At 39.2% G+C, this 68,870-nt stretch overlaps 3 protein-coding genes across 3 annotated transcripts; 2 read left to right on the forward strand and 1 right to left on the reverse strand.

The window, feature by feature from the left end:
* Window positions 1-607: 607 nt before the first annotated feature.
* paqr7a (progestin and adipoQ receptor family member VII, a) lies at window positions 608-6,709 on the reverse strand. Its single transcript, XM_082186774.1, has 2 exons — window positions 6,592-6,709; window positions 608-4,572 (listed from the first exon to the last, which is right to left on the reverse strand). Exon 2 carries the CDS (start codon window positions 4,475-4,477, stop codon window positions 3,395-3,397), a length of 1,083 nt encoding a protein of 360 aa, XP_082042900.1. The 5' UTR covers window positions 4,478-4,572; window positions 6,592-6,709; the 3' UTR covers window positions 608-3,394.
* Window positions 6,710-25,329: 18,620 nt separating this feature from the next.
* Window positions 25,330-53,291, forward strand: tmem222b (transmembrane protein 222b). Its single transcript, XM_082186847.1, has 7 exons — window positions 25,330-25,547; window positions 29,426-29,510; window positions 35,658-35,689; window positions 35,986-36,085; window positions 36,316-36,446; window positions 48,272-51,165; window positions 51,296-53,291. The coding sequence occupies exons 1-6, from the start codon at window positions 25,429-25,431 to the stop codon at window positions 48,357-48,359; spliced, it is 555 nt and encodes a 184-aa protein (XP_082042973.1). The 5' UTR covers window positions 25,330-25,428; the 3' UTR covers window positions 48,360-51,165; window positions 51,296-53,291.
* Window positions 53,292-54,376: 1,085 nt separating this feature from the next.
* Window positions 54,377-57,470, forward strand: tpbg1b (trophoblast glycoprotein 1b). The gene is made up of 2 exons (XM_082186773.1): window positions 54,377-55,271; window positions 56,128-57,470. Exons 1-2 carry the CDS (start codon window positions 55,006-55,008, stop codon window positions 56,975-56,977), a joined length of 1,116 nt encoding a protein of 371 aa, XP_082042899.1. The 5' UTR covers window positions 54,377-55,005; the 3' UTR covers window positions 56,978-57,470.
* Window positions 57,471-68,870: the final 11,400 nt, after the last annotated feature.

The following is a 68,870-nucleotide window of genomic DNA, read 5'->3' on the forward strand; positions in this document are numbered from 1 at the left end:
GATATGAAGTAAAAGTCTCCTCTTATTTATCACTTCATCTTCATCTTACTAATGTTGTTAGTTTTGTCAATGGGTAGCAATTTTAAATAGCCATCCGAAAAACAACTGATTATTGAAAACTACAACATTCTGTCAAAATACATTATAAATAATCAAGAAAAAAGGTGAACAATCAACTTCTGTAGTAGGTAAGCAGCCTGCAGATATTTAGAATGTCCTTGTATGAAATTGAGTAAAAATAGATCAAATAATTAATAATAGTACATTAATGTGTGATTATAGAGTTTCATTTTTTAAAGTAATTCAATGCAAATCCCACTGTATGGTACAATGACCCAAGTAACAATTCTTAAAGAGGAAGTTCCTCCCTCAGATAAAGTTTATCAGTGTGTTTGCAGTGGAGTTTGCTCCAATCCAGATTCCAGATTCCAGATGCAGCCCAGCAGAAATTTTCCAGGAAACTGTCAACGGTTTCCTGTTTTACAGTCCACATGGGACATTCAACTTCTGCAAGTTCTGATCTTTCCACATTTGTGCTAACAAAACTATTTTAAACTAACATAAAGATGACAGTTCAAATGAAAACACAAGAGAGGGCAGTACAGCATCACTTTGAATGTTTAATCAAACCACATGACCGTCTCCAAACAAGGTGGCCTTTCTTTCATAAAATGTTAGTCAGGCCCAAAGAGTTTGGAAAATATGAAATCCCTTACAGAACTTTAGATTAGGATTTAGGTTAAGAATGTGCAGTAGTATGTAGCATACTTCTATTTAAAATGTGCATTGTTTCATAATACATTTTATTTTATTTTTTTACAGCAACAGCAAAAGTGTACCATGCTGTAAGAAAACAGGACATGTTCCGTTAAGTTTAAGTTTCCTTTAACCATATACACAACTTAATACAATACATTATGTAATACAATTTACAAGTAAAACACTGGTGGAAAATCAATATAGAAAGAAAATCTCCTCATATTAACACAGTACATAGGGCCCATTTTTCTAGAGTGCACGTATTCCCAAATAATTCTTTATTTAATAGTAATTCAATCATTTAACAACACATTTTCATGTTCACAGTTATTGAATTCAGATAGAAAATCAGATACTCTAGCCCCCGGTTTCACAGACAAGGTTTAAGCCTAGTCCCAGACTAAAATGCATGTTTGAGCTGTTTTAACTGAAAGCAACTTGCACTGAGATATCTTAAAATATGTCATTGCCATTGTTTTGCCTCAAGATGCACACAATAATGTTTTTTCTAAGGCACGTTTATAAAAGCTACTTAAATGTCCTAATTGAACTAAGGCCTAATCCTGGCTTAATCTAAGCTCTGTCTGTGAAACCAGACCTAGAACTTTTACTGGAATTGGTGACTTGTATTTTGTTACACTGTGAGGTACCTGTACTTTTATGTATGGTTTTCAGGTACTCTTTACACCTCTGGTTAAAACAGTAGGCAGTATACACAGTGAAACATCATTTAGTGCTTTAATTAAGGATCCCAATCGGGACAGCCAAATCACTGGGTGTCCCTTTTACATAAACAGAGGAGGATAATTGGGAGAAGAGAACAAAAGTTAGAAATGCTGATCTGGTGAAAACATAAATGTGCTTCTGCTTTGCTTTCCCTTTAACATCCAAATTAAAGGGTTAGTTCACCCAAAAATGAAAATGATGCCAGTAATTACTCACCCTCATGTTGTTCCAACCACGTAAGACTTTCGTTCATCTTCGGAAATGCAAATTAAGATATTTTTGATGAAATCTGAGAGCTGTCTCACTCCTTCATAGGCTGCTAGGTAATTGAATCTGCCAGCCCAGAAAAGTTAGTAAAAACATTGTTAAAATAGTCCAAGTGACTACAGTGGCTCAACCTTAAGCTTATCAAGCGACGAGAATACTTTTTGTGCGCAAAAATTACGACTTTATTCAACTATTCATTTTCTTCTGTGTGGGCCTCTGACATGAGTTCACGAGACGCATGCGCGAGAACTGAGAAGATGACGCTCATGATCATTTGATGGGAGGGTGTGAAAGGTAAGCCATTCATTTTGCGGCATTGGTAAGGCACTTTTACGTTTTCTCGTTGGTTTCTAACGATTCGGACATCCAGGAAATGCACACTTTAGAACCATTTTAAACACTACATCGAGACCCATCTGTGTCACCTTCTCAGTTCTCGCGCATGCGTCGTGGCGCTATCGTGAACTCACGTCAGAGGCCCACACAGAAGAAAATTATTAGTTGAATAAAGTCGTTATTTTTGTTGTTTTTTGCGCACAAAAAGTATTCTTGTCGCTTGATAAACTTAAGGTTGAGCCACTGTACTCACTTGAACTATTTTAACGATGTTTTTACAAACTTTTCTGGGCTGGCAGATGCCATTACCTAGCAGCCTATGAAGGAGTGATCCAGCTCTCAGATTGCATCAAAATATCTTAAATTGTGTTCCGAAGATGAACGAAAGTCTTACGGGGTTGGAACAACATGAGGGTGAGTAATTACTGACAGAATTTTCATTTTTGGGTGAACTAACCCTTTAAGTAGCTATACTAGTTTATGCTGTAATTAGACTAAAATGCAATAAAATAAGGGGCCAGTAAGTGCATTAATGCTATCAAGAAAATCAGTGCACTGGCCATTCAAAACAAATACAAGCAATCTCAACAATACAGTACTACTGTTATCGACTATAGACGTGTGTGATAAGAATCACTGAGGTTCTTCTAAAATTCTCATTAAGGCACAGCATTGGGAATGCATTGGGAATACTGTCCATATTTAAAATGCACTGTAGAAAAATCTCATTATCACTGATAACAAAATTGACAAATTGTTATTTTTATACCACCCGATAACAAATATGATGATTGATACTATAACATTCTTTGCTGTTGTTAAAAAAAAGACCTTACTCAAAATCTCCAATTTAGAATACCTCAAGTAAAATCAGACATCAAGCAAATCAAACCAATACCAAGTCTACAATTATAACAAATATTTACATATTTTCTTCAAATACTGCATGCTGGCTTTGTTGGCGTTTACTTGCTGGCTGTAACAGAAGTAAGGTACACTACAAAATCTTTATTAAAGGGTTAGCTCAAGTGACATACTGTAATCTGGTGATTGTCCACACTGTTTGGCATTGGTCATGAAAGCATGATCTCTAACTTTAACACTTCTGACTAGTTGATAGGAATGTAGTTACAGAACCAACAAAAAATATTGATCCAGGCACGTGCAGAATCACTGTTAGCTAATAGCTATATGTTCTTTCTTACATAAACCTTGTCGTCAGAAAATGGCCGTTTTCATCATAACAGTAATGCTCCTTGACAGTGCCCAAAGGATGGCCTATTCTAAACCTAACTATTCCTATTCTTTACTTAGTTTTTCCCCTGTAGTCAACCAATCTTTTTACTTTCACCAGCATAAACAAGGCGATTAGAGCAGACATGACGAATGTTAAAATAAAGAGTAAAAAAAAGAACAATGCCTCGCCATCAGCATGGAGATTCACATAGAAGTCTCTGCGGTTGAGGTAGTCCAAAAATGAAGCGTGGATCTGGCAGACTGTACACAGAGCAAGCAGCACATGAAACAATTGATGACCCTGACCTAAGAAGTCACAGTGACCTGGGAACCAGCGCTCGGGAACAGGCTGAGTGAAGAAAAAAGCACTGGAAAGAAAGAAAGCCACTTGGCCAAAGTGAAAGAGCAGAGCAGAGCTGCTTCTGGAATCGCCTCTCGTCCAGGAAGGAAACCAGGTGATAAAACGATGGAACACAGGACTGGTATCCCAACTGTAGGCTACGGCTGAAGGCACCACTTGGCCTACCTTACGAACCCAGGGAGGAAGGCTGTAATTGCGATACTTCCCGTAACAGCAGCCGAAGCAAGACAGGCAACACAAGAAGCTAGCAATAGGCATGAAAAATCCTCGGACACATGCATGCCAACTTTCTTCAATAGCATAGTAGTAGTGTGCCACTGCGCTTCCATACTGATACAACGACACACCTACATAATCCAGGTAAAAGAAGGCGTAATGGCAGAGCTCCGATTTACCTGCCAACAGGTGGGCCACGGCGCTAAAGGTCATGTAGACTGTTGACGACAAGAGTAGGATGAGAAGTGGCCAGGAATGAGGATCGTTCATGAAATCTACGGTCTCCGATAACTGGACAGTTTTTATGAGGACCACAAGTGCTCCGACTAGGTGCGTCCAAACATTTATAGTCTCGTTGTGCCGCTGTAAGAGCGACAGGAAGTAGAAGCGCCAGCTCCGGTGGAGCGCCCTGTAGCCAGAGTAAATGTAGCGCTCACGGAAAAATTGGGGCACCTCCGTGTCACACAGGGTGTCGGTCTTGGAAGGCAGGGCCTCGGAGAGCATCTGGGGAACTCGCCTCAACTGCTGCAGATTAATGAAGAGCCGGCCAATCTGCTCCATAACGATTGTTGCCATGGTTATCTCTGGAGTACCGGGGAATAGAAATTTACATTCCAGATACCGACAGCCACACAATAGTCCAGGCCAGAACTGACGACACACTGGCGTATCTGGGAAATCAATAAAAAAATTATATCTGTGAAGGGGAAAAAATATTTACACCATTACAGTGTTTAAAACAATTGATCTGCCAAAAAAATTAAAACTGCAATATTACACAGTACTATTAATACTGAAGTTAATTGTAACAGAAATGCGAAATGAAACAAGAGAGCACGAGTTTGCAATGTGATGAGAAAAACATGAAAGAATTGCTGGCTTCAAATACCTGGATGAGCAGTGTGTTATAGTGTTGTTATTGACAACGGTCATTATTGGGTTATAACAGACCTTGGAAAGTATATTAAATGGATAGTAGACAAATAATATCTCCAAATAATATAATAATTTTCGCTAGTCCTCTGAACTCCTCGACCCCCTCCAGCTCCACCTGTTTAGATCTGCTATGGGATTTATATGAATCATCCAGCAGCAGCATATTTAACATGCTCACAGTAGCATGTCAGTGTATCTAATGCCAGTATAAGTCCATACTTGCTCTGCAGCTGCAGCCTGCAAAGTAGATAGTCCACCAAGACCAAATACATTAACACTGTCATATCCATTAACGTGATACAAATATTTTGAGAGTTGTCATGGTGAAATAAAAACACACAGGAAACCACATTTGTGACACTCAATCCCACCCAGTTTCTGTAGTCAAAGAGCTAAGGGGTTTGGTGAAAGGAAACATCTAATTTAAGTCACCTACATAATTGTTCACTTTAATTAGAGTTTAAAGCTCTTATTATGAGTTAATGACGGTTCAAATTCATCCAAAACTGAATATACTGCCGTTTGCTCACCATCAAGTTGTTCAAGCCGAACAAAACAAGAGGAAGTTTGTTTAGGCAAATCTTTCTACAAAATAAAACCACAGACTGTTAAGCTGTGAAAAGATAGCACATTTCATTTGGGTACTTTATTCCAAGTCTTTTGATGTCAGCATTGTAACAATTTGACCACAACAAAAATTGTTATTTACCGATTTTTTTTTATTTAATCTACCACAATTTAATTCACACACACACACACACACACACACACACACACACACACACACACACACACACACACACACACACACACACACACACACACACGTGTTTGTCCATATATGTATGGTTTCAGAATACTCATTCTTATATAGCACATGAGTAAAATGAACTTTTTTTTTTTTTTTTTGTAAGTTCTCTGTGTGGAAAAGAGCTATACTAAACATATTTTCTGTTTCACTTAAGGAAGAATAAACATAGACCGAACACTTTACAATAAGATTAAATTAATTAATATTAGTTATGCATTAGGTATCATGAACTAACAATGAAAAATTAATAAATGCTAGTTCATAATACCTCATGCGTGGACATTTTATGTGTAGTATTGTAGCAACTTTACAGAATCCATGGATCCATTTAAAATAGAGTCTGTAATTTGCAGTAAATGGTATTGAACCTAAAAGAAAATTGCCATCAAGGCCAAAATAAAATGAATAATAAGTCCACAGAATCATGGTCTTGTCTGTAACTTGTCATTGAACACATTTCCAGCTCTTCACTTGCTGCTGAAGAAAATCCTAAAGAGTAGATCCAAACTTTATGTTTGCATCAACTAATGTTTATGCATCTTATTGTAAAGTGTTACTGAGAAAATGACAACCGTTTTAAAAAACAAAACAAAAAAAACATTTGGAGGTACATGACATATCTAGATAAGACCTGGCATGCCATTTTCTAGACATTATGCAACAGGTAGTCAAGTCTCTTCATATGGATGTAAATCATTTAGTTCTATAGGCTATAATCATAGGTTAGTGCGGTAAAAAACTAAACGATTTGACACCCGTAAATAGTGTATTCCAGCATTTCATTCATGCGTGAAAAAGAGGCCGAACTTACTAAATTAAAATCAAATGAAATCTTAAGACAACTCGGTGAGTGTCGGTGAGTCACAAACAAGCACATGAGATGCGCCACAGAACAGCTCTTAACACGAACAGAGAATAGAAAAGCACAGATGTCTGTATTTACCTTCTTTGGTGTCTTCCGCAAATCTGGCAGCGCAAATAATTCCCGAGTGGAAACTGACTGGATATTAAGTGACTAGCTGTTCTCTTCCTCATATGTTTCTCGCTAGCCACGCCTTTTGTGTCGGCGGGACTGCGAGCAATGGGACGTAACAAAAACGCTGTCAGTCAGAGAACATATTTCTTCACATTGCTGTGATAATCTATCCTGAAACGTTTGTTTTGATGACACATAATATAAAAAAAAAACTAAAGCAATAAAAAACTTGAGTTAGAATTACTGATTAGATTGTTGTTTATTAGATGTCCCATTTTGTGCTCTTTGTTTTAATGTAATTTCACCTCTGTAAGCCTGTCTCTTCAGAAGATCACTTCAAATTATGGCTTAACACATGCAGCATATAGGCTATAGATAGATAGATAGATAGATAGATAGATAGATAGATAGATAGATAGATAGATAGATAGATAGATAGATAGATAGATAGATAGATAGATAGATAGATAGATAGACTGGTGAAACTCGAAAAATTTGAATATCGTGCAAAAGTTCATTTATTTCAGTAATTCAACTTAAAAGGTGAAACTAATATATTATGTAGACTCATTACATGCAAAGTGAGATATTTCAAGCCTTATTTGTTATAATTTTGATGATTATGTGTTACAGCTTATGAAAACCCCAAATTCAAAATCTCAGAAATTTGAACATGAAATCAATAAAAAAAAGAAAAGGATTTTATATACAGAAATGTCAGCCCTCTGAAAAGTATAATAATGCATATGTACTTGGTTTGGGGCCCTTTTGCATGAATTACTGCCTCAATGCAGCGTGGCATGGATGCTGCAGCCTGTGGTACTGAGGTGTTATGGAAGACCAGGATGCTTCAATAGCGGCCTTCAGCTCTTCTGCATTGTTCTGTCTCATGTCTCTCATCTTTCTCTTGGCAATGCCCCATAGATTCTCTATGGGATTAAGGTCAGGCGAGTTTGCTGGCCAATCAAGCACAGTAATCCCATGGTCATTGAACCAGATTTTGGTTATTTTGGCAGTGTGGGCAGATACCAAGTCCTGCTGGAAAATGAAGTCAGCATCTCCATAAAGCTCGTCTGCTGAAGGAAGCATGAAGTGCTCTAAAATGTCCTGGTACGGCTGTGTTGACTCTGGACTTAATAAAGCACAGTGGACCAACACCAGCAGATGACACGGCTCCCCAAACCAACACAGACTGTGGAAACTTCACACTGGACTTCAAGCATCTTGGATTGTGTGCCTCTCCATTCTTCCTCCAGACTCTGGGACCTTGGTTTCCAAATGAGAATGAAAATTTGCTCTAATCAGAAAAGAGGACTTTGGTCCACCGTGCTTTATTAAGTCCAGAGTCAACACAGCCGTCTACCAGGACATTTTAGAGCACTTCATGCTGACTTCAGCAGACAAGCTTTATGGAGATGCTGACTTCATTTTCCAGCAGGACTTGGTATATGCCCACACTGCCAAAAGAACCAAAACCTGGTTCAATGACCATGGGATTACTGTGCTTGATTGGCCAGCAAACTCGCCTGACCTTAATCCCATAGGGAATCTATGGGGCATTGCCAAAAGAAAGATGAGAGACATGAGACAGAACAATGCAGAAGAGCTGAAGGCCGCTATTGAAGCATCCTGGTCTTCCATAATACCTCAGTACCACAGGATGATAGCATCCATGCCACACCGCATTGAGGCAGTAATTCATGCAAAAGGGCCCCAAACCAAGTACTGAGTACATATGCATGATTATACTTTTCAGAGGGCCGACATTTCTGTATTTAAAATCCTTTTCTTTTATTGATTTCATGTAATATTCTAATTTTCTGATACTTTGAATTTGGGATTTTCATAAGCTGTAAGCCATAATCATCAAAATTATAACAAATAAAGGCTTGAAATATCTCACTTTGCATGAAATGAGTCTATATAATATATTAGTTTCACATTTCAGTTGAATTACTGAAATAAATGAACTTTTGCACGATATTCTAATTTTTCGAGTTTCACCTGTATATATATATTGTTTTTGTGTGAATTTGTTTAGATTCTCTTTTAATCTCAGGCCAACCAAGACATGCACTGATCCAAGTTTCTGTAGACTGAATGCTGAACCTTTTTAAAGGGAACCTTCTTTCCTCTGCTCAGATCTTGGTCACTTCAATGCTAAATGATGCAACTCTAATTCCTTCAAAATATGTACAGAGGATGGTTGAACTTTATGGGTTTGACTTACAAAAAGAGGAACATGTCAGAAGTGAAGTGCATAACCAAAGTGTTGCAGCAAGCTAGATTGACCATGTGAAATCATCCAGAACCTTGCACATCATGTGCTCCTTGTCGATCTTTGGTCAGATGGCTTGTACTGTTTTGAAAAGCTTTTTAGTAATACACTGTAAACAATATTTTCATGATTTATCACAACATTTTTTTCTTTTGTCAAATCAACTTAGATGATTTATGTTCAGATAACATCATATTTTGAGTTTCTGTTGATTAAACCAATCTCCATTGTATTAACTACATTTTTTTAATTTCCATGAACTTAACATTTTAAGGCAACCAGGTTACTTACACTGTAAAAAAAATTACATCCCCAAGTCAAAAATTTCTAGTGACTGATAACATCTACATTTTTCAATTAGTCTGACGTATTATTTCTCATCGAGCCAATGTTAACTATTGCAACAATAATTGCACTTGGGCCAATAAAAAAATTTAGATGTGACCAGTCACTAGAAAATTTTGACTTGGAGAGGTTAGACATTTTTTACAGTGTATACTTTTTTAAGTTAAACCAACAATATTTTGTACAGTGCAGTTGCAACAAAGATCCTCCACTCACTCTTAGATAAATGTTTACATTTCCTGCTAATTCATATGAAGAGACAAGTAGAAAGGTCTACTAAATCAAACACATTGGCATATGCTGGAAAAGGACACATTTATGGATAAGGACCAGAGAGAGACCAATACTGAATACTTTTCCAATACAATACTTGTTCAATGACCAATACTTTTCAGAAAACAGAACCTGATGGGTTTAAGGAAAACATACTGCTTCACGCATCCCAGCATCCAACAGTTCCTTCGGGATTATTGAGTGCACATTTAACATAAATTCATATTCAGGATGCTTTGTGTTTGTTAATAGATGCCCGTAAAACATAAGACGTCAGTCATGGCTTAACATTTTTCATCAGTTAACCTATAAATGTTTTGTTTTCTACCTAGTTTGGATGAGGCCACATATCTGAGCTGGGCACTGCTCACTTCAACTCTAAGATCACCAGCCAATCATATCAAAGAGACTGGCATTGAGAAGAATGCCTACAGTAATACAAAACATGAACCTATCTGTTGGACTGGAAGCTCTAAATGCAAAAGTGAGATGCCAGTGAGCTGATTCAGAAGTAAATAGTGTGGTTAAAATAAAATAAAAGAATTTTGAACCTATCTTATTCCAGATAGACCCAATAGTTCCGATGAAATACACTGCTTATTATTAGAATTAGCCAAAAAAATATATATAATAATTAAACATTCAAATACATTAGCTCTTATTCAAAACTTTTTTTATACGCATACACAAACATTTGCGGAAAAGCTGAGAATGAATTGTAATGAGTTGTAGTTTCACATTTCATAACACAACGCCACACAAAATACAGCTTGCGTAACTAAGAGCCTGTGTGGTTACACTGTATTTTGATGATCAACTTTCGACATTCTGCTAAGGATAGAAAGCAAGTGGCAATTAAGCACACAAAAACAATATCTAGCATTCATTTTTATCATGGCTTTTCTTAAAAAGAATACTGGGGGGAAAACGATGATGCGCATGAGGAACAAGTGGTTTGTTTGTTTGTTTTCTCACTAATTGTGTGATCTGGTTCTGCGCTCCTGGTTTTTGATTTGACAGTAGGCAAAGTGACACTGCAGGACTGTGCATCAAATCTTCTGTCTGCCAGAATTTTGTCAGGGGTAAAATTTGATCGCAGTGGTTATTATTTGGCTAATGGCAAACATGTCAACCAGTGATCAAAGACTTCAGATTTTGGCCTAGGATCAGAGGAGTCTTTTAGGATTCACAAACTTTGTCTCAGATGGCCAAATTGTGGCCAAAATTGTCCAGTGTGAACCTGGCTTAACTCCCATTAGAGTAACTGTAGACTGTTAGGTTGGGTTAGGGTTAGTAGAATAAGTTGACATGTAGTTACAAAGTTACTTAGTAGAGTGTCTGTTGGGGGAGCATCACAATAAAGTGTTAGCTGATATTAAGCAGGCAGTCTACTAATACTCTAATGAGAGTCAGTTGACATGTAGTTGCAAAGTTACACACATATACATTATATATAGTAGGGAGGCTCCACTGATCAGCCACTCTGAGGATGAGCTCCTGATAATGATAAAAGGTTAAGCCAAAAAGTGAGACAGAGTGAGATAACAACAACAAACAAGAAAAAACAACAGAGGAACAACTTGGATTCGGGTAAAGACTGATTTTATTCCTATAGAAAATACATTTTAATAAAAGAAAGAAGACTTGAACCTGTGGATTAGCATCTGGCTACTGGATCACCACTATAGTGCTATAGTGGTGATCCAGTAGCCAGTGAGATATGTTACCATAGCTCAGCTAACTGGAGTTTCCCCTCCAAAATGCTAAAGGCTTTTTTAAAGGAACTACAGCTGAAAAACATGAACATCACACAATTTTAGATCTTCAGTTACTAAACAGAGAGTTGAGCATTATCTGGCAAAAAAAAACTTGAACAAAAACTGTATATTTTGACTTTATTCTGGTAACATATCTCATTTTTACAAGCTAAGTTAGCTGCAGTTTTGGCTCAGTGCCCAGTCTGATCACCATGGCAACCCTGGCGCAGACAGAGTGCAGGGAGGTGCTTTACCCAGAGAAATGTGTACAGGCCCGGAAAAAAAACAGAGAGAAAACTCTCAGAGACAACCCTGATCTTCTCTATGCTGACTACATTCAACTCAATGAGAGAAGAATCAAGAACAACCTCATCTTCTACACCACTCTGATTACTGCATGGAAATCAGCCATCTGTGAGGAATACAAGCACATATTTAAAGAAGGAATCGGTCAAGATGGAAAACTAACTATATGCAAAGATGAAATCCTGGACATAGACAACCCAATTCTCACCATAAACTACTATACTACGATTTTCCCCCTGCTGAAGGCCAGAGTAGGAGGAGAGAGACGAGCCTCATGCAAGGACACTGTGATTTTGCCAAGTAAGACATGTTCCTGGATCAACGTATTTAGTTGATCCTGGAATAACATTCCTGTCCCAAAATTTTGTCCTTACCCCATCCCTACCCCCTAAACCTAACCCTACCCATAACTTTCCCCTAAAATCAGAGGGAAATGATAGGTGAATAACACTGATGTTGAAGCACCTCACCCTGGTTCTGAGCCTAAACTTGACATAAACTGTAAACTTGTCACTCAAATATGTTTGGTTGATTGGAGAGTTGTTCCAGGATCAACAAAGATGTTGATCCAGGAACATGTGGTACTTGGTGAGATCACGTTCACCCCTCATGCAAACGGCACAGACTTTGAGGAGGAAGCCCCAGCGATTCTTTTCCCTTCACCATCGGACCGTCGACCGAGAGACAGTTTAGGTTTGCTGCTCACGCAACACAAACATTTACATTCAAGAGCTCAAAGATAAGCTCAGGCAGCTGAAAAAAGACACCAACTCCTCCATCACTGAACTCAACAGAGCTCTCAGAGAACTGCAAGGAGAAAACCACAGAAGACAACACACTTCACTACAGTACAGCTCCTACTACAGACTACGCAAACACAGACAGCGAGCCTGCCACAAACACACAGACACCTGCAGAAACACAAACCTCCCCTGCCCACCCTCCAGAACCTGATCCAGATGCTCTTCTCCTGGACTCTAATGGAAAGTTCTTCGACCCACAGAAACTCTTCCCACATCAGAAAGTCTCTGCAAAATGATGCAGCACAACTGACCACGCCCACCAGATTATTAGAGACTTCACAGGACACCCCTCGTTTGTCATAATCCACACTGGGACTGCATATGCTGTCAGAAAAATGGCAGAAATCACCAGCAAAAAGTTCCCAGAATCCTGGATTATTATCTCCACACTTCTCCCACGACGTGACACACCACCACACGTCATCCACAACATCAACACTGAAATTTCCCGTAGATGTTCTACACTTCCAAAACGTGCACCTGGTCCACCACCACGTCGGCCTCCAACACCTGTACGATGGACTCCACCTGCACAGAGATGCAGTGCACATTTTTGCAAGGACCCTTAAAGACGCAGCCCTGGGCCGCACCCCATCATCACAGAGACATCTGCTACCGACTCCAGAACACTACCGGCCCATTCACCTTAAATGCCCAGACACACCCCTCCGACCCCGGTGAGGAGAGACGTCGGCTGGACAAGCATCTCACATCATCCATCACATCCACACCCACCTATGGCTCACTACACACCTGTAAACCTGCAGTCACCAACTTCACGTCCACCTGCTGGCCATCAAGCCCCCATTAAGAAGAAGAAACCAAAAAAAAACTCACACCCAGAGAAATCCCTGCAACCGAGAGCACAGAGCTACGCTGAAGCTGCAGCCCGGCCTCCCGCTACACCCTCCACCTCCACACCTGCCAGCGAACTGAGCCAGATCAGAGAGATGCTGCACACACTGTACAACCAGCTCATGAACAGATAAGAACACACACAGTGCTCTATTGAAAAAAAAAGAAAAAAAAAAAGTAGACTAATGTAATTTGTTTGCCATGTACGTTTTCACATGTACACTAGCTTCATGTTATTGTCTCTCTGTCTTACCAAATAGGTTTATCTTAAAAAATACTAATGTGTTCATTTCAAATAAGTTGCTGGAATATTCAGGGTCTTAATTCTTCAAAATTTGGTTCTAAAAGCACAGACCCAGAATTTCTAAAACATATCCAAGATGTTGATATTTTAATCCTCACTGAAACCTGGTGTCGAAATGATGCGCTTAACTACTGTCCCTCAGGCTACTATGAAGTAATTGTGCCCTCAGTTAAAATAAGTACAGTCCATCGTGGACGAGACTCGGGAGGAATTCTGGTGTGGTACAGGGAGGATCTGGCAAAACACATTTTTTCAGGGGGAGAAACCCCCTGACCCCTCCTAACATGATCCATATCACCCGTCAGAAAACAATTGCAACGTCTCAGATTGTGCCCCCCCAGAATTTTGGCTTGCATGACGCCCCTGCCTGCATAGTTACTTATTAATGACGGACCATTATTCAAAAGTGTTAACCACAACAGATTATATTACAAACTTTTACAAAGTGGTAGGGCAGGGGGTAAAGTTTTTGACATTATAAAACCGATGTATTCGAACAACAAATGTGCAATATGAATTGGCAACAAACATACAGAACTCTTCACCCAGAAAAGAGGAGTGAGGCAGGGCTGTAGCCTGAGTCCAACGCGGTTCAACATTTACATGAATAAATTAGCGGTGCAGTTGGAACAGTCTACGGGCCCTGGACTCACTCTACAAGACAAAAACATCAAGCTCTTGCTGTATGCAGACGACCTGGTGACAACAGGGACTACAGCAGCACACCTGGACCTGCTGGAGAACTACTGCCAGAACTGGCCCCCGGCAGTAAACCTCACAAAGGCCAACATTATGGTCTTTCAGAAGAAGCCACAGACATCAGTTCAGTCTAGGCAGCACCGGCCTAGAGCACACGATGCAGTACACTTACCTCGGCCTGGTCATCACTGCATCGGGGAGTTTCAGAATGCTGATAAAGCTCGAAGAGCTCCAAACGCCATTAAGAAACAATTCCAAAACATTGAATTACCGATTCCAATCTGGTGTAAAATCTTTGATAGTGTAATTCAGCCCATTGCGCTGTATGGAAGTGAGGTTTGGGGTCCACTCAGTGATCAGAGCTACACTAGATGGGACAGACATCCAACAGAAGCCCTACACACAGAATTCTGCAAAATTATTCTAAAACTACAAAGGAAAACACCCAATTATGCATGTAGAGCAGAATTAGACCGATTCCCATTGATTATTAATCCCTCAATCCCGCAAAAAAGATCCCTTAAATTCTTGATGCAACTAAAATCAAGTCCCACAGAATCGCTACATTTTAAAGCACTACAAACCCATGAACCCCGAAAAAAGTCCCGTCAGTCAGCTGGTTCTGAGACTTACTAACCTGGCTAACTCTACTTACACTAACCAGTCTCAGACCAGCACTGCTTCTCACACAAACATCAAAATAAACCAACTTATCAAACAGTCTAAAAATACATATCTGGAACATTGAGAGCAGGAAACTTAAACACAGAGTAAATTCGAATTCTATCGAACTCTGAAATTAAATTATGAATTGGAAGAATATCTCCAGAGTTTGAGAGACCCAAAGCAGAGACGGATCCTGAGCAAGTACAGGCTGATCGAGACCGGCAGACATAGAAACAGATTACCCCGAGAGCAAAGGATGTGTGTTCACTGGACAGGAGAGATCGAGACAGAGACGCACTTCCTCCTTTACACAAATACATTTCAATCTACTTAAACAAATTCACTAACTTAATAAAGAACTTTACAGCCATAACTGAAGTAGAACAGATAAAGATGATACTAGGAGAGGGTCACAGCAGCACTGGCTTCCAGATATGTATGTGCCACAGCCTGAGAGATAGCAGATAAATGTGTGTGTAATGTGTGTATTGTGTCTGACCTCAGTGTGTTTCCCTACTGTCCACCACAGTGACCCTCAGTAATGTGTGTGTGTGTGTGTGTGTGTGTGTGTGTGTGTGTGTGTGTGTGTGTGTGTGTGTGTGTGTGTGTGTGTGTGTGTGTGTGTGTGTGTGTGTGTGTGTGTGTGTGTGTGTGTGTGTCTGTGTGTGTGTGTTAAAACACTGTGGTATCAAATGTTCACACATGTTCTAATTTGTTACATTTTAATTTAAATTTAAGTTAGGCTATGTTATAATATTGTATTATTCCGAAATGTTGATGTTTTAATATTATTCTGTATTCCAAGCTTTGACAATATTGTATTATTTACAGTCATGCCAATAAAGCAATTTTGAATTTGAATTTATATACAGTATATATATTAAACATTTCTGTCTTGGATGTCTTGGTTCTGTCTTCTGTCTTTGAGGGGTTTTATTTCTCTAAGGCTAAGCTATGCTAGCCTGTCTAACGTCAGACCAAGTCTCATTTGAGACTTGGTCTGGGAACCACATGTTCATTTTCTCGTATTTGAGGCGTGGTTTACGAATGCCCAGAGCCGTTTATTGGGCGCTATGAATGTCTATCAAATGCGCCTGTACGTAGCTCATAGCCAATCAATTATACCAGATGACGTATGTAGAGTGACAGAAATTCGACGAGGAAAAAGACGATGGGTCAAAGATTTATTTGTACACGATGGCGTTTAGCGAATATTGTTGTTTTTTTTGCAAGATAAACATGAGGGTAGAAGGTAACGTCGAGTCCGATGCCATGTTGGATCCATAGATATAAACAAACTGCTTTGGTGTCGTCATCGTCTTGCTGCTCCCTCCCCGTTCTGTGATTGGTTCCCTTTTTCAGGGGAAAATCTGGTCCATGGTGTCCAGGCTGCCTAGCAGCGTGAATAAAATCGCGCTGCGAGCAAGGCAGCATGGGGAAACCCAGGCTAAAGCTATGCAGGAGTTCACCCCCAATGTCATCTGTAATGCTCTTCATGGAAGGGTAGAAACAAACCTGAGCTACCTCGCCCTGGAGAGTTGGGGTCCTTTTACAGCACCACAGGTGACAAGGCCGAACTCATCCACACCTTCCACGGTAAGATCACTCTTCCTCTCTGCTCTTCAGTATTAGTGCTGGGATTTAGCTGCTACCAAACGCACCATCACCTATCTGTGTCCATGACCACAACACCTGGGGCCTATACCATGAAGCCGGTTTAGCTGGCTAGCCAGGTATGTTTCAGTTTAGTTTGAGCCAACCCAGGGTTTTAGGCACCATGAAAGTGGTTTAGCTTTTAGCAGTGTTCATCTCCGTAGTAACTTACGCTCCACGGCTAACCTGGTCCGGGACAGGTTATGTTCCAGGTAAGAGATCTCAAACCGAAATTTGACCAATCAGCTGTGAGCAAAGGATAAAGTCACTCCACCTGTTTCTACTCCAAATTAAAGGTCACTACATAGCAAATGATTTTTAAAGACAAAATCGTCCGGCTTTTAGTAATGCTTATTTAGAATAATAATTTTGTATGATTTACATATTAGATATACCTTTAATCGATCACGCATGTAAAAGTTTAGTTTATTATTTATTATTACGCACAGTTTAAATTAATTAATAAATAAAGATAATATAAATACGCTTTAGAAACAATAGATAAAGCTATAAAATGACCCCCTGACAATCCAGAGTTCTCGCGAGAGCACAAGTTGAATTTGCTCAGCGAGTTACTCTGGTGTCGAGTAATGATGCTCATTCAATATGCCCCTCTATCTGAGCTGCACCAATCACATCGGGTTATCTGATATAGGCAGGCCAGAGGCGAGATGACGACCGCGTTGTGACGTCGAAGTCATTAGTAATCATTGCAAGGTGGCTATGGATGAACACCATTTGTTTGAAACGGCTTTGGCCGCTACAATGAAAGATTTAGACTTTTTCTCTAAAAGAGGAACAGAAGACGGCGCTCGAATCGTTCCTTTGCAAGAAGGGCGTTTTTGCCGACCAGATATGCTAAGAGTCTAATCTACCAGTTAGCTCCGCTGGTAGCTAAGAGATAACTTGTTGTGATTGGTCGTAGTGTTATCCAATTGCGTGCAGTGAGATTTTCAAATGCATGCTTGGTGCCGCCCCTCGAGCTGGCAGATTTTCATTAGTCGACGCGAGACCATTAATCTTTCAGATTTAGGTCTGGATTTCCAGGCCATAAAATGACTACATGTGAGCTTAAATCTTCAGTTCTCTCTACCTTTATCAACTGTATAAACTAACTTCACAACTTTTACTTGCACTGATAAAGCAAAACTTTTTTATTTTTTTTTTTTTCATAGACAGCTATTTTCTTCTTGCTGTGTAAATTTGTTTAAATTCGTAATATTTTTTCATCTCTGCAGGAGAGAGAAGTGAATCGCGCTGCTTCTGGTTGGATTGGTTTGGTTTTGTCAACTCAAAACTAATCCTGTAACCCTGAGTTTGTTCAACTACCATCATGGTACAGGCCCCTGGGATCCTGCAATATGTTTAGAGGCTACAACAGCTCAAAGGCTTGCTAGATAAACCCACATGCTTCTCCTCTGTGGTTGAGCTGATTATATAGCGTTTGTATCTACTGTAGATTAGATATACAGAAATATTAGAAAGGGCTCCATTACATTTTTTTATTTTTTTATACAATCACTATAGGTCCCATTTCTCAATATTTAGGTAATCTTTTCAAAACTCTTCACACAGTGAGCACAACATCAGTGAGCTAAACTGAGGATAATTTGCCATTGCTTCAGCACAAAATTCAATCAAATGACTAAATTACATCTTTCAAATTACATGAATTCCTCTCTCACTTCCTTTCTCAATCTACCTACAAGCCAAATTGCACATTTTTAATTGCAAAATTGCAAAAAATTACACAGGTGTTAGTCTTTCAATTTCATTACCAACTATACAAAAGGGGAAGCTTAGGAATCATTTTGTACTGTAATGTAAACATGGACCACATATTGCAGTGAATTCTAAACAGTAGAGAGTGTCATTCCTGTTTTGTAAAGACATCTTGCAAAAGAAAAAAAAAAAAGTGTAATGTTTCCTGTTTGGCCTGTTATTAGTTTTGTTTTTGTTTTTCTGTAAGTGTTTTATGGGTGAAAATTGTGTTTGGGTGACAACTTTTGTTAGTGTTAGGGAAGAATGACTTGATTAGAGACGTGCAAGAAGTGTTTTGGTAGTTTTAGCGCGTTTTGGATGTGACATTTACTGCTGTGCCGAGCTGAAAGTTGGTATAAGGAGAACTGTATGAAGAGTTTTGAAAGTATTGAGAAATGTGTCCTAACGATTGTAAAAAAAAAAAAAGAAAAAAGAGAGAGAGAGAGAGAGAGAGAGAGAGAGAGAGAGAGAGAGAGACAGAGAGAGAGAGAGAGAGAGAGAGAGAGAGAGTTTGATCCGCTAGAGGTCGCCATTCTCTTATAAAACCTGATCGTACAGCGAGGTGGTTTTCATCATGCTTATCAATTAATTTTGTAATGTTTACTTTTATTTATTTTTACTGAGAGGGTAAACATTATTCATAATAATTTAAGGTCACCAGACCTGAAGACACGAGATTAAGCAATTGACAACATAAGTATGAAATTGCAATATAACAGTACAAAATCAGAATGATTATGAATTATTGCCAAATATGTTTATACACACAATGAATTTGTCTTGGTGATAGAAGCTTCCAGTGAATAGAAGCCACAACAAGCACAACGAGAGTACCCACGATGTGTGAAATATACATATGCAACTAAATGTTATAAAACAACAATCATTACTACAATCCAGTACTATTTAAATGAAAAGTTTAAAAATGTAATGATTGCTTTGTAATTGTTGCATTACTTTACAATTATTATACACCAACTATAATAAACTGCTAAACGAAAAACTAAAAGCCGGGTTAAATTCATTTAATGTAAGAATGAGCCCTCATTACACTGATAATGTGCTGACGTTTTCTTATAAATATCTCCTTCCACTACTCAAGAGACTTCATTCATGTTTATCGTTGTTTCTCACTGAAGGAATGTAATTATAATAGATCACCCTGCTCATTACAGACATCAGTGTGAAACAGCATTGCTCCACAGCCAGCAGGGAGACTAAATTAACCTCTGTTACATATGGTCCAGATGTCATACTTTTGGAGCTGAAGCTTATTATTTTAAGCCATATAAATATGGATGTTCCCCTTGAGATATCTGTGTGTCGCCCACCAAGGAGCAAATGCTATGTAGCAAATCACTCAAAGCAAAGGGCAGCAGCAGCTCCAAGGGACTCGTTCTGCCGGACAGGTCATCACATGAAACAGAATGATCCTATTTGCAATTATTCTCAACTTTATTTTCAGCATGACAAAAATACTACAAACTCTAAAAATATGACAGATTCTACAAAAATCATAATTTTTTCAATTGTATAAAAACATACAACAATATATATGCTAATTAGCGTTGACTGTGCAGGTGAAAAATTCTCACAAAACTAGTCAAGTCCATGTGTGCGTTATTTCGCAAAAAAAAAAAAAAAACCCTAACCAAAACTCTATAGTAAGTACATGCATGTCAGGGGGCAGGGTGTGTCACCGGCCCCTCTCTGTTGTTTGTTTTTGTCCTGCTGATCTTCCTCACCTGTCGCTCGTTTCCCCATACCCTTTATATTCCCAGCTGTGTCTACCAGTGTGGTCAGTGGATTCTGTCGGGTAGGCCTGGTGTACTATGGAGATGAGGAGGACTCAAATGCAATGATGAGAAGTGAAAAGCGTATTAGTAAACTTCGTGAACAATATAAAGTTCAGTGACACAGTGAACAAATGTTAAGCCTCTCCGATTGGTGGTTCCTGTGAGCACAGCCCACACACATACAGATGTGTAGAGAAGAGGAGACCACCGACAGACAGATAGAACCCAGGAATGTCCAGCAATAGACGAGTACTGGGTCCAGAAGGCGAACAGTCCTGCACCGACCCCCACGTCTAGGCTTCCTGAACACAGGTAAGCAAAACAGACAAGGAACACACACGCGACATGTAACAATCCACTGACAACACTGGTAGACACAGCTGGGAATATAAAGGGTTGGGGAAACGATCAGCTTGTGATTGTGCTAATTGCCCACATCACGAGCTGCAGAAATGCCAGGACAAAAACAAACAACAGAGAGGGGCCGGTGACACACCCTGACCCGTGACAATGTAGTTATTAATATTACTCAGTAGTTATTTGAGTAAATACAATGTAATACATGACCTTAAAATAAAGTGTCAACTTATTTTAATTTTTTCATTATTAATGTTAAATATAATAATAATAATAATAATAATAATGTCTCATTGACCTAATGCAAAAAATTAAATCTCATTATAATTATAATACAGAAAAATCATTAAATTATTATCATGGTAGTATTATTTTGTTGTTCTGTCTTACTGTGATTTTATTTTTTTTATTTTTTAATGGTTACACTTTAGTGTTTTTATTTTGCATTATACAGTAATAAAAAATATTTTAAGCATCAAATTACAAACTCATTCATTCATTTGACTTTATTATTTTTATTTTGCATTATAGTAATAAGGATCTTTTAAGAATCTAATTACAAATTCATTCATACATTAATTTGTTCATTCATTCATTTTACTTTAGTATTTTTACTTTGCATTGTGAAGTAATAAGAATCTTGAATAATGGGAATTACAAATTCATTCATCCATTCATCCATTCATTCATTAGGTATAAAATGTGACCTGGACATGGTTTTGTGACATTCAACCACTCTAGGAGGTGAAAAGGTGGAATTTTTAAGCAAAGGCAAATATTTGGAGATCATTGCGATTGCATGCATAAAAATGACCTTGGAAAGGAATAATCTCGAAAGGACAAATAGTTGAAACATCTTGGAAGTAGACTTCATGAAGCTGATGTGCGTAGACACTATACCTGCATCTTCTAGCCTAATTGGGCTGGATGTGGGCAGAAATTGAAGTGGCATTTTGCAGGAGAACTCCCTTAGCTCGGCCATGATGAGCCTACAGTATCTGTGTCACCATGCCTTCGTTTATCATTGTCTGCTGGCTTTTGCTGAGTAGTTTGTTTTTGCCGTGCGCACCATATATCACCTGTCAGGTCTAATGGGGGCCAGTGAGGAGGACATATGGATGCAGAGCATTCCCATGAGCCTCTCTTCTCCTCTAGCCCGAGTACAGATGGATCCTCTTACAATGCAATCCATATACAGCACTGAGGGAAAACTTGAGGTTAATTGATCTATAGCTTACAAAAGGATCAGATACTGCAAATGCTAAAGTTTAAGTGGGCTATATTGAATTGCATTGTTTAAATATTCACAGTTAAACACATCCAAAGAAATAGATGCTTCTAGTAAGTAATCAAAAAATTTTCACACAGTAAATTGTGTTCAGGGCTGTTAGAATTGAGCTTCTCTCATATATCATCATACTGTATCTCTCTTTATTAAAGTGAATTCATAACAAGATAACACAATTAGTGCTACTCGCATGGTGATTTTTATTTTATTTATTTTTTTAAGTATGGAAGATTCATTCACAAAATAAAGTGCAAACAAACCAACTCTGAAAAAAACATTTTGTTAACTTTTTTAAAAAGTAAGTTACCTGGTTGCCTTAAAATTGAGTTCATTGAAATTAAAAAATGTAAGTTGATACAACAAAAGAGATTGGTTTATTAAATAGAAACTCAATATTATGTTATCTGAACCACATTAATTATCGAAGCTGATTTGACAAAAGATAAAAAAGTTGTGATAACAAATAATGAAAAATACAATTAAAGAAGCAATTAAAAATATTATACTTTTTTTTTAAGTTCAGAATTTGGCAACAGTATTAATGTTTTATTTATCTTCTAATTTATCTTGATACATGTGGCCATTGTTTTATTTGATATTCTTTTTGTATTGATGTAATAAATAGCCTAAAGGCTACATAGCCAACATTAAAGCTGCAAGCAGCGATGAAAGGGCCCTCGCACTCGTGCCATCGTCACTCGGTGGCTTTAGAAAGACAGAGCATGGTTGGGCAATGTGCATTTAAGGAGGTATAGTAGTTGCTAGCATGTTTAGTATGTTTCTAGCATGCTTAGTACACAATAGTTATGTGGTTAGTACTGCATTACTGTTTTAACCATGTCAGTTTCTGTTGCCAGTAGGTGGGGCTATGTCTACATCTGAATATCGCTATGTAGATGTGTTTAGTGCAGGACTTTTATCAAACATGTGAAGTTTGGGGCAGATTGGACATTGTATGCTTGAGTTACAATAACTTCCTTTAGCATTTCTTGCATGTTTTATGATGTTTCTAGCATATTACATATTAATTTTGGGGTAGATTGGACATTGCATGCCTGAGTTACAGCAAATTCATATTTAATTGCAGTAATAGCATGCTTTAACACTTAGCTAAGTATTTGATAGCATGTTTCTAGTATGTTGCTAACATGTTTAGCAGTTGGTGGCACTTTTTTATATGTTATTAGGAGTCCAGAACAATGTTAAACATCACTTCCTGTTGCCAGCAGGCGGCGCTATGACTATATCTGAATATGAGCATGGACTTGTGTTCAGGAGATAATTCTTATCAAACGTGTGAAGTTTGGGGTAGATTGGACATTGTATGCTTAAGTTACAACAACTTTCTTTAGCATTTCTAGCATGATTTAGAACTTAGCTATGTGTTGCTAGCATGTTTCTTGCATGTTACATATTAAGTTTGGGGCAGATTCGACATTGCATGCCTGTGTTACAGCAAATTCCTATTTAATTGCAGCAATAGCATGCTTTAGCACTTAGCTAAGTGTTTGCTAGCATGTTTTAGCAAGTTTCTAGTATGTTGTTAGCATGTTTAACACTTGCTGGCACTTTTTAATGTTTTTATATGTCCACAACAGTGTTTAACATGTCACTTCCTGTTGACAGCAGGTGGCGCTATGACTGTAACTGAATATGAGCATGGTCATGTGTTCAGGACAGAACGTTTATCAAAAGTGTGAAGTTTGGCGCAGATTGGACATTGCCTTCTTGAGTAACAACAACATCCTGTTTCATTGAATTAGCATGCTTTAGCACTTAGCTAAGTATTGCTAGCATGTTTTAACATGTTTCTAGCATGTTTAGAAGTCAATGGCATTTTTAACATGTTGCTAGAACGGCATCAACGTGTTAAACATGACACTTCCTGTTACCAGTAGGTGGCGCTATTACTATAACTGAATATTCTCATGTAGATGTGTTCAGGCCATGCCTCTTATCAAACGTGTGAAGTTTGGGGCAGACTGGACATTCCGTGCCTGTGTTACAGCAAATTCCTATTTAATTGCAGTATTAGCATGCTTTAGCACTAAGCTAAGTATTTGCTAGCATGTTTTAACATGTTTCTAGTATGTTGTTAGCATGTTTAGCACATGCTGGAACTTTTGTATATGTTATCAGGAGTTCACAACAGTGTTAAACATGTCACTTCCTGTTGCCAGCAGGTGGAGCTATGACTGTAACTGAATATGAGCATGGTCATGTGTCCAGGACAGAACGCTTATCAAAAGTGTTAAGTTTGGCGCAGATTGGACATTGCCTTCTTGAGTAACAACAACATCCTGTTTCATTGAATTAGCATGCTTTAGCACTTAGCTAAGTATTGCTAGCAAGTTTTAACATGTTTCTAGCATGTTTAGAAGTCAATGGCATTTTTAACATGTTGCTAGAATGGCATCAACGTGTTAAACATGACACTTCCTGTTACCAGTAGGTGGCGCTATTACTATAACTGAATATTCTCATGTAGATGTGTTCAGGACAGAACGATTATCAAAAGTGTGAAGTTTGGGGCAGATTGGACATTCCATGCCTGAGTTACAGCAAATTCCTATTTAATTGCAAAAATAGCATGCTTTAGCACTTAGCTAAGAGTTTGCTAGCATGTTTTAGCATGCTTCTAGTATGTTGTTAGCATGTTTAGCACTTGCTGGCACTTTTTTATATGTTATTAGGAGTCCATAACAGTGTTAAACATGTCACTTCCTGTTGCCAGCAGGTGGCGCTATGACTATAACTGAATATGAGCATGGTCATGTGTTCAGGACAGAACGCTTATCAAACGTGTGAAGTTTGGGGCAGATTGGACATTCCATGCCTGAGTTACAGCAACTTCCTGTTTCATGGCGAAACATCGAAATTTGTCAGGACGCCGAGGACCCGCCCTTCGACGAAAACTCAAGATCTTCGCAATTTAACGTCGCAAAGGCCTTAAGATTACACTCACCAAATTTGAAGATGATCAGATTAAAACTGTAGGAGGAGTTCGTTTAAGTACGAGGCCTGAAAATGGCAAAAACTGCACAAAAATCTGAGAGGAAGTTCAAAATGGCTGACTTCCTGTTGTGTTTAGGGCTATGCTCCAAGAGACTTTTTTGTAGGTATTAGGTGATTACATGTATGTACCGAATTTCGTGCACGTACGTGGAACGTTGCGGGAGGCGCACTCCGTTGAACTTTTATAGGTGGCGCTATCGAGCCATTTTGCCCCGTCCAATTCTGAAACCTATATCAGATGTAAATTTTCGCCAATTCTGACGCGTGTGCAAAGTTTTGTGAGTTTTCGAGCATGTTTAGGCCCTCAAAAATGCAATTAAATGCGGAGAAGAATAATAATAATAATAATAATAAACAGAGCAATTCCAAGAGGGTCCTCACACCATCGGTGCTCGGGCCCTAATAACGTGATGCTCAGATACTCAGCCACACTTTGTCAAATTACTTATTTTACTGTATATTCTTGTCAAATAGATCCTCCCATAATGGTTAGTAGGCTACTTGAAGTGTTTTCACTTGATATTTGCCATAGATAACGTGTGTGGTCTGCAGTGGCCGAAGGGATCCCGGAAACGCGCCGCGCGTGTCGCCAGCGCGCTGCAGCTTCCAGGAAGCGGAACGAATGAAGTTCATTTCTCACAGCTGGTGATGGCGGATGCTGTCGAAATAGAGACCATGAAGAATTATAACATAGCGTTTGAGAGGATAGACCCGAGCATAAGCCGCTATCCCTACTGTATTGTATGGACGCCAATCCCCGTGTTATCGTGAGTGATTCTCGCCTCCACTGTTGCTTTTGCTTCATGTTAATGTTTTGAAAGCGATTCAGTCCCGTATAAAAGAGGTTTGTGTTTATAATGGATGCATTACACACCAAACATTACACCAGCAAGCGTCATTGAGCAATTGCGCTGTGGACTGATCTGTTGATTTGGCAGCGGTCCGTTGCGTCGCGTCGCGTCGCGTAGCGTTGACAGTGTAAATCGTGTGTTGTTAAACATTAACTGATTTGGCATTTGAACTAATTTTCCTGACAAGAAAAACCTGCTCGCTGTGTTTAAACGAGTAGTTCATAAAATGAAATAAAAATGTTGCTCCAAACATGCAATTCTTCCCCGGAACACAAAATTAAAATTCGAACACCGGAGCACACGTCCTATTTAAAAAATGATCACACTCTTTGAATTTGAAACAATAAGAGTGGATGGGGACTGGCGCTATTGTGAGTGGATGGAGACTGGAGCTGCTCCAAAAATGACAAAAAGTAGGCTAGTCCATACAACTCATGCTTTATATTCTGATTATAGCATTGTGTTAGGAACAGACATAACTTTAAATTGTTATTTGCAAAAATAGTATGTGTTTGTAATAAAAGTATGGAGTGTGAAGGTAAAAAAAAAAAAAAAAAAAAAACTGTCATCATTTAGAGCTTCAGTGATTACATATTTTTGGTATAGGCCAACCTGTAAGTTAGAATCGCACTGACTTTCTCAACAAAAACCTAATAGGATTTTTCTATTGACCTTTTGATTTTTACAGAAATAAGTTCTGTGACCAACAAAAGGTTGATTCTTAATTATTTTTTTATTTTTTTTGCTAATCATAATAAGCTAATGATCAATCAATAATGAAATGTACACAACTTTTATGAATAAATACAATCTGCAGAAGTAAAAAGCTAAACAAACTACACCACGGTTGTAGACTTAAACGTCACCACCATTAAGCTTCCATCAACTCTTTCAATCATTATTTTAAAAAAAATGTATAAGTAAAAATCTCTCCCAAAAAAAAAAACACATTTTTTTGCAGCACTCTATTTAACAAACCTGATGTAATGCACCTTTAAGCTGACTTTTTGAATGTACCAGGGTTCCCGTGGAAAACCTGAAAATAAGAAGACATGTTTACATTGAGATATCCAAGCCTGCAAAAGTAATGGAAATTTCAAAAATCCCTAAAACTCATGTAAATTTCAGTAAATATTGAATTGGCTAAAATCAACATTTTTAACTTAGAATTTTTATATTTCTTTTATAATTTGATTTTGCTGTTCGCAATGCTTCATGCTCATGGGATTGTAGTTCTTTCCATCACTTAGTATAACCAATAGGCTAAGTATGGCAGCTTGTTTCCGCCGCAGTGTACACAATTCTGACTTTTTTTTTTTCTCACAACTGCGCTTTTAGATCTCTTTATAACTCGCGATTTCGAGTTGACTTTATTTCTCAGAATTGTGAGACATAAACTCACAATTGCAAGTTATAAGGAGATATAAACTTGCAATTCTGACTTTTTTGTGTACAATCAAATGAGATTTTACACTTTTGGTCAGCTTCTGTCTTTTGTTTGTCAGATAACAAAGTGATTACAGTGGGGGTTTTTTCTTCTCCGTACAGAAAAGTAGTGTAGAAGTACCATGGTACAGTGATGTATCAGATGGTCATACCATGCCTTTTACATAATATGGCGCTGAATGATTATATTGAAGTATTGTAGTATTTACACCTGGGTATTTTAAAGAATACCATAGTAATACCTTGATAAGTGCAGTACCATGGTGTCTTTAAGTCTTTTTTATTTGTTTCAAATGGTTCATATTATTTTAAAGTGATTGGACACCATTTTGTAATGCATATCTCAGTAATTTTATAACATGCATTATAATTTATGACCATTAGTTGCAAAGACGACACCTTTGCTGAATCTTTAATGCATTGGTCTGGATGGAACTTAAGTTCAGTAACATCAACAGGAGGCACCCATTATGTTCTCATCTGGGATCACAATGCAAACTCCTAATAATCATATTTGCTGAGATTACACTGATTACAGCTGATCTTAGACCTGTCTCCTGGTGTCTTCCACTGCAGATTATCTCAGTGTGAGAGTTCCTTGCCTCATGTTTTGTTTGTCTCCTGTATTTGGGTCAGCGGCTTGCTCTGTAGGACACTCTGTGATAAATATGCACATGGACAGGACCGTATCTGGGGTGCCGGCGTATACCCTACTCCACTTCAGAAACTCCACTGGGGCTGTTTTATCCAGGATATTCATACCGTTATTCATGTTAAACCCCGGATAACCTTTTTTTAATTACTTTGATAGGAATTTTGGTCTAGTGTCAAATCCTCTTCCTTATCTGGTTGTCCTTTGGATTGCAGGTTCTGTTGCCCTGCTTGTTTGAATTCCAAAGCCAAAATAACATGAATATGAATCAGCAGGGGAAGCTGGATTTTGGCCAGGTGTATGATATTGAAAAGGGCGCACTCCAGCATCAAGCCTTGCGCTCACTTAGCTGTCTTCCCAAAACACACACAAGTGTATGTGTAATTCCACCCCTTGTGAACAATTTCAGTTTTTTTTTTATAGGCAATTTCCTTTTTTTATTTTTGCTCTTGCCATGCAAGTCTTGTAGCACCCCTAAGGGGTTTATTTTGCGTCATGCCAACGTTTAATGTCCCTGACACCAGGAACAGCTTACAAAAATTACATGGGGTATTACTGATGTTTTTTATGTTTAAAAATAAAATGTGAAAATATACTGAGCTTGTTAACCACAGATCTTAAGTCTTTTTGTCCCACTTAATTTAAATTCTTAACCTTAGTATTAAATTCTTCTTTATTAAATATGAGAAGAAAGAAATAACAGAAAGAACAGCAGTCATCACAGACACTGCATAAAATGTGCAATGCAAGAATTTTGTTTCGATTTTTTAATTTTTTTTTTTTTTTAATTTTTTTAATTTTTTTTTATTAGACCCCATGAAATTCACCATTTGTTTGATTGACAGGCGATCTGACCAGTCATAACTCAGAATCTGCCATTTTGTCCAACAAACAAACCAGACAGGAGAGTGGACTTAAACTTGAAAAATGGTGTGTATTGACGTCTTTCCGTGGTTGAAAAAAACATACCTTCTGATGTTCATTCATGTTTTTTTCGTGCTATAGCTAGTGGGAAGAGATGATCGGTTCGTGCCGCTTGAACTGAGCTGCTACAGCAATCCGTCACAACACATTAAAGAGCCACAAAACTGTATTTATTGATTGAATTTCTTACAAAATTTGAAAGATGAGTGTTTCATACCAATAGTAACTTGCTCTGTACAGATGATGTCAAAACTATCCCCGTTCATACCAATCCGCGAAAACTACTAAAAACACTGCATGCATGTCAAGCCAGCAGATGGTGATGTCACTGTGTAAAGTAACACTGTGCGCCTACATTGGTAGGCCTATCGTTTTCAAAAACGTGCACTTTGAAACCTGTTTTAAAAAGTTTGTGTTTTCAGGCCCCGAAAACCCCGTCGTTGTCTGAATGAACGGCCAAAACCCATAAAAGGATCTCCGTTTTTACTGTTGAAAACGTTGTTGTGTAAGCGGCCCCTAATTAGTGTTGAGGTCTCTATATGGTAGGCTAGTGTACTCCTAAAAGTTACATTTATAACCAAAATTATATAAAATAGAAATATTTAAATAAAATAGAAACATTTTAAACAAAAATAAATAATATAGTCTGCAAATAAATCTAAGCATTTACCATTTTTCTTCCTGTGGGGCAAAAACGTTTTTTCCAATAAAACAGAATGCAACGTGTTTTCATTGCTTTCATTTATCCCATTGTTTGTTTTTACCCTTTCAGATGGCTTTTTCCATTCATTGGCCATATGGGCATCTGCACTTCCACTGGAGTGATCCGTGATTTTGCAGGTCCATACTTTGTCTCAGTAAGTACGTTTACATGCACGGTTTGTCTGTTCAAGAATACATGAGAAAGTGCATGATTGGATATTTTAAATACAAGTTGCACATCACCTGTTTCGGAGAAAGCGCACAATGCCAATTCTATTTTCCAATTAACAGGAATAAATGCAGGACAATGCCTAGATGATCTAAGGTCTGTCTGTCTGACTTTTTTGTTCAAGCCTCTCGAAAAATTAAAACACATTAAAATAGTACAAGAAATTACTAAAATAGTCCTAATAAAATGAAAATGTTTCATTTATTTCCGTAATGCATCTTTTATCGGTTAACATTAGAAAGATAAAAATATTGTTTGTTTGTTGTTTGTCTGTTGTAAGCTTTTTAGATGCACATTCTTAAGGCCCAAGTATTAATTTTCCGCGTTCTGCCTCGTTCCGTCTTGTCCGCACAGCTTTCATAGTATACTCAACCGCGGTTGGACGTGTTCAACACACACGCAGTACAATTGCTTTTTATACTCTGCCAGACGTCAGAGGGCAGCAGAGTCGTGTTATTTATAGGATATTTGCTCGGAAGAAAAGTAGCGGATCTGCGGATTTCATGCAAAGTTTAGAAAAAATTATGGAGCCTTCTCCATATGCATAAAAAAAAAAATATGCGGCTTTGTTTACTGTTTTGTATCGCTCTTTGTGCACTCTTTTTATAAATATACTTTGGGTTTTAAAGGGATAGGCCTAGTTCACCCCAAAATTTAAATTTTGTCATCAACTCATGTTGTTGACTTCTGTTCATCTTCGGAACATAAATGAAGACATTTTTAATATTCTCTCATTCTTTTGAAAGTCCTCCGGAAAGCGATTGGGCTAGTTTTGGCCATTATTGGGCTATTTTTTTTATTAGCACTTGGGTTTTGTTGTGCAGACCTGGCAACCCTGAATGATTAACACTTCCGCAATGAACGCTTATTGTTGTGACAGTAGTCATCATGGTAAAATTGAATTGAAAGTATTTCCAAAAAGAGTATGCCGTTAAATTGAGAAGTTCCTGCAGGAAAACACTTGCATTTCTTTGAGCTTCAATGAACATGTTTGCCATCACCTTTTCACAAGTGGAGAGATAATTTATGCAATCTGGCAACCGTGGGCATGCGTTAAGTATAAAATTGGGAAAATTTCCAAGTTGTGCAGGTTTAAATCTCTCACTAGATGGTTTGGATCTCTTTCAGTTTGGCAACAATGAGCTTGTTCGAAGCCCTTGGAGGCTTGTTACTGCGTGTTATAAATGACCTGTGTAGACTGTGTAGACTTTGCTCCTGTCTGACCTCAACAATGTCAAATAACCTTTTGTTGACATATAAAGGCCTTATAAAGTTCGTTCCTGGTTTCAGCAAAGAATGTTCCTCTAGATAAAGGTCTCTATAATTTGCTGCAAAATTCCACTCATAAGTGGATCGTTTTAGCTTCCACTAGAAATCACTGGAAAGTTCAATATTTGCCACCAGCTTCCTCAGTGACCCTGTACAAGCACATCCTGTTATTTCCAACAGAAAAATCTATACCTGTGCAAAAAAAAAAAAGGTGCAGAGCAGAGGAGGAATCCTGTCTGTAATAGGACATGTGGTGAAAGCTACACCTCAATCCTTCTGCTCCGTGGGCTTTCTGTCCTGATAATTGCAATGTTCTCGGCCGCTTCCAGAGTTCTGGATTCTTCTTGTTAAAAAAATACATGATAGTATCTTAGAGTTCACAGTCAGGGCAACTCTATCTCATAATACACTTAGTATTAAATGGAACCACAAAAGAGATCCAGCCGCTTGTTCATAAGAATCCTGAACTAATTTGGACTAGCTGTTCAAACAAAAGTTAAATTTATCATAGTACGAAAACAGTTCTCTTCAGATTTGGACATTTATCCTTTAAGCAGATCTCTGTCAGAAAGGAGCAAAAGTGAAATATCTTGGGTAGAGCAAGGCCGGTAACATGAGAGGATGTGGTTATTTGACCTGCGGTGATACGGGCCAGCGCACATTGAAGTGCACTACAATCTGCTGCACTTAACTCCGCTTGTGGCTGACAGGGACTAAAACACGTCTAGCATGTGGAATGAGCGGGAGAAGTGGGTTGAGCTTAGTTCACAGTGAGTTCTCAAGAGTTTTAGAAATTCCTAAACTGATTATTAAGTTTTAGAAGATTATGTATATGACGCTTGCACATGCAAAATCTGTTGCCACAGTTAGGTGTTTTAGGTTGTTACTAAGACATTGCTTTGTTGATGCTTGTGTCTTTTACCACATTGCTATTTGGTTTTTAGGTTGTTGATCTATATCAAAAGAGCGCACACTGCAAAAAAAAAAATCAATAATAGGATATAGTTTCCTCAATTAACATTAAGTCAAAATGTATTTATCTCCATGTCATTTCAAACCTATATGAATTTTTTTTTTCTTCAGTGAAGCATAAAAGTAGATATCTTGTTCAATTGTTTTTTGTCTATACGATGTAAGCCAATGATCACCAAAACTGTTTGGTTACCAACATTTTTTTTTTTTTTTTTTTTTTTTTGATTTAAAAAAAGAAACGTATACATGGATGAATCATTCACAATAAGATCTATATGAATTTAGAAAATGTGACCGTGGACCACAAAACCAGTCACATGGGTCACAATTTTGAAATTGATATTTATACATTATATGGAAGTTGAATAAATAAGCTTTCCATTGATGTATGGTTTGTTAGGATAGGACAATATTTGGCCGGGATACAACTATTTGAACATCTGGAATCTGAGGGTGGCAAAAAAGTTGGCCTTTAAAGTTGTCCATTTATGTTTGCGATTTTGCTGCATTCACTCACAAAAATAAATGTTTTATATATTTACGGTAGGACATTTACAAAATATCTTAATAGAACATGATCTTTACTTAATATCCTCATGATTTTTGGCATAAAAGAAAAATCCATAATTTTGACCCATACTATATGTTGTATATACAATACCCATATTGTTGGCTATTGCCACAAATATACCCATGCGACTTGTGACTGTTTTTGTGTTCCAGGGTCACAAATAGGGTGAATTTTAAATTCATGCTGATTTGAAGTAAGTTTGACTTTCCAGTTCCTTCTTTTCCGAGAGCCTCCTCTGCTCTGATTGGTCAGATGTCTCAGTCTGTTGTGATTGGTCTACCACTTACATTGAGTGTCGGAAACAAAATACCTATTACCATATCTGAATTTCAGTTCCGGAGGCTTCCTCAGCATTTGTATACACAGTGATACGTACTGTAACGATGGAGTCGGTTTTACCGTATCAATTCTAGCGCAAGTATTCATCCTAAGGAAGCGCATGCAAAGTGGATTTGCTGTTTCAGCGCAGAATAACGCGTCTTCTCAACATGTCAACAACGCAAACCAAACTTTTCCAGGCCTCAGCTACAACTACAGTGTTTGAGGGCGGGTCAAATGTTGTTCACGAGCAGCCAAGGAAAGCCATAGGCGGGTAATAACTTGTTAGTTTGCAACAAGTAAGACTGGAATTACTGACGACTTGTTTCGGCAGTTCAGAGACAATTGCTGCATCTAAAATCAAATACTTCTTTACTATATAGTATCAGAAAAACAGTACGCCAAAAGAGTAGTATGTCTGAATACATAGTATTTGAAAAATCCCAGGAGTGCTCAAACAATGGACACTTTACTATCCCATAAGGCCACAGGAGGGGATTTATGATTGGAAGTGAAGCGACGCAATTGGTGCTGGTAGATCACATGACAGGAACAACATGGCGGATTTAGTATGTCCAAATTTCATTTTCTACACATATTCATACTATACAGATCATACTTTTTAAACGGTCGAAAAATAAATTCAAATGTAGTACCTATACTCAGTATGCAAATTTGGACGCTGCGAATATTTTTTTTGTCGTGCACTCTGGCCTTTAAAACTTTGCCGACATTTTACATTCACAAACGGCTATATTATGTTAAATTCAGCTATGTTAAATTCGAAAACCCATAATAGGGGCACTTTAAATATACATAATAATACAAGATAAATATGCTTGAGAAGGAACACAGCCTAATATATTAAGATTATTATTATTTTTGTAGAATCGTATCTATACTGTATGTATCTTAAATTAAATTGTGTCTTTCTGTACTGGATTGAAAGAATCTTTACTTGTTTTAAGAATGAATGAGAGAAAAAATCATCCAGTGCAGTAAGACAAAATATTATTGTATTAAAAAGATTGAAAAAATCAAGATATCCAAGTCCAAAATGTCCAATGAACTTTGACAAAGCAATGTTTAAATCACTACTATTTCATTATATGTTACTTTAGATGCTGTTGTATTGTGTAGTGCCGTTTAAAGCGTGTAATAGATTTGAATGGACTGAAATAGACTTTGTTACAGTTGCTATTGAAGGGGCTTTTGTTGCCATTGGTCTTGTGGTGCTGTCAGGCAATTAGTGCTGTCATCATGATGTCAGCTGCAGCTCTGCAGTCATTAGTCACATGGCCTGGCAGAGAATTGAGCTTCCATGAGCAAAGATGGCTGATTTCAATAAACATACTTGAGTTGAGTGGCATGCTAACGGATAGCTCCAGGTAATATAAATCTCACTGGAATATTGGATCCCACAGGGAGAAGTGTGATATCTGATATCTGTCAGGAAAGAGGGATATGTATGGAACTTTGTTTCTGTCACAGAGTAAAAAAAATACAGTACAGGCCAAAAGTTTGGACACATTACTATTTTTTATGTTTTTGAAATAAGTTTCTTCTGCTCATCAAGCCTGCATTTATTTGATCAAAAATACAGGAAAAATAAATGTAATATTGTGATATATTACAATTTAAAATAATTGGTTTTCATTTTATTATATCAAATTATCATTTATTTCTGTGATGCAAAGCTGAATTTTCAGGATCATTATTCCAGTCTTCAGTGTCACATGTGACATCTAGTCTATCACATGATCTTTTAGAAATCATTCTAATATTCTGATTTATTATGAGTGTTGGAAACAGTTCTGCTGCCTAATATAATTGATGAATAAAAGGTTAAAAAGAACTGCATTTATTCAAAATAAAAAAATATTTTCTAATAATATAAATCTTCTTTACCATCACTTTTTATCAATTTAACACATCCTTGCTGAATAAAAGTATTGATTTATTTCCAAAAAAGAAAGAAGAAAAATTACTGACCCCAAATTACTGACCAGTAGTGTATATTGTTGTTACAAAAGATTTCTATTTTTAAAACATTTGCTTCTTTTTTTTTCTTTTTTTTTATTCATCAAAGTATCCTAAAAAAGTTTCACAGGTTATGAAAAAATATTAAGCAGCAGAACTGTTTCCAACTTTGATAATGAATCAACATTCAAATGATTTCTAAAGGATCATGTGATAGACTGGAGTAATGATCCTGAAAATTCAGCTTTGCATCACAGAAATAAATGATAATATGAAGTATAATAAATTGAAAACCAATTATTTTAAATTGTTATAATATATCACAACATAAAAAATAGTAATGTGTCCAAACTTTTGGCCTGTACTGTGTGTATATATATATAATTATATATATATATATATATATATATATATATATATATATATATATATATATATATATGTTTGTTTTTTGTTTTTTGTTTTTTTTAGAATTGCGTTTATACATTGCAATTCAGATTCATTGTTTAATCATATCAATGATTATCTTTGATAGTTATTATCATAACAATATGATTCATCAGAATTCTTATCATCTTCATCAGAATTGTTTGATATAAACTTAAATTTGCCAAATCTTGCCATTCTTAATTTCATATCTTGTAATACTGACTTTTATATTTTATATACAATACTGAGCTAATTTCTCAAAATTCGGACTTTTTTTCCTAAGAATTGTGAGACATGGACTCATCATACATAAAAAGTATAAATTATGAGATATAAACTCACAATTTTGAGATAAAAAGTCATTAACTTAAAAAAAAAAAAAATGTATCCATGGTGGAAACAAGCTTCCATACATATGTTATGATTTTTTTTTTTTTTTAAAGCACGCACACCTAGGCTTTGGGTTTTGTTGTTGTAAGTTGTCACATTGTACACACATACAGAGTTTAACAGTCTATTTTGCTGCTCTTGCAGGAAGACAACATGGCGTTTGGAAGACCAACAAAGTGAGTCAATGTTGCTGTGTTGAGTTGGTCAGCATACTCAAAACATTACTTTTTTGTTGGGAATCAACCTACGAATGGCTTGCTACTTGTTCCCTCTGTATATTAAGCTGGAAAACAAGAAAGTATTTATGATCCAAGAAATTATACATCACTTTTAAGGTCCTCCAGAAGTGGTTATAAAAGAAATGACTTGGCTTTTTCAACAGCATTGTGGGTTTAGGCTTTTCCTGATACATGTGCTTCATGATACATACTGGCCATGTATTCGCTGCAGTATTTATCTGTTTTATTCCCAGGTACTGGATGTTAGATGTAAGTAAAGTGCATGCCAGTAGTGGATCTAACACCTGGGACACAGCAGTTCACAATGCATCAGAAGAGTATAAACAGAGAATGGTAATATGTGTTTCTTCCCTATTTCACATTAAAAGTGTTGAAATCCATATTGTACAGTTATGAACTACAGTCAGGAAATCAAAAACAGTAAATGTTCCTTTGCAATTTTATGTTGATATCCTATGGAACAGTTTATTACAGAATTATTTAGTGGGGAAAACAATTCTTTGAGCATCCATTCAGAAAAACTGCTGTTTATATCCTGACATTTATCTCTGCTTTCCCTCCAGCACAACCTTTGTTGTGACAATTGTCACTCACATGTTGCCATGGCACTGAACTTGATGAAATATGACAACAGCACCTCATGGAATATGGTGAATCTCTGCCTACTGTCACTCATTCATGGCAAACACGTCAGGTGAGATTAATAGAGCTGTGCACATTCACACTGTTGCTTTCAAATATATGTTTGTGGATGTGTTTGTGCTTTGATCAGATTTCTACATTCGAAAATCTTTTGTTTGGTTTGTGCAACTTTACAAATAGGTTTTCAAATTGCTGTTGTCCAGATTAGGATACTTAGGATACTGCCAAATTACAAGTGACACATTATTATATCTGACTAGACTCAACTTATGACAAGTTATCCTTTTTAAAAAGTAGTTAGCTACACACCAGGCTACTAAATGTAAGTACACTACCTTTCAAAACTTTGGGGTCATTATTTTTTTTAATTAACTAATACTTTTATTCAGCAAGGATGCATTAAATTGATCAAAAGTGACAGTAAAGACTGTTACAAATGTCTTATAGTGTTACAGAAGATTTAATTCAAATAAATGCTGTTCTTTTAAACTTTCTGTTCATCAAATAATCCTAAAAAAAAAAAAAAAAAAGTTTGCACAAAAAATATGAAGGAGGTCTATTTTCAACATTAATGATAATAATAAATGTTTCTTGAGCAGCAAATCAACATATTTCTCTGAAGGATCATGTAACACCGAGGACTGGATTAATGATGCTGAAAATTCAGCTTTACCATTTCACAATATTACTTTTTGTACTGTATTTTGATCAAATAAATGCAGCCTTGGTGAGCATAAAAGACTTTTAAAAAATCTTACCGATCTCAAACTTTGAACGCTTGTGCAGTAGATAATTACACTGAACGTAATTTGATGGGGAAATGTCTTTTCTAAAGTTTTTATCTGCCTCAAAAACACTGATTATATCACTCATAATCACTGATTATAGTGGCCTTTTTTCATTTTTACTGCAATATGAGCAGCACTACACAGTGTAGACTGGATGTAAGCTCAAAACTTTGTGATAAATGTCCTCATTTGAACTAGTAATGCTTTTCAAAAAAGGAACCTACAGACCTAAAGTAGAGCACCACTGCAGTGTATTTTATCATTTCAACTCTAAGTTGAGATGTAGTATGTTTTAATGGAGATGATGAGGTGCACCTCATAGTAACCTTGAGTTGAATATGCAACAAACATGAACGGATATTATGAATATATTCATTCCATGGATTACAGGGATTCTTGTAATTGTCAAGCAGATCTTGAGGTCTGATTATTATTACTGACTGTGTCAACAACAGATGTGAGGATATGAGGTCTTAAGGCCCTGATATACTCATGGTTTATATCATGGTCACGTTTTTCGTTCTTTGCTTAGGGGTAAAAAGAAGTTTTAAATATGTGAGCAGCGATATACTATTAATGAACATCCCAACATCGCCCACACTACTAGTATTTTGCTTAGATCGATGATTATATGTGCTGCTCGCTTTCCACTCAATAACAAAAAAAGAATAATAATTACAACAAAATGTCTGTGGTTAGAAAACAGTAGTTAATAAAGCATCTGATCATATATAATGTGGATATGTTTGCATAGGCAGTTCGGCACTCCAGTCATGTCATGTTTATGCATATATCATTATACCAATAATCTGAATATTTGATTCTGATTGGATGGAAGGTTTGCAACAAAACTGTTTAATACACAGGTAGTTCCAGTCAGTTTAATCATTGTTCTGTATTAATGCGATGCTTTCATTGAAGCCCACACACACACACACACACACACACATCACTCGCATACAGAAATTGCGCAGCTCACACACAGAAATATTCATGAAAGAACACAGAAAATTATCACCGCTGCTCCGTAACTTTTATTAGGCCCCGTTTACACGTACATGGTTATTTTGAAAAACGGAGACATTTCCCTTCAGTTGTGCCCCTCGTTTACACGCAAACGGAGAATTCGCCTCTGAAAACGATTCTTTCTAAAAACTTAGGCCAGAGTGGAGATTTTGGAAAACTCTGTTCGCACGTTTGCATGTAAACTGAGAAAAACAGTTCTCTTACGAGAGGTTCTCTCGTATTGCGTAAGCTAGCTTACGCTGCGGGAAAGTCTCCTTTCTCGAGATACTGAAGCCAAAAATTATCCTTAATTTTTAAAACTTTGTCAACGCAGTGCGGCAGCCTGCAGACCTAGGGCAAGCGAATCGCGTGCCCATTGGCTGCCCTGCGGCAACTGCAGCAGCCTATGGCTGAGCCTTGCGCGTGACGTCACGTCCAATGAGCGCGCTTGGCGCGCTTAATGCGTCACAGCCCGTCATTAGGGGTGTGGCTTAGCGTATATAAGCAAGGAACAGAGGCTGCTTCACTGATTTCTGTCTCTTCAGCGAAGCTCTTCGCATCGCTGATCTTCGAGGAAGCCGCCGTCGAATCAAGCGACCAGCACGCCGAGGATTTCAGCCTGAGGACGCCGGCCGCTCGCCGCCTTCAGCCTTCCCTGCCTGCTGCGCCATCCGGCATACATATCCTTTCTTTGCTCTGTGTTGTGTGTTTGTGTGTCCGCCGCGACACACCTGCATCTAAAAGAGCGCGAGGCGTTGTTGCAAATGCCTCGCTCATCCTGTGGCTCGTGCAGAGCCGCGCTCAGCGACGGAGACTGCCACGTGTTGTGCACTCTCTGCCTGGGCTTCGACCACGCAGCCCGCGCTCTCTCCGAGGGCGGCTGCGATCAGTGTGAGGAGTTACCGATGTCGACCCTACGGGCTCGACTCGCTAAATTCGAGGAACCTCCACCTTCTCCGGCCACTTCTTCTGGGCCACGTAAGAAGAAACGTCGCTCCCAAAGGCCGCCGGAACTGGACGCTACAGCTGAGCGCTCGCCGGAACCTCTCCCGCGAGTCTCGCTCTCTCCTTCCCCCCCACCCTTCACCGACGCGCAGCTGCCGGCCTCTGCCCGCACTGCCGTCGTCCTGGGGGATGATGCAGATGATGCCGCTGACAGCTGCTCTCTGCTCGCGTCTGACAGCGAGGACTGGTCGGGCTCTCACCGCTCCGCCCCCTCGACTTTGGAGTCTACCAGGTCACGTGCCAGTGTTGACGCGGAGCTTCTCCGCCTCCTCACTCAAGCGGTCGAGAGAATGGGACTGGATTGGTCCCCACCTAAGGAGCCGGAGCCCAATCGCCTTGACGGGTGCTTTCTACCTAGCCGCCGCCCTGCGCCTGCCTCTAGGTCAGCACCCTTCCTGCCTGAGCTCCACACCGAGCTTTCTAAATCCTGGAACGCTCCGTTCTCCACCAGACTCCGCTCACCAGTCTCCTCGGCTCTCTCTCAGGTGGACAGAGCCGCCGAGAACGGCTATAACGCTATCCCCGCCGTTGAGGAAGCTGTGGCAACGCACCTTTGCCCGCCGTCTGCTAGATGGCGCTCAAAGTCTGCCCTGCCGTCTAAAGCCTGCAGGACCACCTCAGCTCTCGCCGGCCGCGCTTTCGCCGCCTCCGGCCAGGCTGCTTCCGCCCTGCACTCAATGGCCGTCCTTCAGATCCTTCAAGCCGACCTCCTCCGTGAGCTGGATGAGAAGGGCTCGGGTCCGTCCGCCTTAACTGATCTGCGCAGCGCTACGGATCTTGCGCTACGCGCCACCAAGACCGCTGCTCAGGCCATCGGCAGATCCATGGCCGCGCTCACCGTCATCGACAGACACCTCTGGCTGACTCTCGCTGACATGAGTGACTCAGAGCGCGCCGTTTTCCTGAACGCACCACTTTCGCCCACCGGCCTCTTTGGCCCTGCGGTCAGCGGAATCGTGGATCGGTTCTCCGAAGTTCAGAAGGCGTCACAGGCGATGAACCTTTTCCTGCCCCGCCGTTCGAGCCCCGCCACAAGGCCGCCCTCAAACTCAGCCTCCTGTGCGCAGCTCTAACCAGCGCTCTTCCAGGCCTCCCAGCGCTTCGCAGCGACGCCAGGGCAGTCGCCCCAGGTCACGCTCGACCAGCCGTCACAGACCGCCGCCCCCACGGGGCCCGCGGCCCAAGATCGCGTTGAAGCCTGAGCCCGCGAAGTCCTCCTAGCATCCGCAAGGAGGAAAAGATGGTTGGGTCCCGCTACGGCCGGACCGCCATCGAAACGCACAGCTCTGTCAGTCCCCTATGTTCAGGCTACTGCAGCAGCACACACCGCAGCCAACGAGCCAGTAATGACACTCGCTCGCCTGCACACAAACGCCGTTTTCACGGCGACTCAGATAAATCTCAAAAAGAGTATAAGTGCTTTAAGTGTAGAAAATGTGCCCACACCCACGTGTTCACTGCTTCACACATGTACAATCCCCATGGTAACGCGCCCAGAGCGATCTCTCATAAAGCGGCCTCACACCGCTCGAGTACTAAATGTAGGAAATGTGCCCACACTTCCGTGCCCACACCTACTCGCTGCTCGCTCTGTCACTCAGTTACCTCAAGTTGCTACGGCCCAAGCCGCAGGGATATTAAGTGTAGGAAAAGTGCCCACTCCCGTGTATTCACTGCCTCACACAGACCAGGTTCCCATGGCAACGCGTCCAGAACGCTATCTCTTAAAGCGGAAACTTTCCGCTCGAGCATCAAGTGCAGAAAATGTGCCCACAGCATTGTGCTCACACCTGCCCACTACCAGCTCTGCCAGACAGGTTGCAAACCTCATAAAGCTTCCAAACACTGGCCGTGTCATAAGTGCAAATCCCGCGCCAGCTCACGAGCACGCGCACCCACTTTCAGACACCATTATCCCCACGCCGCTCTCGCGCCTGGGTTATTTGACAGCAGCTCACGCTCCATCGTCCGAGATCGAGCTTCTAAAATCTGCACAGTCGGCCAGCCCTGTTCTTCTGCCCTCGTGTCCGAGCATCGGCGGCGCGCGCGCCGCCCCACCCTCTCTGATACAGGTTCCCCATCCCGCGCAACGCGGCGATCTGAACCCAGAGACCATTCGACCCCTAGCTATGCATGCAAAAGCATGGGAAGCTATTCAGGGCGCGTCAGAATGGGTGCTCAACACCATAAGACACGGCTATTCGCTCCAATTTGCTCGTCGCCCTCCGCGCTTTCTAGCGCAGACGGAAACGAAAGTGAGTTTGGAAACAGCGCATCTGCTTCAAGCAGAAATAGCAAAGCTGCTGCGAAAAGGGGCCATAGAACAAGTTCATCCTTCCTCGAGCGAGTCAGGCTTTTACAGCCGTTACTTCCTCGTTCCCAAGAAGGACGGAGCATTAAGACCTATTTTAGATCTGAGACATCTGAACAAGGCTCTCATGAGACGGCCGTTCAGGATGATTACAACCAGACAGATCCTTGCGCAAGTTCGCCCAGGAGACTGGTTTATCTCTCTCGATCTGAAAGACGCGTATTTCCAGATCCAAATAACTCCCCGTCACAGGCCATTCTTGAGATTCGCCTTCGACGGTCGAGCTTATCAATACACAGTCCTGCCGTTCGGCCTGTCTTTAGCACCCCGTACATTTACGAAATGCATGGACACGGCTCTCGCTCCCCTGAGGAGTCAGGGAATGCAAATTCTGAACTATCTGGACGATTGGCTCGTTCTAGCGCAGTCAGAGACAGAACTTGTGTCTCACAGAACAGCGCTACTCGACCACCTGGAGGGTCTGGGTCTAGCGGTCAACTGGACCAAGAGCTCGCTCTCGCCCCGGCAGTCAATTTCCTTTCTCGGAATAGAACTGGACTCGGTGGCAATGACGGCCAGATTGTCGGAGCAGCGCGCGCGCCGCATTCAGCGCCTCGCTGCATCCTTCAAAGAAGGCACACAGGTTCCCCTGAAAGCATTTCAGCGCATTCTGGGGCATATGGCCTCAGCTGCAGCAGTGCTTCAGCTGGGTTTACTGCGCATGCGCCCGCTTCAACGCTGGCTGAAAGCGCGCGTTTCCCATCGAGCCTGGGCGACCGGCGGCTCGCTAATCAGAGTGACTCAGGTCTGTGTCTCAGCCCTGCAGCCCTGGCTAGCAGCCGAATGGTATCACACTGGAGTGACTATGGGAGTGGTTTCACACCGGAAAGTTGTCTCAACAGACGCGTCCAACCTAGGTTGGGGAGCGCTCTTCGAAGGCAGACCGGTCTATGGCCACTGGTCAGACCAGGAGAATCTCCTACACATAAACTGTCTAGAGATGCTCGCGGTCGAGAAAGCGCTCATGCACTTCCTCCCATTCCTCCATGGTCACCATGTTCTAGTCCGCACGGACAACACTTCAGTAGTGGCCTATGTGAACCGCCAGGGCGGTGTCAGATCAAAGCAACTCTGCGCCCTGACGGAACGCCTCCTCGTATGGGCTCAGCACTCTCTGCGCTCTCTGAGAGCATCGCATGTGCCTGGCCATCTGAACGAGGGCCCCGACAGACTGTCCAGGGACAACGTTCCCCCTGGGGAGTGGTCTCTACACCCCCAAACAGTCCAGTCGCTGTGGCGCCGCTTTGGCAGAGCGAAAGTCGACCTCTTTGCGTCAAAAGACAACGCCCACTGCCCAGTGTTCTTTTCAAAGAGCGAGGACGCGCTGGCCCAGACATGGCCCAGCGGCCCGCTATATGCGTTTCCACCAGTCTCTCTGCTGCCTCAGGTCATCGAGAGAGTCAGGAAAGCGCGCCACACAGTGCTCCTCATAGCCCCATTCTGGGAGAACCAAGCTTGGTTCCCGGAACTCATACAATTGGCAGACTCAGCCCCCTGGCCGATTCCGGTGCGGAGAGACCTTCTCTCCCAAGCCCACGGCTCGATTTGGCATCCCCACCCAGAGCACTGGTCTCTGCATGCGTGGAGCCTCAACAATTACACGCTGATCTACCAGAAGGGGTGATGAACACGATCATACAAGCTAGAGCCCCCTCCACGAGGCGGCTCTACACGTCTAAATGGTCGGTGTTTAACAAATGGTGCACTGCCAAAGGGCTTAATCCACAGACATGTGGGGTCCCGCACGTTTTGTGCTTCCTTCAAGAGCTACTGGACGCGGGCAGGTCCCCCTCCACGCTCAAAGTCTATGTCGCGGCTATTTCAGCGCTCTCTGTCTCAGAGCCGGGCCGCGCATTAGGAAGGAACGAGTTTGTCATCCGCTTCCTTAGAGGAGCGAGGAGGATGAACCCCCCGCGACCTCCGTCGGTTCCTATGTGGGATCTTTCACTGGTCTTAGACGCACTGAAAGCACATCCCTTTGAACCCTTAGAGACTGTGGATATGAAATACCTCACGCTCAAAACCGTTTTTCTGATAGCTCTGTCTTCAGTAAAACGTGTGGGAGACCTTCACGCGTTATCCACTAACGCTGCGTGCCTCGAGTTCGGACCCAATAACTCTAAAGTTATTCTCAGACCGAGGCATGGGTACGTCCCCAAAATTCTGGGCACTCCCTTCAGAGCGCAGGTCATTTCCCTGTCAGCCCTGCCAAATGATGGCTGCGAGGCAGATAGTAATCTCCTCTGCCCAGTTAGAGCGCTAAAAAGCTATATTTCACGCTCCGCCGCCTTTAGGCGTTCAGAGCAGCTCTTTGTTTCGTTTGGTGGGCGCACCAAGGGTCTCGCCGCCTCGAAACACACCCTGTCCAGATGGATAGTTGACGCTATCGCAGCTGCTTACGCATCTAAAAACCTGCAGTGCCCTTTGGGCATTCGGGCACACTCCACCAGAGGCATGGCCTCATCGTGGGCGTGGTCCAGTGGGATTCCCATTCATGACATTTGTGCGGCGGCAGGCTGGGCCTCCCCCTCCACATTTGTTAGGTTTTACAACCTGGAAGTCCCCGCTTTGCAGGCCAAAGTGCTATCAGTCTAGGTCTCGCGTAAGCCAGCCCACTGTCTGTGTGCGGGCTATGTTGTGGATTTAGCTCTACTGGTTGAGCTACACTATGTGGGAAGTGTTAGTTGGACCGGCTGTGCCGCTCCCTGCCCCATATTATGTGCTTGTGTACTGTGGTATCTTGGCCGCCCAGCTCCGCTTCGCGTTCCCTGGGCCCCCCCCCATGGGATTCATTCAGGATGCTGGGCGCGCGCACGGCGTTGACAAGGGTGTTCCCGCAGCGTAAGCTAGCTTACGCAATACGAGAGAACCTCTCGTAAGAGAACGTACTCGGTTACTAACGTAACCTCTGTTCTCTCTAGAGAGGGAACGAGTATCATTGGACGTGACGTCACGCGCAAGGCTCAGCCATAGGCTGCTGCAGTTGCCGCAGGGCAGCCAATGGGCACGCGATTCGCTTGCCCTAGGTCTGCAGGCTGCCGCACTGCGTTGACAAAGTTTAAAAAATTAAGGATAATTTTTGGCTTCAGTATCTCGAGAAAGGAGACTTTCCCGCAGCGTAAGCTAGCTTACGCAATACTCGTTCCCTCTCTAGAGAGAACAGAGGTTACGTTAGTAACCGAGTACGTTTTAGGCAGTCGACGTCACAGTATGCGACACAACTTGCACTGCGTCAAAGGTGCGACCTATATTTTCGGGATTCTGATTGGCTAACATGGGCTTGAGCTTCTCGTTACACTGCCACCTACAGGTTTGGCATGCTCTTGACGGCATACACGGGTTTGTGTAAACGAACACTTTTCTGAAAACGGAGAGGGTGAAATGTCCGTCTATGCAAATAACCGGCCACGTGTAAACGTAGCCTTAATAAGATTCATTAGTGTATTGCTACGTTATATTTCTCAGCAAGGAGGGGGTAACATCGCTGTTTTTGAAGTAATTAAACTCACAACATTATTGTTGTCTCTCTCTCTCTCTCTCTCTCTCTCTCTCTCTCTCTGTCTCTGTCTCTCTGTCTCTCTCTCTCTCTCTCTCTCTATAATTAATTCATATAAATGCTTTCAAATAAATGTAATCTTACTGCACTAGTTTATCTCTGTGTCTGATTTAAAGAGGCAGTATGCTACATCTAACAGGCCGTAACTGACAAAAATAACTGTCATTTTTACCCTTCCGGTCAAATATTGCACTGCAAACATCAATAACAAACGACCATGGTATAAGCAGGTTTATTTACGGCTAGCTGTGTATTAAACTATTTAAATGTACTCCGCTTCGCATTGGGTGGTTCTTTGACTCCACGTCGTGCATTAAAATGGTTTAATGCACAGATAGCCATTGATTATCCATCACTTACACTATAGGGCCGTTGAATGCTTGTATCTACAATAGATTACTTTAAAGCAAGCAGCTTTTCAGTATTAAACATGAAAAAACAGACAGACAGACTTATTGTCACTTTCAATTAGAATTACAAATTCAATTTCTATAATAAAGCAGATCTCAATTGTCCTCATGTTTTTACTCATGTCGTGAACAGAAGAAATGAACTGGAGAAGATTGCAAAACCTCAGAGCACACCTACATAATCGCCTCAAGCCAATGGTAGTTTGAAGGTGTTCGAGCTGGAGCAAACATTTCCAGAAATTTATTTTTGGCAAGCTGTTTCGAACTCCCGAAGCAGGCTTCGTGTTTGCCCGATTTTGTTTGAAATGACGCCACACCAGTTCATTCTTTGATTTCATTTCAGGTATATCTAGGCCTTTAGCCTTTCAGATGTCATTTGATTCTAGATTCATGATTTAAGTGAGGTCATCAAAAATAAAGTGCATCATTAGTAGAATTTGCCACATGCTTCTGCAATATGCTATGCTAGAATGAAGAGATTTTTTAACTTTTCATTGTTTGTATCACTCCTCCAGTATATGTGTTTGTGGCCATTTTATATCCTAAATTCAATTTTAAATCCTATCTGCTGCAGGATTGCATAATTATAGGACTGAGATTGGACCCAGTGCTCTGTTTTGGGTGTCAGCTAAAAAGATTTCTACATGGCACCTGAAGCTGTCCACTCAAGTCTAATAAGGGATTGTTTCAGACACAACTTTTTTTTTTTTTTGCAGCCTACTGGTTGCTTTCTGAGAACACAATGCATGTGCATTGGCCCCAAGGGACTGAGAGGGAATCACGCAAGGATAGACTGTCATGGCGTCTCTCACTGGAACCCAGGTGTAATTGAAAGCGTTGCGTTGAGTGCATGTTTCTCCTGGCCGAAAGTGTTCAGTGTACATCCATCACTGTTTATTATGAGAGTTCTACTGTCAGTCACTAAAAGGAACTGCCGGTATGAACTCATGATGCAGCTATTTTGTCCTCCAACTTGGGGAAGCACATTGTTGTGGTTGCATCAGAATATAGAGTAATTGGAAGTCAGACAGAGCCAGAATTTCAACTATCAGCATGAAGGCTGGTCCACTTTGCAACATATTCTAATTTTGCAGCATATTCTAGTCTTGTATTGTTAAATCAACAAATGGTGTATGTGCTGTTTAGGGGAATGTAATGTGATGTCACAGTAATCATTTTAGTTTTTCACCTTTGTTTTGTTTTGTTTGTTTTATATGTGATTTAATAGTGTTTGCTTAAGGCAAGCATCACCCTTGTGAAAAAAAGTGTGCTTAATTGTATTGAATGTGCACTTGTAGTCTTAAATCTTAAAAGTATAGATTTAAAAAAAATAAAAATTTTAAATGGACCGGCAGATAATATATTAATGAAAAAACAGTTAAGCATACTTGAATTTGACCTTAAACTTCTGTTTCTTAACACACACTGAAGTAGACTTTTAAAAAGTGCACTTTGTAATAATGCCAAACTAAAAATTCAACTAAAATCTAGTCATTTTTTTCATAATATTTTGTTATACTTTAAAGTACACTTATTTTGATGCATTTACTAACATACTAAAAAACATGTAAAGTGCTTTAATATTACTTTTTTCTGTAGTGTGTTATTGAATATTACTTTTAAAGTTAAAATATTTGTAACTTTAAGTGCTAAATTGCAACTAAATATGTTGCAGCTTTTATTGATTTAAAAAAAAATGGCTTGCATGTTTTAGAAGAAATAACATTAAACTATATTTTAGCTTACCATAAATGCTTGTCAGCACATTTTAACTCAAAAACAAGGTGCTGAGTGATTTAAGAATAACAAAGAACAATAACTATAAAGATAACGATATAGAGGAACGATATAGTTGGGGTCACTTTCAGAACAATTTTTTTCCCAATGATAAAACACGACAGCCAATCAGAATCCATTCGAATTTAAGGGCTCGCGCATTTAAAATGGCAGACGACATTGCGGAGAAGTTCATTGCAGAGGTCCAGAAAAATCCCTCACTGTTTGACAAGTTAAACCCCCTTTTCAAGGATACTTTAAAGAAAATGGATATATGGAAAACAATCGGTCATACTCTCTGAATTAATGTTGAAAAGTGTTAACGAGATGCGATCAAGTAGCAAACAGTGTAGCCTAACATAAAATTACCTCAGGTATCCAGCACTAATTTTGACAACATTATCTTGTTGACAACTAGTTATCGTTATTGGTGTGCATGCTTATAATGCTAACTACGGTAATCTGCAGGCAGTGCAAAAAGACAGGCTTTTTTAGGTGTTTTTTATTTAGTGAGTCTTCAGCATTATCCACCTTTCAATCAAATAACACCAAAGCCTGTTATTTTCTTAAGAAAATATTTGAGAACTTAAGAATTTATCAAGAATTGCACTTAGGAACATTCTTACGAACTTTGAATTTATCTTAACTTTCTTGGCTGATTTCCGTGAATCCAGACCCAGAATATTACAGAGACTTTGGGGTGGGCTTTTTATTTGAATCCAGTTAGAAAACACCTACAACCAGTCAGAACACCTTCTTAACTGCATAGCAACCAGAACACCATAGCAACCACCAACAGCACATCAATGCCTTGGCAACCTACGAAACCATTCAGAAACCACCCGGAACACCTTCGCATCATGGCGGCACGTTTTGCACAGACAAACACCACTAGCATCTTCGCTTAATTTGTCTCGCTTCCTGTGTCCCTCTCACTGACATTTTTTTTGTTCTGTCTTTCTACAGTTGCGTTGGCTTGCTGAAGACCTGGCTTCCGTTCTGCATCTTAACCAGCGTCATCCTGGCTGTTGCCCTATCTCTAAACCTGCGATGACCGAGCTGGATCAGATAGAGGTGGGGCGGCTCAGGGTGAGTGGGCACAATATCCGGTGCCCATCGGGGACACATATCTTCAGCTTAATGGGGACTCCAATGAATGTCAACTTGAAGTCCGGCTCTTCAATGGGTTCAGGAGCTACACGTCAAACATCAAATGCTAGACCTCTTTGTCGTAGGGTACAGACAGCACATACGCCATGGCTTCAATGTCTTGTGGTGATGTAAGAAACGCTATTCTCAAAAATCTGTCTTCCAAAGGCATGACTTTGGTGTCTTTCTTGAGGGTTATGGTGCTCATTCATTGTTTGGTTAGATTTTGATCTCCAAACTATAACTGCTGTTTAGGAAAAGTAACACTATTACTTATATTGTATTGTATACATTGTCTTATATTTTAAATATAACTTGAATATTTCTAAGGATGCTATGTTCTTTCTGAGAACATAGTTTATTGCAAAATCAGTGCATTATATATTGAGATATAAGTTACTGGAAGATAGATTTCCCTTCTTACCATGCATATGAAAGCTTATTTTAATTATCGCTTTTAATATTGTTTTTATTTAAGAACACACTTTGTCATTTTATTGGCAAGGCTAACCATCAACAAATATCAAATATAGCTTTTGCTTTTAATATTTTAGATTGGCATGCTTTAAAATGTAATTGTTTTATATATGTGTGTATATATAATATATATATATATATACACACACATACAAAAATGTATAATTAATGCATAAGCAAAGTCTTGTATTCATTATAGATTTAAAGCAGTCTTTGCATCAAACTATTGTTACCAGCTATTATTATATTCCATAATTTATATTTTATTAATTTACTAGTTATATAACATATTTATGAAATGGCATTCTCAACCTATTTGCTTAAAGTGGAATGTGACCTATTCCTAAGTGAAACATTTTGGCTGGGACTATTTTATCTATTGGGAATTGATGTTCCATAGCAGAATAGAGCCAGACTTGAATGCAATTTAAGTGACATTGGTGACTTTAGCTTAAAAGGGCCGTTGATTTAGTCGGTTCATTTGAGGAATTATTACAAAGACAGACATTTATGCCCGGTTTCACAGACAGGACATAGATAAATCCAGGTTTAGGCATTGTTCAATCAGGGCAGCTTTTTTAAATGTGCCTTAGAACAAAAAACATTACTGATGTGCATCTTGAGACAAAATAATGGCACTGACATATTTTAATATATCTCAGTGCAAGTTTATTTCAGTTAAAACAGCTCAAACGTGCATTATAATCTGGGACTATGCTTAAGCCTTGTCTGTGAAACCAGGGGTTCTTTTTCTATACATGATCCTAATCTAATCCTGCACAGTAAGACTAGGAGCAAAGGAAAATAAATTAGGTCATAATTTTGATGTCATGTTGCCATTAATAAATCTTTGTTGTCCTGAGAATTCACATTGCAGCAGTTTTGGATGTTCTTTTTGAAAGCTTTACTCTTTCAATCATGAACTATGAAATTACATGTTTAATGCTTTAAAATTTTGTTTTTAAAAGAAATATCAAAGGGTATAATGTCATAGTATTATGCCTAATCTAACAATCATTACACACACACACACACACACACACATATCTTCATAAATAAAACGCACACAAACACACACTTATACATACACGTGTGTGTGCGTGCGTGCGTGCGTGCGTGCGTGCGTGCGTGCGTGCGTGCGTGTGTGTGTGTGTGTGTGTTATGATCCATGTTTTATGAGGACATGCACATGTCCATGTCATTATTTCACCCCGAGATCAAAATATTTTTTGTTCAAAGTAAATGAAGCCTATTTTTATATTCTCTTGAGAATGTGATGTTTTTTCATGGCAATTAAGCACATTTCCTACATGAGAAAAACTAATATTATATTGTATTATACAGTTATATGTAGTAACACTTTAAATCTATATTGGTTTATTTATTTATTTTAAATACACTGGGGGATTTGTCATTAAAATTAATTATCCTAATAACATGCTTTATTTTCTTTATGCAAAATATATTAATATTTCCTTCTGATTTTGGATGGAGATGGCCTGTTTTTGTGAGATTCACTCGTACATCTGAATGGATCTGATTGGTGTATAACCAGGAAGAAAATCAAAACTAAAGTCAAATTGGTCCATCAATAATATTACATTATTTTTATAGTAATAACAGTAAATACTGTGTTTACAGTAATGACATTTTGGGGGATTTTTTTTTAACATGTCATGAAAAAATTAAGATTTCCTCCTAATAAAGCAGGCTTTATTTTCTTTATGCAAAATATTTGTTATTTTGGGTGAAAATGTTTCACTCGTACATCTGAATGGATCTGATTAGTGTATCTAGAAAAACAAACCTGAGGTCAAATTGGACCCTCAGTGTTCTAGATCGAATCTAACCTCCATTACCGTAATCTAGAACACAGAAATCCTGTTAGAGGTCTGTTTGCTCTTCTCCACTGTCGCATTGAACTGTGCATTTAGTTTCAGACACATCGAATCCTGCTGTAATCTTAGACTATGGTCTGGACACCAAATCCGTTTCCATGGCTCCTGTGCGTAAATGAAATCCCCTCTTTGTTTCGACTCAAAAGGAAAAATCACTGAACTCCCCTCTTATACCTATTTCTCTCTTCTCACATTTTTTCTTTTCACTCCCCCTTTCACACTCTCGGTCTTTGGAAGTATTGCCAAGAGCAGCAGGTAGCCAAGTGTCTTGAGCTCTTTGGAGACTCTTCAGATGGGCTGCTGTATGTGTGTGTGTGTGTGTGTGTGTGTGTGTGTGTGTGTGTGTGTGTGTGTGTGTGTGTGTGTGTGTGTGTGTGTGTGTGTGTGTGTGTGTGTGTGTGTGTGTGTGTGTGTGTGTGTGTGTGTGTGTGTGTGTGTGTGTGTGTGTGTGTGTGTGTGTGAGGAGTGTGTTGCCCCTGCTGGCACCGGCTAGAGCTGATCAGATTAGAAAGCCTGTGTGAAGTGTGACGTTCTTACCGACGGCTTTCCTGTCTTCAAAGACGTGAACTAGTGGATCAGAAGCACATTTGACTGTTTTAATAGTCACCGCAGCCCAGTAGTTCCCATTTCCTGTTTGTAATCCCTAAAGATGATGGCATTCCACGGGTTTATACTTTTATAAAACATTCATTCATTCACTGAAATCCTGTCTATAGTTACAATATGTAAAAAAATGTAATTCACATGCCACTTTCCACACTTTCCACAAATAGGGGACAAAAGGGCCTGAAACTATTTATAAAAAAAAAAAATTATAATTCTAAATATTAAAATATTTTAAATAAAAAATTTTAATGATATTAATAACAATTTATTACAGGCTTGCGAATTTGCCTTGTTTGGGACCAATTGTTGACTTGTAATTATTGATAAACTTTTATTTGTCATACATTTTTGAAAATAACTTGATTACTAACAGGTTTGAATGGTTGAGCTTGACAAATGTAGTCATTGTCAACACAATTTGTAAAAGTTAACTTTTCCAAATGATTGGGATGTCACAGTTACAATTAATGTTCCCCTTGTAATGGGGGAATCATTTGGTAAAATGTGTGACGCAGCTACAAAGATTACAAAAATTAAATAAAAAAAAAGGCTTTCATGTTTGTTAGATAAAATAGTTTTTCCTACAAAAACATTGGATTTGTGCCCTGCCTTTAAAAAGCAGTGAGACATTATAGGATTCCCTTTATGGAAAGTGGCACTTAAATATTTGATAGATTTTTGACATTAGAACAGTTTTGTTAGCAGATTCTATGTTTCTTTTATTGGCCAATTTACAACTTATCTATACTATGCGTAAAAAAGAGCTGCATTACCTTTGCACAATTACTAACAAATAGACTTTTAATACTCACAAAACTGTCACCTCAAACCTTCCGCAGCTGCATTAGTGTGATTTGAACCTGTGTGTGTGTGTGTGTGTGTGTGTGTGTGCGCGCGCTGTTTGCTTATTTAGCATGTTCTGCGCTGTAAAAAAAATGGATTGTTGTGATTTATCACAACTTAAAATTCAACTTTTAAAAAAGTATGTGTTCATGCTTGACTTAAAATATTAAGTTTAGTTAACTTTAGTTAAGTTTGATATTTAAGTCATCTCAACAAATTTTAAGTTGTTGTAACTAAGTATGCATGTGTCTGCTACTGAGAAAGTATGATATTAGCGATTGGTATTTAACAGTTGATAGTTCTGGGTTTCTTAGTTATAGCTAATAATCAAATGCATTTTAATATCAGGTCATAAGAATCTTTGTGATGATATATTTTGCCTTATAGAGAACTGGCCGCATGTATTTTGCCTTCTGAATGCAGTAGTGGTATGTTGAGTGTTATAGATAGATTAGAGAAGCAGAATGTTTTTTTGTTTGTTTTTTTTAACCCTGAATAGCCATTCAGTAAGAGCACATCTAGAAACAGGGTAAAATAAAAACACTTCACAAGGCCTTTCTTATTCCAGATGAGTTACCACCTATTTTTATATTCATAATACAATAACCTTCTACACTATTCTGCATTCAATATAAGAATGTGAAAAAGATGACTGCGTGCTTTATCTGATTTATTTTTATAAATTGTGCATCAGTTTAAAGTGGTCTATTGGTCTTTCATTGTCATTTACTTTTCCTTTTACTCCAAAGCACCCAGTAATGGTGGTTTTAAATCGAGTTATTGAGTTTGCACAATGTATTTCCCCATAGCTGAGTCTGTGACCATAACAAGAAAACCAATGGCAAAAGCCAATATCCTGTCATCAAAAACCAATGGAAACATCATCTTCTAAATCATTTAAAGTTCCCAGTTTTGTATTATCATCACATTTCAAACAGATTCTGCCAATAATTTAAGTTATGATATTTAATGTCCATGCATCATTGATTTCAATAAAATGTTTACTACTACAATGTTTTGTTTTTTTCATCTTTCTAAGTCCAAAGCAGCATTTGTCTCTATAAAACTGTTTCAATAGCAGCATGATGAAAGACATAATTAATAAACAATAAGCTTAAACAGTTCTTCTTAGTATTGTAGTTCATTACACTGTTCATGGTTTCTGAACAACAACTGCAGGTGTGCATTATATTTTACAACAAGCACTGCCTTATTCAATAACAATTTAGAGACTATGAGTTCTATTTGATAAAAAAATATAGAATTCAAAAAAAGTGGACAAAACGGTTTTGACTCAGGATATATATAGCATGACTTAAGATAAATGCCTGCATTTTCAGAATGTTTCAAATGTTATTTTTTGTGTGCTCCTTTGCACTGTTCCCCTGGAAACAGTTAATTGTGCTAGAGAACAAATGACTGACTCAGCAGGCAAAAGAACAATGTGTTGAATTCATAGCTTATTGTCCCCCTGCACTTCAACAGACCCCCGCCGAGTTCAAAGGATGAGGAGTCCTGTAGAGTGGGATATCACATCAATGTTCCCAACTTAACCATGCAAAAACATTGAACTAGATTAATCTTCAGAAAACCTGAAGCCAATAACACTGAAGAAGCTGGACAGTGCTTTTCATCCAGTCAGTATTCAGAGGCCCCTGCATAAGCTGTAATAATAAAAGGAACAAAGCCTGTCATATATTCAAATAATGAATCATATTAATTTCAAGATTTTTTTAGGGTTAAAGAAATCAAAACGCATATACAACCGTTTTTTCTTGGTCTTGCAAAATATGCTGAATTTGTTGCTTTGGATATACAACTTTCTTAAGTTAGAAGTTTTTTTTTGTTTTTGTTTTTTGCCCCAAAATTTTGTCAGATAAATATAACCAGGTTTGGGGTTTTGTTCTTCCCTCATTAAGAAAAAAAAAATATATAGACAGATATAGATATATATATATATATAGAGAGAGAGAGAGAGAGAGAGAGAGAGAGAGAGGGGGATTAATCGATCTTATAGGTGAAACGGCCCCTCCGGACATCACTTTTGGTTGGTATATTATGGGTAAATGCCCCTTTTGAAAGTTTGCCCATGCACCCCCCAATTGAGAACCACTGCTCTGGTGTAGCATTTATAACTTTGTCAAGAACATGCAGCCACAATAGCCTTTGCAGAACCAACAAGGAACTTTTGAACAGTTTTAAGTGTGTATTGGCACTAGCAAATTGGAGACATTGAGCTATTGCCTAGTACTGAAGTGAAAGATCGACTAAACTGAGAGATCTTATATTGTCGTAATCTTTTGATGAGCTTTAATCACTATTAATTAGGCCTATCAATCACTGTGATGAGTGTGAGATGTGAGTGATCCTAGTATCGGTCTATATGGTGAAGCGGAGGGGGAGAGGTGTGAGTCCAAAGCTCCTCCCTGCTGATTGTTGAGAGCAGTAGTGATTCAGTCCCATTGTGTGAGAGAAGCGGATCAAACGCCCCACACAGTGAACCTCTTTTTCTCATGGAAATAAAGTGTCTGCCTCTCATTCATACATGAGTTTCTCTAATGCAAAGAAGTCGAGCACGCAGGGAGGCTGCACACACACAACTGAGTGAAGTTAAGAGCACGCGGGACTTGGAGAGCGACTTTGGAGAAGAGGATTCCTAGACGCGCACACACGCTAAATGAGGGCATTTCTCTAGTGAGATTGATGAGGTTTTGCTGATATTTCACCATGTTTGCCCTTGGACGGTGCGCACTTGTTTTCGGGCTGCTGTGCGCTGCGCTCTCTGCGGGCGCATCGGTGTGTCCAGCCGGCTGCGAGTGTTCAGAAGCCGCGCTCACGGTCAAATGCGTTTCTAAAGATCTGCGGGACATACCGACCGGCATACCGAGCTACACCAGAAACCTCTTCATCATCGGAAACCACATCATTCAGATCGGACCCGAATCTTTCCAGGGACTGGACAACGTGACAAATTTATCACTGTCTAACAACAGGTAAAGTCAATGATCTAATTCATCTTGACCTTAAAAATGCCATTATGTTAACCACTGTTACTAGAGGATCTCCTTCAAACTGTGTAAGAAGCTTTCTGTCATTTTAATGTCTTATTTTAAAGACTAAATCTAAGTTAAATGTTTCCGTAAAGCTTTTTGGTTGAAACTGTGCTTACAATCGTACTTTTAAAAGAGAAAGCTCAAATAGAAGCTCTAAGATGTTTAATGTGTGTACAGGTTTTATTGACCCTCAGATAATTTTAGCTTGTGATTTATTTTTAAATGAACCAAATTCTGTATATTGTGCTGAAGAATGTTTGAACTAGTAAAACAGTTTAATGAAGAAATGAAGTATAGGATCTTGTTAGTCAAGGATGTGACCACAGGACCAGATGTGAACACTCCATCATCATAACATTGTTTTATTCAGAAAGTTCCCCGAAAGAGAGTTTAATTGTGTAAAAAAAAAAAAAAAAAACCTTTTTATCTCTTGTTGGTGTTATCTCCTTTTAAATATGCTTATCAATTTATATGCATTTTCATTAAAAAGTAGTGTTGACGTTCTTGCCATGAAAATAGCCTAAACTGACATGGATTAAAACAAATTATTGGCCTTGACAATCATGGACCTATGAGGAACCTTTAACATACACAAAAGGTTCTTTATAGAGGAAAAAGTCTAGATTATTAAGTTCAGATTATTAAAATTTTATTCACACAAAGAAAAGAAAAAAATCACTGAAAGGTTCTTTGGGGAACCTAACATGCTTCTTCAAAGGCATCACTGCATAAACCTTCTTTTGGAACTTTTATTTTCAAGAGTGTAGAGTAAAATTGTTCATTTTTCTCTGTCCAGGATCTCTGAGGTGAAGTCTCACACATTTACTAGTCTGCGTAGCCTCAGATCGCTGGACCTCAGCAACAACCAGCTGGCCATCATCCATCCTGAGGCGTTCACTGTCCAGAGCCGTATGCTGAGGGAGCTCAACCTCAGTCGGGCTCTCTACAACCACTCGTCCGTCATCGATTTGGCCACCTCTCTTCGCTGGAGTACTTTGAGTGACCTGCTGGGGCTGGACCTGTCCAGTAATGGTCTTGTCTACTTGCCCCCTGGCATCTTTTGCCATCTTGTAGGCCTGCAGCGCCTTCAGCTTTCCAACAACTCTATAGTGTCCATACATAACGGCACATTCACAGGACTGGATCATCTCCAGGAGCTCGATCTCACCCATAATGCCCTCAGGACTTTGCGTGAAGAGGCTTTAAAGGAGATGGATCAGTTGCGTTTGGTTAGGCTCCACTTGGCGGAGAATCCTTACACCTGCACATGTGACATCGAGCCTTTTGCCGCCTGGCTGAACGGCTCACGAGTGCGTGTAGAAGACGTTGAGCACCTGACTTGTGCGTTCCCCGTCGCATTGCAGAACACATCGCTATTGACTGTGGGTGAACTGGAATTGGGTTGCCATAAGGTTGGAGAGGGCGACAACCTAGCACTGCAGACCTCCTACGTGTTCTTGGGTCTCGTGCTGGGATTTGTTGGTCTAATGTTTCTCTTTGTGCTCTACCTGAACCGTAAAGGTATTAAGAAGCGCATCAACGACATGCGTGACGCATGCCGGGAAGTCTGGGAAGGGTATCACTACCGATATGAGATCGATTCAGATCCCAGATTGTCACAATTTTCTACAACAGCTGATGTGTGATTGGACATGAACTCTTCCAAAACCAAGCTCCTTTAATGAACTTGTTTTCTATTGCATTTATACTTGGAAAATGCTCGTATGTGTCGCGAACATGTAGACATTTAAGTAGGCACATTTTCTTGTGAAAAGCATGTAATGCCTGTCTTGTCAAAGCCTTTATAACAAGCACACCTCCCTCTCAAGTCTGCACAGAATTGGCCTTTGCTTCTCAATCGCATTTGCAGAGTTGGCTTTTGCTTCTCAATCATCATGGGATGTTTGAGGATTAGCCCAATAAAGGGGCAGAAGCCATAAAGTAACTCTGACAACCAACAACCAACTAACACCCACCCCAATCTCCATTGTCCTGTACTGGAATATTGCCCACCTCCATTGTGCTCAAGTGCCTTTTTTATTGGATTTAAGGGGCTGACCAGCTTCAAAAAGGGACAACTCTTTATGTGTATGTATATATATATATATATATATATATATATATACACACACAGAGAGAGAGAGATAAATGCAGTGCTGTTTTGGAGTTTTGAGGACTGTTTTATTGCATGCTTGCGCAGCCCTGTTTTTATGGAAGTGTACGCCATTCTAGTGTCGGACCCTGAGCAACAGTATTAGCAACCTTCTATGGTCTTTTCTGTCCCTCTATCCACAGGGAGTCTGCGAAGAATGTGCCAGATTTTCTCTCCAAAAGCATTCCAGCAGGAGGATAACCTCTTCTAAGCTCTAGAAGGAGGATCTTTTGAAGAAAGAGAGCCAGTTTGCAAAAATCTCCGGCTGCTTTTTTTTTTTTTTCAAAAGAAACGTTTTGCTTTGTTTTTTATTCCACTCATTTTTATTGTCAGAATGATGAGAACCAGCCCTTATGAGGGCCGCTAAGCGAGACCCCTCCTCCATGAAGCCTGTTCGCTCTTTGAAGACTCAGTCTGGCTCAGTTCCTCATATGTTCCCCAGCTTTTTCTGTTTAAGGGACTGTTACGGTGATAAGATACAGATGAAGCTGGGGCCGTTGTGCTGAAGGGTCTCCTGCTCTATTTTTTGAGTATTGTTTCCAAATGTATAAGACTGAAAAGAAATATCCTTGATGTGTTGTGCCAGTGTCCTGCCCTTGTGTCTGGATAACATGGTTTTATGCAGCATATGTTTGTCAAAAGACTATTTAGTCTCTGAGTGAATCTCACAAAGACAAGAAATTTCTTATGCAAAACTCTTGTTTTTTTTGCATAAACACTGTAAAAATTGTTTGTAATTTTAACGGTAAAAAACTGTAAAACTGTAATTGCTTAACAGTATGTACCCTTACTATATACAGTGAAAAACTGTAATAGCACTCACAGGTAAAATGCTGTTAAATGTACGGATTTTGGAAGTACACTGTAAAAAAAAACTTTACCGTTGCATTTACCATACCTTACCGTAAAAAATACTGTAGCAATTTTTATGTTTTACATCATTGAACTAATATTTACAGTAAAAAAACTGGCAGCTGTGGTTGCCAGTACTTTACCGTATAAAAATACTGTAGAAATATTTACGGTAAGAAACTGGCAACCACAGTTACCGTTTTTTTACCGTACATTTCAACAGTATTTTAACAATGAACAAAGACTTATTTAAAAAAAAATTTTTTACATTGTGACATTTTTATGACAATTAAGTACAACATAAATAAGTGTGTGTGTGAGAGAGTGTGAGAGAGTGTGTGAGTGTGTGAGTGTAGTAAGTCATGGTAGTATTTGTTTTGGATGGAATTATTGTAGTATTTTATTAACTGTCGTAATCTCACAGTGCAAAATGAAATGAAAATCAGTGCAAACGCATATATATATATATATATGTGTGTGTGTGTATGTGTATATATGTATGTAATATATATTCCTTTGTGAGATTCACCCAGTTGGCCACAGTGTTTTCGATTGAGAACCATTATCTATGGTAAAAACATCATATCTTTGCTTGACAAATTATGATATGAAACTTCTCAGAAATCGGGCCTTCTTCCATTGTGCTTTCATAGCTTTGTACTCATGTATTATTCATTATATTCAAATGACCCTTTCTATAAAGAGGTAAGGAAAACCGTTTAAATGGGATGCCAAAAGCAAAATGTTTACTCATGAATTTATCAGGTATCAAGTGCAAAAACAACTCTTCTGTGGATGTGGACAAAGAAATGGTCTTTCTTCAGGGTAGAGTTTATTTTGCATGCTCAAAAAAATAAAGGTTTTTACATTTTAAATTAAAATTATTCTCCAACTTGCGTCTTGTTGATCAGAAAGCGGTAACTTTTTTAATTAGAATTCCTTTAGTTCCTTGATAACAGGATTTACAACAGGAATTATTCACAAACTCTCCTCCTTTCAATGGACATATTTACACAGTATCTAACAAATTAAGTTGTTCCCCTCATTTTGAGTTTCTCATTGTATTATCCTTCAAATCAATCCAAATGAAATTGCATATTGCAGAATGAAGTGAAAATACGTTATGTGCGTTACGCGTTGTTATGTTGATGCTGTAATATTATTCTCCCTCATAACAAATGGCCTTTTACCAAGAGCTTGCAGGGCATCCGAGGTGTTTCATAACTGATAATAACTATGAGCAGACTTAGTCACATTTTTACGGCTGCAAATCTCCACATGCAACACGTTATTGGAAACACATGAGTTCAGCATATGTATGATAATTGGCTACAGTATAAAGTTGCATGTAATGCCTCATTGAAAATCATCTATGGTTCAGAGAAAGGCTCTGTGTCTAATTTAAAACATTTAAAAATATTTTAATGAAAGTTTTGATTACGTCAGCCTTCTACCAAATGTAAATCAGAATAGTTGGTCAAAACTATTAAAGGTCATTCACATTGGCAGCGATCTGGAGCAAAACAAAGCGACCAAAAGTCTCATGTTTAATGTGAGTTGGCAATTCGAAGTGACTTGGTGAGTTAAATGTTATGCAAACTAAACATTGACCAATGAGAGTGTAGAAAATGCTCACGTGATCTACATCCAGTCAAGTAAAAACTGTACAGCGATTTAACCTTTCTGTGTGATGTCCCCTACATTGAAGTATTTTTATTGCTACTGCTTAATGTTATCGTGGCTGGTCATGACATGATGTTAGTATTGCTGATAGTAAATGCAGCATGAGAGCAGAACTGAAGAGTTTACAAAGTACCTTTAACCTCCAACAGCTCCCTGTTCAGAAGACCGTGGTGGGCTTGTTAAAAACAAAGAAGAAATTTAGCCAATTAGTTATGAATTTATGGTTGTCCTAAGGCTCCGACCCACGAACATTGCTATTTACCTGGCATCATCTAGCTGGACACCGCTGTGCCAAAGAACAGTAGTGAAGATTAATGTAATCTTCTCTCGGCCTCATGGTAAGCCTGTAGGCAAGACAAAATATCCCACGGCTCTAAATTTCATCTTGTTTGCGTCTGACTTTCAAGCAAACTAGCCTTTTAAGAACAAGAACAAAGACATCCAAGTTCATGTGACCGCTGTGCTGTTCATGAGACACACTTGTTTTATTTTCATCGTTTTATTCTTTCTCTATGGCCCTACACTGTGGTTTTTGCTATTAAACAGGAAAGTGCCCTCAGGATGTTACAGAGAAATGCTGCTCTTTTGCAATTAGTCATGTATTTGCAGACTCTAATGCTCTTTGGTTTAGAAACATCCTGGCACCATTAAGAGACATTTAGTGGATTGATATATGGGTTCATGAAATGAATCTCACGTCTAGGGATTGAATACATTAAAGGCAAACCCACAACAGTCATCAACATGACAACAGCGATTTAGTGGCAGCTGACTGTCTACAGAGGCATTTTTCTCCTCAGCTTTCTTTCTTAACCTCAATTCCCGCCTCCAGCTTGTCCTTTCATTTTCAGTTCTTTAGTAAACATCTCTTTGTTACTCTTCTTTTCTCTTTCCATATCTTTTATTTTCATTAAGATACTGTATATGACCCGTTTTATCACCCTTAGATACATGTTTAGTGGTCTTTGCTATGACAAATTTACAGTGAGGGATTGAATAATAACCCTAACTATATTAAACACCAGTTCATATCTCTTCCTGCAGGATTTTTTTTTGCCTGATGGATGGTAAAACTTAAGAAGAAATCCCATAGACTTCTACTGAAGGTTTCAAGTTACATGTAGAGAGAAGAATATAGATGGGGGAAAATTGGAGTGGGCTAGTAAGCACCCTTGAGAAATTAAGTACACTTAAGCATACTTTTAAAAAGAGTATTTACTACAGACATATGATACTTTATATAAATACTTTATAGAGATATACTTCAAAGTGCAAACTGAATGCAATGTTTTCAGACACTTAATTGCATGTTAATTGCAATAAAAAGAAAAGCATTACAGTTTAAATTGATATTAAATTTAAGAAGTATATCTTATTCCCCCAGTTTCACAGACAAGGCTTAAGCCTAGTCCCAGACTAAAATGCATGTTTGAGCTGGTTTAACAGAAAGAAACTTGCACTGACATATCTTAAAATAAGTCAGTGCCATTGTTTTGTCTCAAGATGAACACCAGTAATGTTTTTTAAGGCACATCTATAAAAGCTACTTAAATGTCTAAATAAACTAAGGTCTAATTCTGGCTTAATCTAAGCCCTGTCTGTGAAACCAGGCCTATATATAATTTCATAATCACATCAATTGTCTTTGAAATATGGTTATACCTTACTGCAGAATGTACTGACAAGCATTTTTGGTAAACTAAAATATGCTTTAATGTTCTGTACGTGTGTTAAGAAACGGTCATGAAAGTGAAGTCTCTTAAAGTATAAGTGGCATTTTGTTTCATAAATATTATATTTAAAAAGTAAGAGCACATTCAATACAATTAAGTGCACTTCTTTTCACAAAGGCATGTCACCTAAAAACACTTTAACAACCACATAGCAAAGCCCTGGCGACCACACACAACAACAATGCATTACGTTAAAGTGAGTTTTGCGCAGGGAAACGCATAAATGTCAAAGTCTAGTTCATTTTATATCTTTAGTGAGACTTTGCATGCTAAGATGTTGTAAATCAAGTGATTTCCTTGTGGTTTCAGCAAGATTGCATGATGTACTCTTCTCTTTTGGATGGATGTTTATGTACATGCTAAGTTAGTTGAACAGATCATAGATTTGGCCTTTTGCCTCTCACACATGCATACAAAGACCCACATACAGCATCTAATTCTCTCCCACAGCACTAATTGTCAGCTTGTGCTGTTTATTCAGGTTTATCTGTTTGGTTAGTCCAGTTGTCCAACCAACCCAATGACAAGGTCCTACTCCCAGTGGTGGTGCCCCATTGTCCAACTGTTGGCTGAGTTTGGCAAACGATTGTATTTTGAGAGCTTTAATAACGGGGGGTTGTTATAGCTGGAGGTACAGCCAATGCAGTGTCTGCTCCATTTATCACTTTCAATTAGGGGTAAGAATCAACTCACACTCATACACACACCAGTATGCACCTGCTTACACAAACACACACTCCCAGCCAAGCACATACACAATGATGGATGTGTCGCTATATGCTACATACCAATTGTGCTTTTCCTCATGTGGCCTTTTCATGTATAATCATATAATCTGAGCAAATAAAGTTGAAGGTATTATTGCAGCGTTCTATATTGAGTATTGTGCTGTGCTGAAAGACAGAGGGTTTAATAAAGGCCAATAAATCATGATTATTGCTCACTAGCATGAAGTAGCCATAGCAGGCTTTCAGAACTCTCTATGACGCAGAGACAATTTCATGGTCCATTGGGTGAATCTCATGAAGAACATGATCAGGTCATGTTTCACCCCAACATCAAAAGAAAAAATATTAATTTCTGGCATAAATTAAGCCTATATGTGTTCTTTTTTGTTACAATAAAGATTATCAGTACTGTAATACAATAATCTTTGATTGTACTACAGTGAAAATAGTGTACTTAGGCTACAAAGATTTGTTTTCTTAAAAATAAGCAAAATCAACACAAATTTAAAGCAGATATTTTTCCTTTTTTTTTATTCCTATTGAAACAAAAGTTAAAGTTGGACATACTAATGATTTTTTTTTTTTTAAAGCCAATAGGCCATAATTATTGCACACGAACAGTTAGTTGGTTGTGTCTCACACTTTTGTGAGTAGGTACTTATTTTTAATAGGTAATTATTCACCCTAAAAAAGTATGTTCTATATAGTTTGAATGTATGTAGGCCTACTATGAATGTAATCTGGATGTACTACATTTACCATGTTGCCCTTATCATGTGTACTTTTTGCCTACTCTTTTATGAGTACTGTGAATTCGGACATATTTAGTTTTTAGTTTTTCTGTTCCCTATATAGTAAGGAAGTATGCGATGCAGCCCAGGTTTGCTATTTTCTAACCAGTTCCAGTTGGTGTTTCGGGGGGTCATTCTCAGAGCACAAATTTAGTGCAGGTCAGGATGAGTCATCAACATTTTTGCCAAGTTTTTCTGGAAGAAGAAATATAAAGTGAATTTGGTATACGTGTATGAGTACAGTATAATAGATGATCCCAAAGCAAACAGACATTTAGATTTACATTTAAAGGAATTTAAAGGATTTAAAGGATTACATCAAGGACCTGCACCTGGACACGATGACAACGCAGTCCTGAAGTGTCAACCAGTCCCTCCCCTGTGAAGGCCTCCTTCCCTTCCCTTCACCTCAGTACAGATAAAATGTTGTCGGGATGATTCCGGTTCACGTGGCTACGCAGACGCGACAAAAAAATTCTTTAATACTCTGTATTATACATTCTTAAGGCCAGACAAGTAGTTTATTAGGGTTTATTTGTAAAGAAGGACTATACGCCTGCGTACATATATATTCAAACGCGTATACCTTTGGACTGAACACCTAATGCGCATGTGCGACATCTGCGTTTTGCGGGTTTGCGTTTTTGAGGTTTGCGCAGCGATAACGGATAGTCATTTGCACCTTCAAACCTGTTTCAGGGAGTGCGTTCTTGAGACACCAGGCACTGTTTTGTGCGGATGGGCGGCCGGAGCGCGTTAAGGGTTTTCCTGTTAGAACGGTGTTGTGTTAGCGGCCCCTAAGTTAATAACTAATGATCTTCGCAACGGAAGTGAATCAATTAATCAAAACTAACTTTAGCTGGACAATAACTTTATCCTAGAGCTGTTGTAAAGTCTAAACAATCTGTTACAGTAATTTCCTATTATCACTGTAAAGCTGCTTTGAAACAATCCATATTGTTAAAAGCGCTATATAAATGAAGGTGACTTGACTTGACTTGACTAACAGTCCCGCTATCAAGTAGTTAGGCCTTTACAGGCCTCCTTGAAGGCGGCTCCCCAACGAGTTGGATGCTTAGCATTGCAAAGGCATTAAGTATCACGTTGCAGGCCCCCATGGAGCCTCCCTGATTCTAGCCCAGAACCTGGTCAATACTTATCAGGTTGAGCATAGTGTTTCAGAATCTATCTGAGGATCACTCTGTATGAATACTTAACTCCCTAAGTCTGGTCGGAAGGTCGAAGGACTCTCACGAGGCCTCCCTGTAAGATCAGCCCTAGAGCTGGAGGCGGTCCCCTTATTAGGGTCCCTTTTAGTCCCCCACTGTGTAGATTCAGGATCGAGTAGAGTTACTCCCCTCGTTTGCAAGGGTTGGAAAGCACTATGCTGAGTTCTACTCTTGGGCAGTGGCCGTAGGGAATACTGTCACTAACAGCCTTGTATGTGACCCGAAGGGGGAGTGTTTGGCATCTCAGTGAAACTGCTATTTCTGACATTATTTGTCACAGCCATATTTTGGCATGCACTCCCCTCAGCATGGTGGCGTTGGTATATCGTTCCCCAAAGCGCCATCGACGCAGTGTGAGTTCCCTTTCGAAAGGGAACGTCTCAGGTTACGACGGTAAACTTTGTTCCCTGTGAACAGGGAATGAGACACTGCGTCTTTCTTGTTTCTATATTATCTTGTTTCTATAATAATTAAAGTAGTACTACTCATTAGTCCTGCATTACTTCCTGCATAGTTACTTATTAATGACGGACCATAATTCTAAAGTGTTACCTAAAACTCAACAACTGATTTCATGGGGCCTTTATTTTATTTTTCATTGTTATACTAAATATAATTTAGTTTCTATTGTGATTATTGTGTTGATTTAACTGGTAGACAATAAGCCACTAAATCATGAGTATTGCTTGCAAGCATAAATAACCATGACAGGTTTGCAAAACCCTCAACGACACAAGCCTGGCTTCTTCATGGCCCCTCACACAAACAAAGAGGCATAATGAAGGACTGGGTTTTAAATTAAAAGCAAATGCATGTTGAACCCAGTGACCTTGCGTTCAACAATAGGATAATATCTCTGACATCCCAAACAACAAAAGAGCCATCAAACATCAAAAGCTCTTTGATCTCTGAATGCATCCACACTGCATTCCCTTAATGCAGTAAAGTCAGAAATTATATCATCCCTCTGGGTTTTCCCTACCCTCTGCCCAGCTGTGGGTGCTGTTATGTGGGTTTGTTTCTTGTGTTGCCTCCCTGTCTGTTGGTGTGTCCCACCAGAAGGACTTGGAAAACTTCTCGTTGTTTAGTTCTCTGGGAGAAAAATGCCATTGGTGGGCTTATGACATTGCGTGGATGTGAATACAGCTTATATGTGAGTATCAGTTGATGATAAATACTAAAAACACCATGTCAGGATATAAAGCAGTGTCCACAGTGTCACAGCACTGAATCTTTCGACTATTGTATATTTTGTATGTGAGTCAAAATCACATTTATTTACAATCATGTTACAACTTATCTTTACAGAACTATCCTAAGTGTGCATCCATGGAGAAATAATTAAGTATAAATTTCAAAGAGTTCTGATGTACAGGGCTACGTTTGCATGGTCAGTTAGGATTTAAGTTTAGGATTTAACTTACAAGTGTGAGTGTTGAAATGTCCTCGAACACAGTGGCTCGAAAACTGTATCCCAACCAGAGGCAATCCAACAAGATTTCAGCGACAAGTAATTTGTCCCGGCAGGACTATAAGAAGTCACAAAATAAATCAAAATTCACAGCCAATCAAAAGAGAGTGTGGGCGGAGCTCTCTCTGCAAGCGCACTGCACTCGCAACGCATTGATAAATCAAATTCAGAAATATTACACCATTTTTCCCCCTAATTCAACTTAAAGGAATAGTTCAGTTAAAAATGAAAATTCTGTTATCATTTACTCACCCTCAAGTTGTTTCAAACCTGTATGAATTTCTTTCATGCTGAACACAAAAGAAGATAGCTATTTTGAAGAATGTCGGTAACCAAACAATTGATGGATCCCATTGACTTCCATAGTATTTTTTTTTTTTTTCTACTATAGAAGTCAATGGGATTCAACTCTCTGGTTACCAACATTCTTTAAAATATCTTCCTTTGTGTTCAACAGAAGAAAGAAATTCATAGAGGTTTGAAACAATTTGAGGGTGAGTAAATTATGACAGAATTTTCATTTTTAAGTGAACTATTTCTTTAAAACTTAAGTTCAGTTGCTTTATAATCAAATTGGCTGTAGAAGCCCATTTCAACTTTTCAAAATCTTGCATAGTTGAATATTGTATAACCTAAAAAATTGTTGAAATTGGTTATATTATTTTGATGAGTTAAAACAATAGAAAAACATACATGTCTTATTGATCATATACCCATTGACTGAAACAAACTTAGTCATAGAAACTCTTTGAGTTTACAATAGGTGCTTCTCAACACTCAAATTAATGCTTCCTTGTTTCCTCCTCGCTCCTACGTCCTCAAGCCCATGACCCAGAAACCGATCGAACTCAGACATCTTGAAGGACATCTCAATTCTCTAATTGCACCATGAAGAGGCGAGGAATGAGGATTGAGTATGGAAGTAAAATAATGTCAAATGTTTTTTAAATAAAAAGCCTGTTGAATTGCACTACTTGAAAAAAAATAGGCATTGCATTAACCATGCTTGCATTTTAATGCATTGTATTTTTAGGGCTTGCATTTTTATGGGCTGAAATTCAACATGGTTGAATATTTAAGCTGTGAATATTTCAATTAAACACAATTCAAACACCTTTTCATTATTAAAAATGCAATAATCCATATTCACCATTCATATTTCACTTCCAAAATATTCAAACTGTTTAAAAATACAACCTATAATATTCAACAGGCAATTTTCGGTCCATTTTATTTCGATTTGCAAATTCGCTTCCACAAATTCAGTGGTTCAAATTCGACAGTAAATTCAACATAGACATCCAGGAACTGCAGGAAAAGCAGTAGATTACCGAGCATACTCTCCATCTGCTGTTAGTCGACCTCACCAGCAGGGGGTGCAAAAGTGCGTGTTGTTGACGAAGACCAGCAAAATTAGAGCAAGTCATTCATTCATAAAACTCATTTACAGCAATGTAAGTAGTGTATTTGTGATTATTACGACGCTGTTTTATGTTAAATTCAGTGTCTGGTTACTTTTCCTGTGTAGCCTACATGCATCTTTCTCTACCGTGAACGAGATTATAATGTTATTCCCCGATGCGGATATACAGATCCAATGTTACATTTTTGAGGTTGACATATCTCTTGGTTGTTAAGTTGCCTTAACTTTATATTGTGGATGTGCTGCATGCAGGCTATTGGGTTTCCCTCAATACTTCAGGATTCCCCTGCTGGACATATAAAACGCTTAACGTAGCTTAATGGACTACAGTGATATAAGACCAAACTCTCAGGCAAGCAGATGGACTCAGAATAACGCGAAAAGCTTAATGCTGAGCGTTTCCCAGTGATAGACTGGCATAAAGTTGGCTTGATGTTGGACATTCGCACATTTAGGGACCGTCTCTAAAGTGTATACGACTTTGGTATACACGTTTCTAACTCCGATAGCATTTGAATAGAACGACTTACAGTCATAAAACCAACTGTAAAGTGTTCATGTAGTGTCAGGCATACTGCGCACCCTTTGGATTTTTGATATTTATTCTAATAAATTAAAGTTTGCTATTGAAGTTAGAAACGTGTATGCCAATGTTGTATGCAACTTTAGAGACGGTCCCTAAATGTGCGAATGTCCAATGTCAAGCCAATTTTACATTTAGGCCCCGTCCACACTACTGCGTTTTCGTTTAAAAACGGAGACCTTTTGCTACGTTTGCACCTCCCGTCCACACTAAAACGGCAAAAACGGCGACCCAAAACGGAGAAGTTTAGAAACGCTGCCGACCCGTTTTTCGTTTTGAATCTCCGGAGGGCGTTTTAGTCTGGACGGGTCAAAACGGAGGACTTTAGAAACGATGACGTACTAGAGGCTCACGCTCGGCTCTATGATTGGGTGTCATCAGTCATGGCGTATATCTTTGCTAGCAGCTGTTGTGCAAGTAAATTCTGCATTTTACAATGCTATAACTGCCTGCATGTGCTGGAGGCAAGCTATTATTCGAGCGATCTGTGACAGTTCCCGTGTGCAGCGGCGGTATCGACCGTACATGGAGCGTCGGTTTTGGGTTAACCCGGGAAGAACCAGCGCATGGTGGGATAATTTTATCAATGAAGTTGTGTTTACACCGGCACGCGCATGCCCAGTGTTGGTGAATGGTCACGTGATCCGCGTTTTCAGTCGTTTTAATGTGGACGGAGATCAATTATGGCTAAAACGTTGGTGTGGACGGAGATCGTATTCGTTTTAATTCTCCGTTTCTAAACTAAAACGCACAACAGCTGCTAGCAAAGCTATACGCCATGACTGATGATACCCAATCATAGAGCCGAGCGTGAGCCTCTACATCATCGTTTCTAAAGTCCTCCGTTTTGACCCGTCCACACTAAAACGCCCTCCGGAGATTCAAAACGAAAAA

This window comes from Leuciscus leuciscus (genome assembly GCF_965113295.1).
Source record: "Leuciscus leuciscus genome assembly, chromosome: 12".
In the NCBI taxonomy this organism is placed as follows: Eukaryota; Metazoa; Chordata; class Actinopteri; order Cypriniformes; family Leuciscidae; genus Leuciscus; species Leuciscus leuciscus.

Bases quoted from the DNA above. Each gene is read 5' to 3' on its own strand.
- paqr7a (XM_082186774.1), bottom strand. From the start codon at position 4,477: ATGGCAACAATCGTTATGGAGCAGATTGGCCGGCTCTTCATTAATCTG.
- tmem222b (XM_082186847.1), top strand. From the start codon at position 25,429: ATGGCGGATGCTGTCGAAATAGAGACCATGAAGAATTATAACATAGCG. The intron at 35,690-35,985 runs GTGAGTCAATGT...TTTTATTCCCAG, and splicing joins GCGTTTGGAAGACCAACAAA to GTACTGGATGTTAGATGTAA. The intron at 36,086-36,315 runs GTAATATGTGTT...CTTTCCCTCCAG, and splicing joins AAGAGTATAAACAGAGAATG to CACAACCTTTGTTGTGACAA.
- tpbg1b (XM_082186773.1), top strand. From the start codon at position 55,006: ATGTTTGCCCTTGGACGGTGCGCACTTGTTTTCGGGCTGCTGTGCGCT. The intron at 55,272-56,127 runs GTAAAGTCAATG...TTCTCTGTCCAG, and splicing joins TTATCACTGTCTAACAACAG to GATCTCTGAGGTGAAGTCTC.